Below are 72,089 nucleotides of genomic sequence, written 5' to 3'. Positions count from 1 at the left end.
TCTCTTCTGATAACCAGGGGCCAGTATCACAGCAGTTCTCTTCTCATAACCAGGGGCCAGTATCACAGCAGTTCTCTTCTCATAACCAGGGGCCAGTATCACAGCAGTTCTCTTCTGATAACCAGGGGCCAGTATCACAGCAGTTCTCTTCTGATAACCAGGGGCCAGTATCACAGCAGTTCTCTTCTCATAACCAGGGGCCAGTATCACAGCAGTTCTCTTCTGATAACCAGGGGCCAGTATCACAGCAGTTCTCTTCTGATAACCAGGGGCCAGTATCACAGCAGTTCTCTTCTGATAACCAGGGGCCAGTATCACAGCAGTTCTCTTCTGACAACCAGGGGCCAGTATCACAGCAGTTCTCTTCTGATAACCAGGGGCCAGTATCACAGCAGTTCTATTCTCATAACCAGGGGCCAGTATTACAGCAGTTCTCTTCTGATAACCAGGGGCCAGTATCACAGCAGTTCTATTCTCATAACCAGGGGCCAGTATCACAGCAGTTCTATTCTCATAACCAGGGGCCAGTATTACAGCAGTTCTCTTCTGATAACCAGGGGCCAGTATCACAGCAGTTCTCTTCTGATAACCAGGAGCCAGTATCACAGCAGTTCTATTCTCATAACCAGGGGCCAGTATCACAGCAGTTCTCTTCTGATAACCAGGGGCCAGTATCACAGCAGTTCTCTTCTGATAACCAGGGGCCAGTATCACAGCAGTTCTCTTCTGATAACCAGGGGCCAGTATCACAGCAGTTCTATTCTCATAACCAGGGGCCAGTATCACAGCAGTTCTATTCTCATAACCAGGGGCCAGTATCACAGCAGTTCTCTTCTGATAACCAGGGGCCAGTATCACAGCAGTTCTATTCTCATAACCAGGGACCAGTATCACAGCAGTTCTCTTCTGATAACCAGGGGCCAGTATCACAGCAGTTCTCTTCTCATAACCAGGGGCCAGTATCACAGCAGTTCTATTCTCATAACCAGGGGCCAGTATCACAGCAGTTCTCTTCTGATAACCAGGAGCCAGTATCACAGCAGTTCTCTTCTGATAACCAGGGACCAGTATCACAGCAGTTCTCTTCTGATAACCAGGGACCAGTATCACAGCAGTTCTCTTCTCATAACCAGGGGCCAGTATCACAGCAGTTCTCTTCTGATAACCAGGAGCCAGTATCACAGCAGTTCTCTTCTGATAACCAGGGGCCAGTATCACAGCAGTTCTCTTCTCATAACCAGGGGCCAGTATCACAGCAGTTCTCTTCTGATAACCAGGGGCCAGTATCACAGCAGTTCTCTTCTGATAACCAGGAGCCAGTATCACAGCAGTTCTCTTCTGATAACCAGGGGCCAGTATCACAGCAGTTCTCTTCTGATAACCAGGGGCCAGTATTACAGCAGTTCTCTTCTGACAACCAGGGGCCAGTATCACAGCAGTTCTCTTCTGATAACCAGGAGCCAGTATCACAGCAGTTCTCTTCTGATAACCAGGGGCCAGTATCACAGCAGTTCTCTTCTGATAACCAGGGGCCAGTATCACAGCAGTTCTCTTCTGATAACCAGGGGCCAGTATCACAGCAGTTCTCTTCTGATAACCAGGGGCCAGTATCACAGCAGTTCTCTTCTGATAACCAGGGGCCAGTATCACAGCAGTTCTCTTCTCATAACCAGGGGCCAGTATCACAGCAGTTCTCTTCTCATAACCAGGGGCCAGTATCACAGCAGTTCTCTTCTCATAACCAGGGGCCAGTATCACAGCAGTTCTCTTCTGATAACCAGGGGCCAGTATCACAGCAGTTCTCTTCTGATAACCAGGGGCCAGTATCACAGCAGTTCTATTCTGATAACCAGGGGCCAGTATCACAGCAGTTCTATTCTCATAACCAGGGGCCAGTATCACAGCAGTTCTCTTCTGATAACCAGGGGCCAGTATCACAGCAGTTCTCTTCTGATAACCAGGAGCCAGTATCACAGCAGTTCTCTTCTCATAACCAGGGGCCAGTATCACAGCAGTTCTCTTCTGATAACCAGGGGCCAGTATCACAGCAGTTCTCTTCTCATAACCAGGGGCCAGTATCACAGCAGTTCTCTTCTGATAACCAGGGGCCAGTATCACAGCAGTTCTATTCTCATAACCAGGGGCCAGTATCACAGCAGTTCTCTTCTGATAACCAGGGGCCAGTATCACAGCAGTTCTCTTCTGATAACCAGGAGCCAGTATCACAGCAGTTCTCTTCTGATAACCAGGGGCCAGTATCACAGCAGTTCTCTTCTGATAACCAGGGGCCAGTATCACAGCAGTTCTCTTCTGATAACCAGGGGCCAGTATCACAGCAGTTCTCTTCTGATAACCAGGGACCAGTATCACAGCAGTTCTCTTCTGATAACCAGGGGCCAGTATCACAGCAGTTCTCTTCTGATAACCAGGGGCCAGTATCACAGCAGTTCTATTCTCATAACCAGGGGCCAGTATCACAGCAGTTCTCTTCTGATAACCAGGGGCCAGTATCACAGCAGTTCTCTTCTGATAACCAGGGGCCAGTATCACAGCAGTTCTCTTCTGATAACCAGGGGCCAGTATCACAGCAGTTCTCTTCTGATAACCAGGGGCCAGTATCACAGCAGTTCTCTTCTGATAACCAGGGGCCAGTATCACAGCAGTTCTCTTCTGATAACCAGGAGCCAGTATCACAGCAGTTCTGTTCTCATAACCAGGAGCCAGTATCACAGCAGTTCTCTTCTGATAACCAGGGGCCAGTATCACAGCAGTTCTCTTCTGATAACCAGGAGCCAGTATCACAGCAGTTCTCTTCTGATAACCAGGGGCCAGTATCACAGCAGTTCTCTTCTGATAACCAGGGGCCAGTATCACAGCAGTTCTCTTCTCATAACCAGGGGCCAGTATCACAGCAGTTCTCTTCTGATAACCAGGGGCCAGTATCACAGCAGTTCTATTCTCATAACCAGGGGCCAGTATCACAGCAGTTCTCTTCTGATAACCAGGGGCCAGTATCACAGCAGTTCTCTTCTGATAACCAGGAGCCAGTATCACAGCAGTTCTCTTCTGATAACCAGGGGCCAGTATCACAGCAGTTCTATTCTCATAACCAGGGGCCAGTATCACAGCAGTTCTCTTCTGATAACCAGGGGCCAGTATCACAGCAGTTCTCTTCTGATAACCAGGGGCCAGTATCACAGCAGTTCTCTTCTGATAACCAGGGGCCAGTATCACAGCAGTTCTCTTCTGATAACCAGGGGCCAGTATCACAGCAGTTCTCTTCTGATAACCAGGAGCCAGTATCACAGCAGTTCTGTTCTCATAACCAGGAGCCAGTATCACAGCAGTTCTCTTCTGATAACCAGGGGCCAGTATCACAGCAGTTCTCTTCTGATAACCAGGAGCCAGTATCACAGCAGTTCTCTTCTGATAACCAGGGGCCAGTATCACAGCAGTTCTCTTCTGATAACCAGGGGCCAGTATCACAGCAGTTCTCTTCTCATAACCAGGGGCCAGTATCACAGCAGTTCTCTTCTCATAACCAGGGGCCAGTATCACAGCAGTTCTCTTCTGATAACCAGGGGCCAGTATCACAGCAGTTCTCTTCTGATAACCAGGGGCCAGTATCACAGCAGTTCTCTTCTGATAACCAGGGGCCAGTATCACAGCAGTTCTCTTCTCATAACCAGGGGCCAGTATCACAGCAGTTCTCTTCTCATAACCAGGAGCCAGTATCACAGCAGTTCTGTTCTCATAACCAGGAGCCAGTATCACAGCAGTTCTCTTCTGATAACCAGGAGCCAGTATCACAGCAGTTCTCTTCTGATAACCAGGGGCCAGTATCACAGCAGTTCTCTTCTGATAACCAGGGGCCAGTATCACAGCAGTTCTCTTCTCATAACCAGGGGCCAGTATCACAGCAGTTCTCTTCTCATAACCAGGGGCCAGTATCACAGCAGTTCCCTTCTGATAACCAGGGGCCAGTATCACAGCAGTTCTCTTCTGATAACCAGGGGCCAGTATCACAGCAGTTCTCTTCTGACAACCAGGGGCCAGTATCACAGCAGTTCTCTTCTCATAACTAGGGGCCAGTATCACAGCAGTTCTCTTCTCATAACCAGGGGCCAGTATCACAGCAGTTCTCTTCTGATAACCAGGAGCCAGTATCACAGCAGTTCTCTTCTGATAACCAGGAGCCAGTATCACAGCAGTTCTCTTCTGATAACCAGGGGCCAGTATCACAGCAGTTCTCTTCTGATAACCAGGAGCCAGTATCACAGCAGTTCTCTTCTGATAACCAGAGGCCAGTATCACAGCAGTTCCCTTCTGATAACCAGGGGCCAGTATCACAGCAGTTCTCTTCTGATAACCAGGGGCCAGTATCACAGCAGTTCTCTTCTCATAACCAGGAGCCAGTATCACAGCAGTTCTCTTCTGATAACCAGGGGCCAGTATCACAGCAGTTCTCTTCTCATAACCAGGGGCCAGTATCACAGCAGTTCTCTTCTCATAACCAGGGGCCAGTATCACAGCAGCTCTCTTCTGATAACCAGGGGCCAGTATCACAGCAGTTCTCTTCTGATAACCAGGGGCCAGTATCACAGCAGTTCTCTTCTGATAACCAGGGGCCAGTATCACAGCAGTTCTCTTCTGATAACCAGGGGCCAGTATCACAGCAGCTCTCTTCTGATAACCAGGGGCCAGTATCACAGCAGTTCTCTTCTGATAACCAGGGGCCAGTATCACTGCAGTTCTCTTCTCATAACCAGGGGCCAGTATCACAGCAGTTCTCTTCTCATAACCAGGAGCCAGTATCACAGCAGTTCTCTTCTGATAACCAGGGGCCAGTATCACAGCAGTTCTCTTCTGATAACCAGGGGCCAGTATCACAGCAGTTCTCTTCTCATAACCAGGGGCCAGTATCACAGCAGTTCTCTTCTGATAACCAGGGGCCAGTATCACAGCAGTTCTCTTCTGATAACCAGGGGCCAGTATCACAGCAGTTCTCTTCTCATAACCAGGAGCCAGTATCACAGCAGTTCTCTTCTGATAACCAGGGGCCAGTATCACAGCAGTTCTCTTCTCATAACCAGGGGCCAGTATCACAGCAGTTCTCTTCTGATAACCAGGGGCCAGTATCACAGCAGTTCTCTTCTCATAACCAGGAGCCAGTATCACAGCAGTTCTCTTCTCATAACCAGGAGCCAGTATCACAGCAGTTCTCTTCTGATAACCAGGAGCCAGTATCACAGCAGTTCTCTTCTGATAACCAGGGGCCAGTATCACAGCAGTTCTCTTCTGATAACCAGGGGCCAGTATCACAGCAGTTCTCTTCTCATAACCAGGAGCCAGTATCACAGCAGTTCTCTTCTGATAACCAGGGGCCAGTATCACAGCAGTTCTCTTCTCATAACCATGGGCCAGTATCACAGCAGTTCTCTTCTCATAACCAAGGGGCCAGTATCACAGCAGTTCTCTTCTGATAACCAGGGGCCAGTATCACAGCAGTTCTATTATCATAACCAGGGGCCAGTATCACAGCAGTTCTCTTCTCATAACCAAGGGGCCAGTATCACAGCAGTTCTCTTCTGATAACCAGGGGCCAGTATCACAGCAGTTCTATTCTCATAACCAGGGGCCAGTATCACAGCAGTTCTCTTCTGATAACCAGGGGCCAGTATCACAGCAGTTCTCTTCTGATAACCAGGGGCCAGTATCACAGCAGTTCTCTTCTGATAACCAGGGGCCAGTATCACAGCAGTTCTCTTCTCATAACCAGGGGCCAGTATCACAGCAGTTCTCTTCTGATAACCAGGGGCCAGTATCACAGCAGTTCTCTTCTGATAACCAGGGGCCAGTATCACAGCAGTTCTCTTCTCATAACCAAGGGGTGGTATTTCAGCAGTTCTATTCTGATTTGCATTGGGCAGTATTTTAGCAGTTTTATTTCGTACCTGTAATGGGGTGCTTGGCCTGTGTGTCCCACCCTAAAGACCTCGATCGATGTACAAGACAAAATTGTTCATGTGTATAATGTGTCTATGCATGACTTAGAAATGGGGCCATCTAGTGGTTTGTTTTAGGTACTGCTCCTTAGTAAGGTATTGGAGGTTGTATAGCGACAGTGAGCCAGTAAACAGTTAAGAAAGAGTACTGGGAAGAGTCAGTGACAGGAGACAGCCACGCAACGTTCAAGGTAGTTAGAAAAAGAAAAGAGAACTAGCAGTGTGCAAGCCGGCTGAATAACGGAGGCCCAGAGAGCGGGTTTCTGTGGCGAGGCCCAAAACAGGATTAGAGACTTTAATGTAGGAGGGGACAGCGGCCTGCTGTATGACACCGTATTGCGTACCAGACCCTAACCTGGGTAACTCGGGTCGCAACTATGTCCGGTGGTACTAGTCCTATAGCTGGCATAGACTAGGGCAAACAGGTCGGCACAGAGAGACCCAGTAGATTAATGTTGTCCAATCAAGGTCAGAAACCGTTAACAGGAACGGGACCCTAAGGGTTGTAGGAGAGCACAGCCGTGCGGAAATTTAAGTTTACTGAATGGGACCGTGGTGTCAGATACAGAAGGAGAGGACATTGTAGCAGCAGCAGTAGTGCCAGGAGCTAAGGAGCAGCTTTACATTCGAATATTCCATACCTACAATGTGCAAGTGTTGTGCCCACAGTGATTATGTGAAGGAGATACTGTGCGTAACTGTTAGTAAAAGACTTTTGAATAAGAAAACTGAATTCATGTCCACCAATCCCCAGCGGGAATCTCCTGCATGGTACGAGGGCCTGAGCAGAGGTATGGTTTGCCCACACAATGACCACAAACCCCACCAGAAATCCCTAATCATATCTTTCCAAATGCTCTATGGAGTGGACTGGGGCATGGGCCAAGGAGAGACCGGCCAAGCCGAAGCAGAGCGAGTCCCTTGCTAGTAACTAAGTCGGGGTCGGGGTCCGGCCCGCGGCCCCAGTCTCCCTATTGGGCAATATTGCAGCAATTCTATTCTGGTGCTCAGTTTTGGTATTACAGCCGTTCTATGCTGGTACCCATGAGACGGTATTACAGTAGTTCTATTCACATACCTAGTGGGTGATATTTCAGCTATTCTTGTATCCAGAGAGCGGTATTATAGCAGATATGGACTTGTCAGTGGTGGTATTGCAGCTGTTTTATTCTCGCTCCCAGGGACGGTAACGACATTACTACATCATCTGGAATAGTCAACGTTCCTGGAATCACGCACTCGCAGGATGAGTATCCATTGCTTTTATTATAATTGGGATCTTACGTTGATTAAGCTGGTGTCAGACAGCAGTGGACAAGCCCTTTACATTTGTAAATACTTTATAGAATTTTATACTGCAGAGCTGCACTCTGTAGTCAGCTGATAGCATCACTGTGTACAAAGATACATCCTGTACTTATCCGTACAGCAGTATTATAGTAGTTATATTCTTGTATATAGGGGCAGTATTATAGTAGTTATATTCCTGTATATAGGGGCAGTATTATAGTAGTTATATTGTTGTATATAGGAGCAGTATTATAGTAGTTATATTCTTGTACATAGGGGGCAGTATTATAGTAGTTATATTCTTGTATATAGGGGCAGTATTATAGCAGTTATATTCTTGTACATAGGGGCAGTATTATAGTAGTTATATTCTTGTACATAGGGGCAGTATTATAGTAGTTATATTGTTGTACATAGGGGGCAGTATTAAACTAGTTATATTCTTGTACATAGGGGCAGTATTATAGTAGTTATATTCTTGTATATAGGGGCAGTATTATAGTAGTTATATTCTTGTATATAGGGGCAGTATTATAGTAGTTATATTCTTGTATGTAGGGGGCAGTATTATAGTAGTTATATTCTTGTACATAGGGGCAGTATTATAGTAGTTATATTCTTGTATATAGGGGGCAGTATTATAGTAGTTATATTCTTGTACATAGGAGGCAGTATTATAGTAGTTATATTCTTGTACATAGGGGCAGTATTATAGTAGTTATATTCTTGTACATAGGGGGCAGTATTATAGTAGTTATATTCTTGTATATAGGGGCAGTATTATAGTAGTTATATTCTTGTACATAGGAGCAGTATTATAGTAGTTATATTCTTGTACATAGGGGCAGTATTATAGTAGTTATATTCTTGTACATAGGGGGCAGTATTATAGTAGTTATATTCTTGTACATAGGGGCAGTATTATAGTAGTTATATTCTTGTACATAGGGGCAGTATTATAGTAGATATATTTTTGTACATAGGGGCAGTATTATAGTAGTTATATTCTTGTACATAGAGGCAGTATTATAGTAGTTATATTCTTGTATATAGGGGCAGTATTATAGCAGTTATATTCTTGTACATAGGGGCAGTATTATAGTAGTTATATTATTGTATATAGGGGCAGTATTATAGTAGTTATATTGTTGTACATAGGGGGCAGTATTATAGTAGTTATATTCTTGCATATAGGGGACAGTATAAGGCTATGTGTCCACGCTGCGGAAAATGCGCGGATTTTGCTGCGGATTTCTCGCGGAAAAGCCGCGGATTTCCCGAAAATCTGCAGCACAGGTACTTCCCAGCCATTTCTATGGCATTTTGGAAATGCTGTGCCCATGCTGCGGATTTTTCCGCAGCGGATTTCGTGCGGATTTTGGTCCGGAAAAATCTGCAACATGTCAATTATTGTTGCGGATTTTCATCCGGATTTTGCCTTTAAAATTGAGAAAAAAAAAAAAAAAAAAACGGAAAATCCGCGGCAAATCCGCACCTGCGGATTGTGCGGGAAAGCTGCGGATTTTGATGCAGAAAAACGAGAGTCTTAGCTCAGCGTCTGAAGTGAGAGGCAGGCTAACTGACAGGCGTCAGGGTAGGGGCCCCGACGTCCCGGCTAGGTGGCAGATGGTAGCCGCAGTCCGGAAGAGAGACGGGAAGACGGCTCGGCAGATCTGAGGTGGACCGGTACAGGGTAGGAGCCCGCCGGTACCGACACTGGAGACCCGACCGGAAATCGTGTGCACTGGAGGGGGTACTCGGACCCTGAAGCCAGGACTGGCACCGACGGCCTAGCTAATTAACCTATTAAGGGCAGGATTATAGGTCCTGTCCCAACCTAAGTCCCGAAAAGTAGGCAACCACCCACAGAGAAGGCTAGGGCCACCGCCAGGGCCTGTAGATCCCACGAGTCAGTGTCAGACGGGCACGGCTCCCAACAGCAGTACCGGGAGCGGACTGCCGCGTTCCAGACCGGGACGTCCTACTTACCACACAACAAGTGCAGAGGAGAGAGACTGCGACCACCAACCCGGGTGCGGGATCAGGATATACCCGTCTGCGGCAGCCGGCCACCATCACCTTTTTGCATGTGGCGCAGCGGGATAGCAGCGATCAAAAAATGAACTGGGATATTCAAGAAAGAGCAGCGATCTCGCAGCAGGGGTCTGATCGTTGTTAGATGTCACACATAACGACGTTGCTGGCAAGGTCGCTGCTACGTCACAGAAATGGTTACGTAGCAGCGACCTCGTTAACGATGTCGTTGTGCGTGACAGGGCCTCAAGGGTACCTTCTCACTTTAGCGACGCAGCAGTGATCCCACCAGCGATCTGACCTGGTCAGGATCGCTGCTGCGTTGCTACATGGCTGCTGGTGAGCTGTCAATCAGGCAGATCTCACCAGCGACCAGTGACCAGCCCCCAGCGACGTGGAAGCGATGGTGCGCTTGCACGGAGCCGGCGTCTGGAAGCTGCGGACACTGGTAACCACAGTAAACATCGGGTAACCAAGCGCTTGTTACCCGATATTTACGTTGGTTACCAGCGCACACCGCTTAGCGCTGGCTCCCTGCACTCCTAGCCACAGTACACATCGGTTTAATGTTACCAGATGTGTAGTCTGGCTGTGTGCAGGGAGCAGGGAGCCGGCACTGGCAGCGTGAGAGCGGCGGAGGCTGGTAACTAAAGTAAATATCGGGTAACCAAGGAAGGGGATTCCCTGGTTACCCGATATTTACCTTGGTTACAGCTTACCGCAGCTTCCAGACGCCGGCTCCTGCTCCCTGCACATTCAGATTGTTGCTCTCTCGCTGTCACACACAGCGCTGTGTGCTTAACAGCGGGAGAGCAAAGACCAAAAAATGAACCAGGGCTGTGTGCAACGAGCAGCGACCTCACAGCAGGGGCCAGATCGCTGCTCAGTGTCACACACAGCGAGATTGCTAATGAGGTCACTGCTGCGTCATAAAAACCGTGACTCAGCAGCGATCTCGCTATGTGCGAAGTACCCCTTAAGCTGGGTTCTCACACAGCAACAGCAACGACGACGTCGCTGTTACGTCACCATTTTCTGTGACGTAGCAGCGACGTCCCGTCGCTATCGCTGTGTGAGAAATCCAGCAACGACCCCGGCCCCTGCTGTGAGGTCGCCGCTCGTTGCTGAATGTCCGGCTTCATTTTTTGCTTGTTGCTCTCCTGCTTTGACGCACACATTGCTGTGTGTGACAGCGAGAGAGCGACGAAATGAAGCGAGCAGGGAGCAGGAGCCGGCGTCTGGCAGCCTGCGGTAAGCTGTAACCAGGGTAAACATCGGGTAACCAAGGGAAGCCCTTGCCTTGGTTACCCGATATTTACCTTCGTTGCCAGCGTCCGCCGCTCTCAGGCTGCCAGCGCCGGCTCCCTGCTCTCTGCACACAGCCAGACTACACATCGGGAAATAAGCAAAGGTGTGCTTATTAACCCGATGTCTACTGTGCCTAGTGCAGGGAGCCAGCGCTAAGCGGTGTGTGCTGGTAACCAATGTAAATATCGGGTAACCAGCGAAGCACTTTGGTTGGTTACCCAATATTTACCTAAGTTATCAAGTGCAGCACCGCTTCCACAGCGACACGTGTCGTTATGATCGCTGCTGCATCTGCTGTGTTTGACAGCTAAGCAGCGATCATAACAGCGACTAACAAGGTCGCTGTTGCGTCACAGAAAATGGTGATGTAACAGCGACGTCGTTGTCGTTATATGTGAACCCAGCCCTTAGTCCTGAGGAGAGGTTAGTCTCCATTTGAGTCGGCTCCAAGATGTCCATCTCCAGGACAATGGTTTATTATCCGAACACCACAGGGGTTGTGTACCAACTGAATCTTCCAAGAGGCCCAATGTCCATTTCACAGTAGATGATGTCTTTACTCAATCAGCAGAACACATGGCAGTCAGTACACAAGGGCACAGCGGCCTTCCTGCCTCACAGGTTTTGGGACACCCTCAAGGCACATGGTCTATCTCTTTGGCCTCCTTCATACATCTGTGTCTTGGTACCTGTGACCTCCATTTTCACTAATGAAGGGTGGATGGAGAGTTCTTGAGAAACTATTACCCCCTACAGTTCAGAGATTGTGTTTCTTGCTGATAAAGGATAAGGTTTCCCAAGACTGGTGAAATGCTCTACTCTACCTCTGTTGGCTGAATGGTGGAGATGTTTGTGTCTCTTCTCTTCTGTCCTCCATTGTATCTACAGATAACCTGATCCTGCATTAAATACCAATGACAAAGCTATAACAATTAATCTGGCGAAAAAACCCTCCAGCAAACCAAAATATGATCAGAATCCTAGATGCAGAAAACAAATAAAAGTAAAATCCAGAAATCATGTAAAGCATGTGTGGCGCCCCTGAGGCTTCAGTCGCCACAGTGTACTGCACCTCAGCTGAAGTGCAGTATTCATCTCGGATACGGAGGAGGTCATTGCTGGTAACCACCACAATGCATACAACACATAGTCCGTAGCCCTCCCACTGGGACTGGGCTAGGGTAGCGGGCTAGTGGTAGCCATCACGAGGTATGGGACCTCTGCCCACTAGTTGAGCAACCCAGGGAGTGGAGCAACACCAAGGGAAAGTAAGGCGTCTTAGACACTCACTCAAGAGACTCTGAGGGGAAGGAACCATGAACGGTTACGGATAGGAAGAGCTCACAGAAAAGCCAGGGACCCATGGTCTGGAGCTGGAGCGCTCAGCCAGGGTTCTCAGACAGAAAGGTGAATCCTTGGGCTCAAGGGGAGTGCAACAGGCACCAGTGACCCGTTCCACTAATCAGACGCTGGGGTGAAGGGACTACCACAAGGAAGGACACACAGAATGAAATACCGGCCCTGACCTTCGTACTATCCGTGATCGGCTGAAGCCCATGACAGCGGAGCTCCGCACTCCAGAGGCGGTGATACTTCAGTTAGTAAAGAACTTTGACTGCAACCCCTGTGTCGTCCAATCTTTCCCGCACCCTATACTTACCTTAGCTGCACTGCAGCCAGGAACTACCACTCCCAACATCCCTGGGGCCTGAGCTGTGGAGAGCGCTACCATCTGCCCCAGAGGACATCAGCAGTGGTGGCTCCTATGTTAGCCGCACACCACTGGTGGCATCACGAATAACTCCCATCATCACTCCCCATCTTTTATTGACACCGCCGGGGTCATGGAACCGTGCCTGGCCGTTGTGACATCCCAAACCCCTACACCGGCCCGGTGATGAGCAACTCCCATGACCTCGCAGGTGCGTCACATGTACATAGTTTAGAGAGGTGAGAATGTTTCCCATTGAGTAGTAGAGATGAGCGAGTGTTATGAAATTCGTATTTGCCAGCCTTCTCAATTTTTTCCAAAAACATTTAATTCTCTGTTAATTGCTAGTATTGTAGAGTCCCCCCCATTTTTGATAACCAGCCAAGGTAAAGTAGACGGCTGGGGGCTGGTCTTATCAGGATAAGAAGGTTCATGTTTATTGGGCCCCTTCCCCGCCTAAAAATAGCAGCCCGCAGCCACCTCAGAAGTGGCACATCACATAAGATGCTCCAATTCTGGTGCTTTACCCGTCTCATCTCGTTGTCCTGATGTGGTGGCAATCGGGGTAATGGTGGTTGGGGTTGATGTTAGTTGTGTAGTGTCTGCTGGCATGAAGCCCAGGGGTTAGTAATGGAGGGGCGTCTATCAGACATCCCCATTACTAACCCGGTATGTAAAAAGAAAAAAACATACAAAAATACTTTATTTAAAAAACACTCCCTGATGTTTTCCCTGGTTCACCCATGTATTGAAAATAAAAAAAAAAAAACGCCATGCCGGTCTGCCGTAGTCCAAGAAATCATATGTAGTCTAAAAATGTAAACCTGAAAGCACCACTACAGCGTACTTTTTGGTTTTTTTATTGCACCACTGTAGGGGTACCTTAAATGTAAGCCCCCTGCCCCATATCTTATACTCACCTTCCACCCTTTTCATACTTTAATGACACCGCTCGGCGCCATCTTGTGCCCATAACGTCTGTCTGGAAGTCAGAAGCCACGTGACAGGCGTTCAGTGCATCTCTATGAGAGTCAGGACGAGGCCAGAAAACACTGGAGCTGCCGCTGGTCAATTTTCAGCCCAGACCGACTGGAGCGCAGCTGGAAAAGCAGGAATTTAGGGGAAGGTGGAGTGTAGGTCAGGGATCAGGGGACTTAGATTTAAAGCACCACTACACCGATGCAATTAAAACCGCGCCACTGTAATAGTGCTTTACACATATAAAAAGAGACAAATAACAAACTTAGTCCAGCGGTTCTCACGGAGTTCCACAATTACATAGATCAAAGGCTATGGAGCCTCAGAACGAGGCTTACGGCTAACACTGCGCTCCGCGAGACCACGATGAATGGTGACGTCAGGAATGTCACCACTCGTCAGAGTCTTGGAGCGCAGTGTCAGTCGGACCCTCGTTCTGAGGCCTCAATCTGAGGCTCCATAGCCTTTGATCTACGTAATCGACGAATTCCATAGGAACCACTAGATTATGTCGTATCTAGGAACCTTGCTTCCAATGCAACTGGTCAATGAGAGACAGTGTCTTGTGTTTGTCTTTTTATGTCTTTCAGGTTTCCATTCGTGGACCCTACATCAGATTCCCTGGACTGCGGCAAACTGCATAACTTTTTCTTTAAAACAAATAGGTATTTTAAAGTATTTTGAGTGTATTTTTTTTCTTTTTACATACTGGGTTAGTAATGGGAGTGTCTGATAGACACCTCTCCATTACTAACACCAGGGCTTGATGCCAGCTGTTATTGGATTGTACACAGCTGACATCAACCCCAAGTACCATTGCCCTGTTTGCCACCACCTCAGGGTAACAGGGATAAGCCACTTTTGGGCAGCTGCTGGCTTTTATTTTTAGGCTGGGAAGGTCCAATAACCATGAACCTTCCCAGCCTGATAATACCAGCCCCCAGCCGTCTGCTTTACCCCACATTGTTTTTTTTTTTCAATGAATTATTTAGTTAATATTTATACACTTCTAAATCTTTGCACATGTACTGGAAACATGGACGTGCGAAGGCCCGACACAGTCTTAGCAATGCTAGTGTGACCTCAATATATAAAGCAGTAGGTAAGTTTTGCCATCTACTTGTTGGAGTGCCCATGTGGACGTCCAGTATGTGGGTAGGATGACTATGATGTTAAGGGAAAGGGATCTGATTTAGTAACTCCTGCTTTGAGCAGGAGGTTGGACCAGAAGACCCTGGAGGTCCCTTCCATCTCTACTATTCTATGAAATGCAGTTCTTATTGTGCTAAATTCCATTTATATCCCTCTGCGATTTCTAATCCACGTGTGGGAGTCTCCATTGATGCGCATCATGAGCAAGGAAAAAGACTTTGGCACAACATCACCATTAAAACATCTGGGGTCAAGTTGGAGGAAAGACCCTGCTTACAGCAAGAAGACTTATCGTAGCAGAAATAACGGATAACAAGGGTTAGACTTGTTGCAGCTCCTTCCCGCGACGGTTCAGAATCTTGGAATTCCGAAATAATCTGCTCAGGAGCCGACAGCACAATAAGCAGATCGCACCTGGAAGAGCTTTTGGCTGGACTTTAGCTTAGCTCTTTATCACCTGCTCGTCTCCCTGATCTAATCCACAGGTCCGATGCACCACCCAGTCATCCCTAATGCTCCCGATTCCCACCTATAGCTTTGCACTGTCTCAGATTGCGGCTCCCACCATGTTTGAGAGCCACCAAAATCAGAAGCCATGTCCTCTGCATCCATCTCATCCACTGTTCATCTCACCTAACAGGAATTAGTGTAAAATATTATCCTTGGCACCAGGGGTGCTGTGTATTGGTGGGTTATATCTGGTTAGACAAAGTGGCAGAAAAAGACAGACGTCACTGACTGAACTAAAAATCTGCAGCTGAACAGAATAATGGTTAGCAGAGTTGGAATGTCAGGATCACAGACTCAGACTAATGGTGCCACTGTGAGCGATAACTCACTAATGGGGTCACTGTCACTAATAGTATCAAAGTCAGAGGTAACTCACTCACGGTGGCACCGGCAGAGGTAACTCACTCACGGTGGCACTGGCATAGGTAACTCACTAATGGGGTCACTGTCACTAATAGTATCAAAGTCATAGGTAACTCACTCACGGTGTCACCGGCAGAGGTAACTCACTCACGGTGGCACTGGCAGAGGTAACTCACTAATAGTATCAAAATCAGAGGTAACCCACTCGTGTCACCGGCAGAGGTAACCCACTCACGGTGTCACCGGCAGAGGTAACATCATCCTGCTTTGAGAAAACCAAGTGATGTACCATAGAGATGCAGTAACCTTGGCTGCCAATGTCAGCGCCCCTGCAGCCGTTCTATTCGCACTCCCATGGGCTGATACTGCAGCAGCTCTAGACTTGAACCCATGGGTTGGTATTGTAGTAGGTCTAGGCTTGTACTCTGGAAGCGTTTTCACAGCAGTTCAAGTAACCTTTTGTCTTGGACTGAGCATTGTTTTTCTTATACATAATATCTAGGTTATACAGCTGATTACCCAGATCTGTTTCCATACAAAGTAATGATATGTGTCAAAGTAACACACTTTTCTTTATTAGGAGTGGAGGGCAACACCCGAGCGTTGTCGAGGATCACCTGTGTAGAATCACCTTGTAATTTAATTTTAACAGCCTTCAGCTCAATCTCAAACCATGGCGACTTGAAGGTTGAACGCTCTATACGAAGATCGATCTTATGGGGCCTAGATAGGTCAACCAGGGTCTTCTCCGCATCGATAGGACCACCAGGATCATCTCGGCTGTAATGCTAATTCACACCAACTGTACAGAAGTGTCAACTACGAGCTGTTACCTTATAATAACCCAAAAGGCCAATTATCGGCCTCTTCTCTTTCAAGTCTGAACATCTCAATGTGTAAACTGCCCACCAGCAGCCCCATCCTCCACGACTCTCCCCCAAACCCCAGTACACCCCCCCCCCCCCCTCAAGCGTCCTTATTATGGGCTGGGGATGACTGCCGGCATTTTGTACTTAACAAATATCTGTATTTCCCATTAAAAAGTTTAAACATTTCACATTCTTGAAACAAAAAATAAAATAAAAACTGTGAATGCAAATTCATAATTAAATAGGAAGAACCATAAAATCTGGAGCAGGTTCTGCAGCGTGCGTGACCGTCGGATCCGCAGAGACAGTGGTGTGGATTACTAGGCGGGATGGAAAGGACAATGCCTGCTCTTCCTCCTCCTGCACACCAGGGGGCGATCTGCATCATCAAAACGCAACAGACGAGAGAATATAAATCATATCCGCTCCATATCCCGCCAGTAGCAGCCAGGGGCGATTGTGACCCCTTATATCTCTGGAACCAGGGTGGCCGGGTACAGCCGGGAGGTGTCTATAGTCTTGTCCCTTGTCAGTACCAGCCACGAGAGGTTCATACAAGGACGCTGGACACGGGGACCCTGGTGGATCCGCCATGTTTGGGAACCACGATTCTGTCTTCAATCCCTTCCGCCTCAGACACAAGTCCTAGAAATGAAGAAGGATCGCACATAAGCTTCTAAGTCAGATGTGACCCATATATCCTGAACATTGCATAATGTCTACAAACTAGGAGAGGCTGGCCAACATGGAGGCGCAGCGCTGGTCGTAACCACTGCCCCAAATATAAGGAACGCACCTTCAGAGACCATTTCAGCCTTTTTCCGATCCTTCTCGATGAATAGGGCAGTCGCCAAGAAGAAACCCCCTCCCAGGGCGCCCACGAACGCGCACATCATGAGGGCGTACTCCAGGCTGCGGAACGTAAGAAGAGGGGACTCCAGCTGCCCCCTGCTTATATGGTCTGATATCTGAGGGTGATATGTGAAGACATGCAGTGGCTTATACTCTACATGTACCCGGAGCTGGCTGCACCCCCGTCCCCGCCATTCTCACCTCCCTCCCAGTCCCCGCCATTCTCACCTCCCTTCCTCCCTCCCCGTCCCCGCCGTTCTCACCTCCCTTCCTCCCTCCCCGTCCCCGCCGTTCTCACCTCCCTTCCTCCCTCCCCGTCCCCGCCGTTCTCACCTCCCTTCCTCCCTCCCCGTCCCCGCCGTTCTCACCTCCCTTCCTCCCTCCCTCCCCGCCGTTCACACCTCCCTCCCAAGGAGTTGTGGCTAATAAAATAGAGGTCACCCCCTCCATAACTCTAGAACTCACCACCCCAATGAGGTAGGGGCTCCCAGCATCGCCTAGTAGGTGGGACACCATTATCTGCAAGGCCTCCGCTGTGGAACGTCTTGTGGGAATCACTACATACTACAAGAAGAAGGGGACACAACAGGATAATCATCGTTACGGCTACGATGGTGGTTTTTCTCTACGATGGATGATGGCTCACTCACCAGCACCATGTCAGCCACTATGGCCCAGTTTAAGGACAACAAGGTCTCCCCGATGAAGATGAAAACCTGCGGAGAAAGAGACAAAACCCACTGAGCAGCAGCTGGGGGCGGGCGGGGGGCAGCAGTGGAGATGATCTGTAATCCGCCAGCCGGCTACTTACATAAGTGGCCACGAGACTGGAGTCCGCGAAAACCAGCGCCAGGTACAGGAAAGGCGCGGAGCAGAGCATTCCACACGCGCACACGATCGGGTCAGCTCGGGGGTTCACTTTACGGTATCGTTTACTGATCTCCACACCGGCTCCAACTCCCAAGATGCCAGTGAACACCGTGACCAGACCGAAGATCAAGCTACACAGAAGGGCAACAGAAAGATAAGCGCGGAGACCCTCCGGAAAACGGGAAGGGGCCAGGGCTGACGTCTGCTCAGTCACTTAAGCCAACAAGGGCTATTCTCTTCAAGTGCCCCCAACCTCAAAGTCAACTGCTCGGGTCTGTTTTGAAGGATTAGTGTAGGGCTGAGGTCACAAACATGCGGCCCCTCAGGCAGCTTTTTGCAGCCCACAGGCACATACCCCCCTTGACCATCGCAGCCGATGCAGGGGTCGGAGCCGTCACTGCTTTATTTCAGGTGAAAGTCTTATTGACACTGTGCAGACTCAAGGTGTCTCTGCATCATCCCAATGGCAGCCGTTGGCCAATCAGAGGCAAGCAGCTGATAAGTAAGACGTCACCTGCTTGCCTCTGATTGGCCAGCAACTGCCATTGAAATGATGCAGAGAGCGCGAGTCTGCACGGCGGCAAAATATTCATCTGAATTTCAGACAGTCAAGGGGGGGGGGGGGGGTGTATGGTCATGCTGGCCACATGAAGGAGGGAAGAAGACACTATTTCCGGCCGTTGCGGTGATGTGAGGTGCATGGGAGGGTTTTACCCTGCCGATCGGGCAGCACACTACCCTGCCGATCGGGCAGCACACTACCCTGCCGATCGGGCAGCACACTACTCTGCCGATCGGGCAGGACATTACCTGTCGTCGTAGTTATTCTGATGTGGATCCGTCTTGTACAGGACTATTCGCGCCCGAAGCAGTAAGGTCGGAGCCCACAGGGCGAGAGCGCCGGTTACAAAGGCCACCGTCGTGAAGCCAAAAGTAGTCAGCATGAAGCTCGGGCTGCAGAGGAAGAGACACCCACGTGTAAGCGCCAAGGGAAGTGTCCCGGCCACAACCTGCACAGCGCGGGAAACACCTACTTCTTCAGCAGCGCCTTCACATCTGATATCCAGGGCGTGGTGCTCAGAGGTTTGTCGCTTTTCCTCTCCACGGCTCCTCTGGGCGGCTCCTTCACAAAGAACACACGAGCAGCAGGACAGCGATGAGGCCGAGCCCCGGGGTGACCTGTCAGAGAGGACGAGACGCTGCAGATGTCGGGAGATCAGACCATCCCTCCTACCCCTCATGACCGGCCTCTCACTCACCCGTAAAGCCCAGTGCCAGTCATTATTGGCAGCGCTCGCCACCTTGGATCCCGCGATGTATCCGAGGCCGCTGTAATAGGCAGAACATTATACAATGTACCTGTACCAAAACCTCAGCTGTACGAGTGCGGGAATCTAATACTGGACACTCACCAGCCAACCGGAATGGCGAAGTAGAAGACGGACAACATGCGAGTGCGCTGGTCTGCCACAAACAGGTCGGCGATGATGGGTGGGGGGCAATGGTGGAGTAACTCGCCTCTCCGACTCCAACCAGCCCTCGTGTGAACAGGAAAAGGGGAAAGTACTGAAAGAATGGCCGCAAGAGAAGAAATGATGCGGTAATTTACCTTCACAAGGTGACAACCAATATGGCCGGACACTAAAGGCCCCATATGTACTGCAGTATAACGGTATCACAAAAAGGAAACGCACAATGTAGCTGCAGCCATAAGATTCTGATCAAGTAAAATAAAGCCTTTAAGAAGGACAGCCAAAGCTGGAGCAGGGGGAGGCGAGCGGCGGCAGAGAGGCCGGAGCAGGGGAGGCGAGCGGCGGCAGAGAGGCCGGAGCAGGGGGAGGCGAGCGGCGGCAGAGAGGGCCGGAGCAGGGGGAGGCGAGCGGCGGCAGAGAGGCCGGAGCAGGGGGGAGGCGAGCGGCGGCAGAGAGGCCGGAGCAGGGGGAGGCGAGCGGCGGCAGAGAGGCCGGAGCAGGGGGAGGCCGAGCGGCGGCAGAGAGGCCGGAGCAGGGGGGAGGCGAGCGGCGGCAGAGAGGCCGGAGCAGGGGGAGGCGAGCGGCGGCAGAGAGGCCGGAGCAGGGGAGGCGAGCGGCGGCAGAGAGGCCGGGAGCAGGGGGAGGCGAGCGGCAAGCAGAGGCCGGAGCAGGGGGGGGCGAGCGGCAGCAGAGGCCGGAGCAAGGGGGGGGGGGGCGAGCGGCAGCAGAGGCCGGAGCAGGGGGGGGGGGGGGGCGAGCGGCAGCAGAGGCCGGAGCAGGGGGGGGGACGAGCAGCAGCAGAGGCCGGAGCAGGGGGGGGGGCGAGCAGCAGCAGAGGCCGGAGCAGGGGGAGGGCGAGCAGCAGCAGAGGCCGGAGCAGGGGGGGGGGGCGAGCAGCAGCAGAGGCCGGAGCAGGGGGGGGGGGCGAGCAGCAGCAGAGGCCGGAGCAGGGGGGGGCGAGCAGCAGCAGAGGCCGGAGCAGGGGGGGGGCGAGCAGCAGCAGAGGCCGGAGCAGGGGGGGGCGAGCAGCAGCAGAGGCCGGAGCAGGGGGGGGGCGAGCAGCAGCAGAGGCCGGAGCAGGGGGGGCGAGCAGCAGCAGAGGCCGGAGCAGGGGGGGGCGAGCAGCAGCAGAGGCCGGAGCAGGGGGGGCGAGCAGCAGCAGAGGCCGGAGCAGGGGGGGCGAGCAGCAGCAGAGGCCGGAGCAGGGGGGGGCGAGCAGCAGCAGAGGCCGGAGCAGGGGGGGCGAGCAGCAGCAGAGGCCGGAGCAGGGGGGGCGAGCAGCAGCAGAGGCCGGAGCAGGGGGGGGCGAGCAGCAGCAGAGGCCGGAGCAGGGGGGGCGAGCAGCAGCAGAGGCCGGAGCAGGGGGGGCGAGCAGCAGCAGAGGCCGGAGCAGGGGGGGCGAGCAGCAGCAGAGGCCGGAGCAGGGGGGGCGAGCAGCAGCAGAGGCCGGAGAAGGGGGGGGGCGAGCAGCAGCAGAGGCCGGAGAAGGGGGGGGGCGAACAGCAGCAGAGGCCGGAGAAGGGGGGGGGGGGCGAGCAGCAGCAGAGGCCGGAGAAGGGGGGGGGCGAGCAGCAGCAGAGGCCGGAGCAGGGGGGGGGGCGAGCAGCAGCAGAGGCCGGAGCAGGGGGGGGCGAGGCAGCAGCAGAGGCCGGAGCAGGGGGGGGGGGCGAGCAGCAGCAGAGGCCGGAGCAGGGTGAGGGCGCAAGCAGTGGCAGAGAGGCTGGGGGGGTGGGGGAGCGGCGGCAGAGAGGTGGGGGGGGGGGGGACGAGCGTTGGAGAGGCTGGGGGTGGGGGATGGGGGCGAGCAGCGACAGGGAGAGCGGCGCAAGGGTGTTACCTCTTTGGGTATGAAGGAGCTGCACAGCGTGATGATCGACCAGAAGGAGATTCCCACGCAAATAATATTCTTCCTATTCCAGCGATCGCCGAGGTATCCGAAGACCGGAGCCAGCACCATGTAACTGCAGATAAACACTGGAGGGGGAGCGGCGGGGGGTCAGGCTCCATGTGGATCATATCAGCATCCCCCTCCCGACCCCATCTTCCCATCATGCATCACTCCCTCTACTACAGCATCAGCTCCCGTCATAAGCGGCCACTCACCGGTCTGTATCAGCCCCGAGGACCCGTCCTTGATGGAGAAGTCATTCTCCAGGTCAGTGAGCACTCCTGCCAGAAATGGAGAAATCCCTCATCAGCTCAGCACAGGCCGGGTACCCTGTGCGCCCCCCCCCCCCCGACATCACCTCCAGGGGGCAGATACCGTCACAGACAGACCCTCTACCCAGATCTCTCTGTCACGGGGGGTAAAGAACCGCACTTCTGCAGGTCAGATCTTTTTTCCTTTAGGGGGGAGGGGGGGGGCTTCCCATAAGAGTCCAAACAGGTTTTAATATTTTTCACATATCCAACTTTTAGGAATGTGGAGATAAATATATATTTTTTAAAATGGGAGGTTTTTTTTATTTTCAGATTAATTTTTTATATTTTTACTGTTAATCTTTGTTGTTTCCTTACAGATTATTGATGCCACATGGAGAATGCTGGAAAAAATATATAAATAAGAAAAAAAAAAAAATAAAAATATATATATTATATATTACCGTATATATATATATATATTATATATTATATATATATATATATATATATATATATATATATATATATATAAAATAATAATCTATAAATAATAAAAAATCAATAATAATAATATATTATTATTAGTAATAAAGTTATATCACTGGGGCAACAAATTGTTGAGTTCTTAAGGGGTTAAATACCAGGAATTCTTAAGTATCACTAGAGAAGTCCCAGACTCCGGTGAGGAGGCTCCTGAGATTACGGCACCTTCCTGCAGTGTGGGGCAGGGTCAGGTGTCCCTCACATTACATGGTGCGGCCCTGTACATCGGACCCCCAGGGATGACCCCACCCTCCTCCCCCACCCACCAGCCACAGTGAAGCGATCCATGTAGTTCAGCAGGTTACGTAGAAGAGGATCCCCACAATGGTGACCGAGCGGCGGTAGGAGATTCCCGTCAGTGAGTGCACGTCCCGTGTGTCGGGGTCTCCGTCCTCGTCCAGAACACGCGGAGGGGGCACTGCGGCGATGTTCACCTCCTCCACATCATCCGCCTGAGTCAGGAACGGGGCCGTGTCCAGCGACATCATGAGGGGTCATCATCTTGTCGGCCCCCGGACCTGTAAACACTAAACACAAAGGGACAAATGATTGAGGGGAAAACCCCAAACCTGCACCCCCCCCCAATATATACATGCGCCACACACACACACACGGACTCCCTCCCCCCAATATATACGCGCGCACACACACGGACTCCCTCCCCCCCAATATATACGCGCGTGCACACACGGACTCCCTCCCCCCCAATATATACGCGCGCACACACGGACTCCCTCCCCCCAAATTATACGCGCGCACACACGACTCCCTTCCCCCCAATATATACGCGCGCACACACGGACCTCCCTCCCCCCCCAATATATACGCACGCACACACACGGACTACCTCTCCCCCCCAATATATACGCACGCACACACACGGACCTCCCTCCCCCCCACATATATACGCGCGCGCACACGCACGGACTCCCTCCCCCCCAATATATACGCGCGCGCACAACACACGGACTCCCTCCCACCCCAATATATACGCGCGCGCGCACACACACGGACTTCCCCTCCCCCCCAATATATAACGCCGCAAGCGCACACACACCGGACTCCCTCCCCCCCAATATATACGCGCGCACACACACGGGACTCCCTCCCCCCCAATATATACGCGCGCACACACACGACTACTCCCTCCCCCCAATATATACGCGCGCACACACACTCGGCGACTCCCTCCCCCCCAATATATACGCGCGCACACACACACGGACTCCCTCCCCCCCAATATATACGCGCACACACACACACGGGACTCCCTCCCCCCAATATATACGCGCGTACACACGGACTCCCTCCCCCCCAATATATACGCGCGTACACACGGACTCCCTCCCCCCCAATATATACACGCGCACACACACGGACTCCTCCCCCCCCAATATGTACGCACGCACACACACGGACTCCCTCCCCCCAATATATACGCGCGCACACACACGGACTCCCTCCCCCCCAATATATACACGCGCACACACACGGACTCCCTCCCCCCAATATATACACGCGCACACACACCGGACTCCCTCCCCCCCAATATGTACGCACGCACACACACACGGACTCCCTCCCCCCCAATATGTACGCACGCACACACACACACGGACTCCCTCCCCCCCAATATATACGCGCGCACACACACGGACTCCCTCCCCCCCAATATATACGCGCGCGCACACACACGGACCTCCCTCCCCCCAATATATACGCGCACACACACGGACTCCCTCCCCCCCAATATTATAACGCGCGCACACTCACACGGACTCCCCTCCCCCCCAATATATACGCGCGCACACACACGGACTCCCTCCCCCCCAATATGTACGCACGCACACACACGGACTCCCTCCCCCCCAATATATACACGCGCACACACACGGACTTCCCCTCCCCCCAATATATACGCGCGCACACACACACACGGACTCCCTCCCCCCCAATTATATACGCGCGCACACACACACACGGACCTCCCTCCCCCCCAATATATACGCGCGCACACACACGGACTCCCTCCCCCCCAATATATACGCGCGCACACACACGGACTCCCTCCCCCCCAATATATACTCGCGTACACACGGACTCCCTCCCCCCCCATATATACGCGCGCACACACACGGACTCCCTCCCCCCCATATATACTCGCGTACACACGGACTCCCTCCCCCCCCAATATATACGCGCGCACACACACGGACTCCCTCCCCCCCAATATATACGCGCGCACCACACACGGACTCCCTCCCCCCCCAATATATACGCGCGCACACACACGGACTCCCTCCCCCCCAATATATACGCGCCACACACACACGGACTCCCTCCCCCCCAATATATACGCGCGTACACACGGACTCCCTCCCCCCAATATATACGCGCGTACACACGGACTCCCTCCCCCCCAATATATACACGCGCACAACACGGACTCCCTCCCCCCCAATATGTACGCACGCACACACACGGACTCCCTCCCCCCCAATATATACGCGCGCACACACACGGACTCCCTCCCCCCCCAATATATACACGCGCACCACACAACGGACTCCCTCCCCCCAATATATACACGCGCACACACACGGGACTCCCTCCCCCCAATATGTACGCACGCACACACACGGACTCCCTCCCCCCCCAATATGTACGCACGCACACACCACACACGGACTCCCTCCCCCCCAATATATACGCGCGCACACACACGGACCTCCCTCCCCCCCAATATATACGCGCGCGCACACACACGGACTCCCTCCCCCCAATATATACGCGCGCACTACACACGGACTCCCTCCCCCCCAATATATACGCGCGCACACACACGGACTCCCTCCCCCCCAATATATACGCGCGCACACACACGGGACTCCCCTCCCCCCCAATATGTACGCACGCACACACACGGACCTCCCTCCCCCCCAATATATACACGCGCACACACACGGACTCCTCCCCCCAATATATACGCGCGCACACACACACGGACTCCCCTCCCCCCCAATATATACGCGCGCACACACACACGGACTCCCTCCCCCCCAATATATACGCGCGCACACACACGGACTCCCTCCCCCCAATATATTACGCGCGCACACACACGGACTCCCTCCCCCCCAATATATACGCGCACACACACGGACTCCCTCCCCCCCAATATATACGCGCGCACACACACGGACTCCCTCCCCCCCAATATATACTCGCGTCCAGACACACGGACTCCCTCCCCCCCAAATATATACGCGCGCACACACACGGACTCCCTCCCCCCCAATATATACGCGCGCACACACACGGACTCCCTCCCCCCCCAATATATACGCGCGCACACACACGGACTCCCTCCCCCCCCAATATATACGCGCGCACACACACGGACTCCCTCCCCCCCCAATATATACGCGCGCACACACACGGACTCCCTCCCCCCCCAATATATACGCGCGCACACACACGGACTCCCCTCCCCCCAATATATACGCGCGCACACACACGGACTCCCTCCCCCCCAATATATACGCGCGCACACACACGGACTCCCTCCCCCCCAATATATACGCGCGCACAACACACGGACTCCCTCCCCCCCAATATATACGCGCGCACACACACGGACTCCCTCCCCCCCAATATATACTCGCCGTCACACACGGGACTCCCTCCCCCCCAATATATACGCGCGCAACACACACGGGACTCCCTCCCCCCCAATATATATACGCGCGCACACACACCACGGACTCCCTCCCCCCCAATATATACGGCGCACCACGACACGGACTCCCCTCACCCCCCAATATATACGCGACTCGCGTACACACGGACTCCCTCCCCCCCATATATACGCGCGTACTCCCTCCCCCCCATATATACGCGCGTACTCCCTCCCCCCCATATATACGCGCGTACTCCCTCCCCCCCATATATACGCGCGTACTCCCTCCCCCCATATATACGCGCGTACTCCCTCCCCCCCATATATACGCGCGTACTCCCTCCCCCCATATATACGCGCGTACTCCCTCCCCCTATATACATGAATACTCCCTTATATACACGTACTCCTCTCTCTCATATATATATATATATATATATATATATATATACACACACACACGTACACCGCCTTCCCCTCCCGGTGTAATAGTAATGTGCGGGAGACCCGCAGCCCCGCACTCACCGGCTCCGTCCTGCTGCTCCGCCAGTTACTTATTCTTTGTGAATCGCCATAGTGCGGATATCAAGTCATATGACCGCAATTTCGATCACATGACGGAGACCGAGGCTGCGTCTGACGTCACCACGTCCTCCAGAAGCCGGGTCAGAAGAGCCACGTGACGCCGCGCAGTTCCGTAAACACTTCTTCTAATCCAATCAACGATTTTAGTGACTCCCACGTGACCACAGATAAGTCAACGCCTCTGTTCCCTGATTACCTGCCGCACAGGGGGCGGGGTCTAGGTTTGCTGACGTAGAGGGGCGGAGTTACCTCTCAGCTGGATGGCGGAAGCTGTGACTGGATTTCTGACAATGAATCCTCCTCCTGGCGCCTCACAGGAGAGAAGCCCCATGTGCAGGGGAATGGCGCCCACCGCGGCTCGTGCTGAGCCCCGCCCACACCACACGGCGCATGGGAGCAAAAAGTGAGCAAAAGTAGTAAATCATAACAACCATCATATGGTGGCGTCACCATAGCAACCTGCAGAATAACGCTTATATACCACTCAACGAACGCGTAACTATGGAAACTGGACAACAATGGAGGAACCTCCCGCCCTGCCCCCGCTGCTCCTCTCACTGCCCCCACCTTGTCCTCCGCCCTGCCCCCGCTGCTCCTCTCACTGCCCCCACCTTGTCCTCCGCCCTGCCCCCGCTGCTCCTCTCACTGCCCCCACCTTGTCCTCCGCCCTGCCCCCGCTGCTCCTCTCACTGCCCCCTCACCTTGTCCTCCGCCCTGCCCCCGCTGCTCCTCTCACTGCCCCCACCTTGTCCTCCGCCCTGCCCCCGCTGCTCCTCTCACTACCCCCCACCTTGTCCTCCGCCCTGCCCCCGCTGCTCCTCTCACTGCCCCCACCTTGTCCTCCGCCCTGCCCCCGCTGCTCCTCTCACTGCCCCCACCTTGTCCTCTGCCCTGCCCCCTCTGCTCCTCTCACTGCCCCCACCTTGTCCTCCGCCCTGCCCCCGCTGCTCCTCTCACTGCCCCCCACCTTGTCCTCTGCCCTGCCCCCGCTGCTCCTCTCACTGCCCCCACCTTGTCCTCTGCCCTGCCCCCGCTGCTCCTCTCACTGCCCCCCACCTTGTCCTCTGCCCTGCCCCCGCTGCTCCTCTCACTGCCCCCACCTTGTCCTCCGCCCTGCCCCCGCTGCTCCTCTCACTGCCCCCACCTTGTCCTCCGCTCTGCCCCCGCTGCTCCTCTCACTGCCCCCACCTTGTCCTCCGCCCTGCCCCCGCTGCTCCTCTCACTGCCCCCACCTTGTCCTCCGCCCTGCCCCCGCTGCTCCTCTCACTGCCCCCACCTTGTCCTCCGCCCTGCCCCCGCTGCTCCTCTCACTGCCCCCACCTTGTCCTCCGCCCTGCCCCCGCTGCTCCTCTCACTGCCCCCACCTTGTCCTCTGCCCTGCCCCCGCTGCTCCTTTCACTGCCCTCACCTTGTCCTCCGCCCTGCCCCCGCTGCTCCTCTCACTGCCCCCCACCTTGTCCTCTGCCCTGCCCCCGCTGCTCCTCTCACTGCCCCCACCTTGTCCTCTGCCCTGCCCCCGCTGCTCCTCTCACTGCCCCCACCTTGTCCTCCGCTCTGCCCCCGCTGCTCCTCTCACTGCCCCCACCTTGTCCTCTGCCCTGCCCCCGCTGCTCCTCTCACTGCCCCCACCTTGTCCTCTGCCCTGCCCCCGCTGCTCCTCTCACTGCCCCCACCTTGTCCTCTGCCCTGCCCCCGCTGCTCCTCTCACTGCCCCCACCTTGTCCTCTGCCCTGCCCCCGCTGCTCCTCTTACTGCCCCCACCTTGTCCTCCGCCCTGCCCCCGCTGCTCCTCTCACTGCCCCCACCTTGTCCTCTGCCCTGCCCCCGCTGCTCCTCTCACTGCCCCCACCTTGTCCTCTGCCCTGCCCCCGCTGCTCCTCTCACTGCCCCCACCTTGTCCTCCGCCCTGCCCCCGCTGCTCCTCTCACTGCCCCCACCTTCTCCTCTGCCCTGCCCCCGCTGCTCCTTTCACTGCCCCCCACCTTGTCCTCTGCCCTGCCCCCGCTGCTCCTTTCACTGCCCCCCACCTTGTCCTCTGCCCTGCCCCCGCTGCTCCTCTCACTGCCCCCACCTTATCCTCCGCCCTGCCCCCGCTGCTCCTCTCACTGCCCCCCACCTTGTCCTCCGCCCTGCCCCCGCTGCTCCTCTCACTGCCCCCCACCTTGTCCTCCGCCCTGCCCCCGCTGCTCCTCTCACTGCTCCACACCTTGTCCTCTGCCCTGCCCCCGCTGCTCCTCTCACTGCCCCCACCTTGTCCTCCGCCCTGCCCCCGCTGCTCCTCTCACTGCCCCCACCTTGTCCTCTGCCCTGCCCCCGCTGCTCCTCTCACTGCCCCACCTTTTCCTCCGCCCTGCCCCCGCTGCTCCTCTCACTGCCCCCACCTTGTCCTCTGCCCTGCCCCCGCTGCTCCTCTCACTGCCCCCACCTTGTCCTCCGCCCTGCCCCCGCTGCTCCTCTCACTGCCCCCACGTTGTCCTCCGCCCTGCCCCCGCTGCTCCTCTCACTGCCACCCACCTTGTCCTCCGCCCTGCCCCCGCTGCTCCTCTCACTGCCCCCACCTTGTCCTCCGCCCTGCCCCCGCTGCTCCTCTCACTGCCCCCACCTTGTCCTCCGCCCTGCCCCCGCTGCTCCTCTCACTGCTCCCCACCTTCTCCTCTGCCCTGCCCCCGCTGCTCCTGTCACTGCCCCCACCTTGTCCTCCGCCCTGCCCCCGCTGCTCCTGTCACTTCCCCCACCTTGTCCTCCGCCCTGCCCCCGCTGCTCCTCTCACTGCCCCCACCTTGTCCTCCGCCCTGCCCCCGCTGCTCCTCTCACTGCCCCCACCTTGTCCTCCGCCCTGCCCCCGCTGCTCCTCTCACTGCCCCCACCTTGTCCTCCGCTCTGCCCCCGCTGCTCCTCTCACTGCCCCCACCTTGTCCTCCGCCCTGCCCCCGCTGCTCCTCTCACTGCCCCCACCTTGTCCTCCGCCCTGCCCCCGCTGCTCCTCTCACTGCCCCCTTGTCCTCCGCCCTGCCCCCGCTGCTCCTCTCACTGCTCCCCACCTTCTCCTCTGCCCTGCCCCCGCTGCTCCTGTCACTGCCCCCACCTTGTCCTCCGCCCTGCCCCCGCTGCTCCTGTCACTGCCCCCACCTTGTTCTCCGCCCTGCCCCCGCTGCTCCTCTCACTGCCCCCACCTTGTCCTCTGCCCTGCCCCCGCTGCTCCTCTCACTGCCCTCCACCTTGTCCTCTGCCCTGCCCCCGCTGCTCCTCTCACTGCCCCCCACCTTGTCCTCTGCCCTGCCCCCGCTGCTCCTCTTACTGCCCCCACCTTGTCCTCCGCCCTGCCCCCGCTGCTCCTGTCACTGCCCTCACCTTGTTCTCTGCCCTGCCCCCGCTGCTCCTCTCACTGCCCTCCACCTTGTCCTCTGCCCTGCCCCCGCTGCTCCTCTCACTGCCCCCCACCTTGTCCTCTGCCCTGCCCCCGCTGCTCCTCTTACTGCCCCCACCTTGTCCTCCGCCCTGCCCCCGCTGCTCCTGTCACTGCCCTCACCTTGTTCTCTGCCCTGCCCCCGCTGCTCCTCTCACTGCCCCTTCACCTTGTCCTCCGCCCTGCCCCCGCTGCTCCTCTCACTGCCCCCTCACCTTGTCCTCCGCCCTGCCCCCACTACTCCTGTCACTGCCTCCGCTGCTCCTCTCACTGCCCCCTCTGCTCCTCTCACTGCCCCCCACCTTGTCCTCCGCCCTGCCCACGCTGCTCCTCTCACTGCCCCCCACCTTGTCCTCTGCACTGCCCCCGCTGCTCCTCTCACTGCCCCCTCTGCTCCTCTCACTGCCCCCCACCTTGTCCTCCGCCCTGCCCCCGCTGCTCCTCTCACTGCCCTCACCTTGTCCTCTGCCCTGCCCCCGCTGCTCCTCTCACTGCCCTCACCTTGTCCTCTGCCCTGCCCCCGCTGCTCCTTTCACTGCCCTCACCTTGTCCTCTGCCCTGCCCCCGCTGCTCCTCTCACTGCCCTCACCTTGTCCTCTGCCCTGCCCCGCTGCTCCTTTCACTGCCCTCACCTTGTCCTCCGCCCTGCCTCCGCTGCTCCTCTCACTGCCCTCACCTTGTCCTCCGCCCTGCCTCCGCTGCTCCTCGAACTGCCCTCACCTTGTCCTCTGCCCTGCCCCCGCTGCTCCTCTCACTGCCCCCACCTTGTCCTCCGCCCTGCCCCCGCTGCTCTTCTCTCTGCCCCTCACCTTGTCCTCTGCCCTGCCCCCGCTGCTCCTCTCACTGCCTCTCACCTTGTCCTCTGCCCTGCCCCCGCTGCTCCTCTCACTGCCCCTCACCTTGTCCTCCACCCTGCCCCCGCTGCTGCGCTCACTGCCCCCACCTTGTCCTCTGCCCTGCCCCCGCTGCTCCTCTCACTGCCCTCACCTTGTCCTCTGCCCTGCCCCCGCTGCTCCTGTCACTGCCCCCACCTTGTCCTCCGCCCTGCCCCCGCTGCTCCTCTCACTGCCCTCACCTTGTCCTCCGCCCTGCCCCCGCTGCTCCTCTCACTGCCCCCACCTTGTCCTCCGCCCTGCCCCCGCTGCTCCTCTCACTGCCCCCTCACCTTGTCCTCCGCCCTGCCCCCACTACTCCTGTCACTGCCCCCCGCTGCTCCTCTCACTGCCCCCTCTGCTCCTTTTACTGCCCCCCACCTTGTCCTCTGCCCTGCCCCCGCTGCTCCTCTCACTGCCCCCACCTTGTCCTCCGCTTTGCCCCCGCTGCTCCTCTCACTGCCCCCACCTTGTCCTCCGCCCTGCCTCCGCTGCTCCTCGAACTGCCCTCACCTTGTCCTCTGCCCTGCCCCCGCTGCTCCTTTCACTGCCCTCACCTTGTCCTCTGCCCTGCCCCCGCTGCTCCTCGAACTGCCCTCACCTTGTCCTCCGCCCTGCCCCCGCTGCTCTTCTCTCTGCCCCTCACCTTGTCCTCTGCCCTGCCCCCGCTGCTCCTCTCACTGCCTCTCACCTTGTCCTCTGCCCTGCCCCCGCTGCTCCTCTCACTGCCCCTCACCTTGTCCTCCACCCTGCCCCCACTGCTCCTCTCACTGCCCCCACCTTGTCCTCTGCCCTGCCCCCGCTGCTCCTCTCACTGCCCTCACCTTGTCCTCTGCCCTGCCCCCGCTGCTCCTGTCACTGCCCCCACCTTGTCCTCCGCCCTGCCCCCGCTGCTCCTCTCACTGCCCCCACCTTGTCCTCCGCCCTGCCCCCGCTGCTCCTCTCACTGCCCCCACCTTGTCCTCCGCTTTGCCCCCGCTGCTCCTCTCACTGCCCCCACCTTGTCCTCCGCCCTGCCTCCGCTGCTCCTCGAACTGCCCTCACCTTGTCCTCTGCCCTGCCCCCGCTGCTCCTTTCACTGCCCTCACCTTGTCCTCTGCCCTGCCCCCGCTGCTCCTCTCACTGCCCTCACCTTGTCCTCTGCCCTGCCCCCGCTGCTCCTCTCACTGCCTCTCACCTTGTCCTCTGCCCTGCCCCCGCTGCTCCTCTCACTGCCCCCACCTTGTCCTCCGCTTTGCCCCCGCTGCTCCTCTCACTGCCCCCACCTTGTCCTCCGCCCTGCCTCCGCTGCTCCTCGAACTGCCCTCACCTTGTCCTCCACCCTGCCCCCACTGCTCCTCTCACTGCCCCCACCTTGTCCTCTGCCCTGCCCCCGCTGCTCCTCTCACTGCCCTCACCTTGTCCTCTGCCCTGCCCCCGCTGCTCCTCTCACTGCCCTCACCTTGTCCTCCGCCCTGCCCCCGCTGCTCCTCTCACTGCCCCCACCTTGTCCTCCGCCCTGCCCCCGCTGCTCCTCTCACTGCCCCCTCACCTTGTCCTCCGCCCTGCCCCCACTACTCCTGTCACTGCCCCCGCTGCTCCTCTCACTGCCCCCTCTGCTCCTTTTACTGCCCCCCACCTTGTCCTCTGCCCTGCCCCCGCTGCTCCTCTCACTGCCCCCACCTTGTCCTCCGCTCTGCCCCCGCTGCTCCTCTCACTGCCCCCACCTTGTCCTCCGCCCTGCCCCCGCTACTCCTCTCACTGCCCCCACCTTGTCCTCTGCCCTGCCCCGCTGCTCCTTTCACTGCCCTCACCTTGTCCTCCGCCCTGCCTCCGCTGCTCCTCTCACTGCCCTCACCTTGTCCTCCGCCCTGCCTCCGCTGCTCCTCGAACTGCCCTCACCTTGTCCTCTGCCCTGCCCCCGCTGCTCCTTTCACTGCCCTCACCTTGTCCTCTGCCCTGCCCCCGCTGCTCCTCGAACTGCCCTCACCTTGTCCTCCGCCCTGCCCCCGCTGCTCTTCTCTCTGCCCCTCACCTTGTCCTCTGCCCTGCCCCCGCTGCTCCTCTCACTGCCTCTCACCTTGTCCTCTGCCCTGCCCCCGCTGCTCCTCTCACTGCCCCTCACCTTGTCCTCCACCCTGCCCCCACTGCTCCTCTCACTGCCCCCACCTTGTCCTCTGCCCTGCCCCCGCTGCTCCTCTCACTGCCCTCACCTTGTCCTCTGCCCTGCCCCCGCTGCTCCTGTCACTGCCCCCACCTTGTCCTCCGCCCTGCCCCCGCTGCTCCTCTCACTGCCCCCACCTTGTCCTCCGCCCTGCCCCCGCTGCTCCTCTCACTGCCCCCACCTTGTCCTCCGCTTTGCCCCCGCTGCTCCTCTCACTGCCCCCACCTTGTCCTCCGCCCTGCCTCCGCTGCTCCTCGAACTGCCCTCACCTTGTCCTCTGCCCTGCCCCCGCTGCTCCTTTCACTGCCCTCACCTTGTCCTCTGCCCTGCCCCCGCTGCTCCTCTCACTGCCCTCACCTTGTCCTCTGCCCTGCCCCCGCTGCTCCTCTCACTGCCTCTCACCTTGTCCTCTGCCCTGCCCCCGCTGCTCCTCTCACTGCCCCCACCTTGTCCTCCGCTTTGCCCCCGCTGCTCCTCTCACTGCCCCCACCTTGTCCTCCGCCCTGCCTCCGCTGCTCCTCGAACTGCCCTCACCTTGTCCTCCACCCTGCCCCCACTGCTCCTCTCACTGCCCCCACCTTGTCCTCTGCCCTGCCCCCGCTGCTCCTCTCACTGCCCTCACCTTGTCCTCTGCCCTGCCCCCGCTGCTCCTCTCACTGCCCTCACCTTGTCCTCCGCCCTGCCCCCGCTGCTCCTCTCACTGCCCCCACCTTGTCCTCCGCCCTGCCCCCGCTGCTCCTCTCACTGCCCCCTCACCTTGTCCTCCGCCCTGCCCCCACTACTCCTGTCATTGCCCCCGCTGCTCCTCTCACTGCCCCCTCTGCTCCTTTTACTGCCCCCCACCTTGTCCTCTGCCCTGCCCCCGCTGCTCCTCTCACTGCCCCCACCTTGTCCTCCGCTCTGCCCCCGCTGCTCCTCTCACTGCCCCCACCTTGTCCTCCGCCCTGCCCCCGCTACTCCTCTCACTGCCCCCACCTTGTCCTCTGCCCTGCCCCGCTGCTCCTTTCACTGCCCTCACCTTGTCCTCCGCCCTGCCTCCGCTGCTCCTCTCACTGCCCTCACCTTGTCCTCCGCCCTGCCTCCGCTGCTCCTCGAACTGCCCTCACCTTGTCCTCTGCCCTGCCCCCGCTGCTCCTTTCACTGCCCTCACCTTGTCCTCTGCCCTGCCCCCGCTGCTCCTCTCACTGCCCTCACCTTGTCCTCCGCCCTGCCCCCGCTGCTCCTCTCACTGCTCCTCACCTTGTCCTCCGCCCTGCCCCCGCTGCTCTTCTCTCTGCCCCTCACCTTGTCCTCTGCCCTGCCCCCGCTGCTCCTCTCACTGCCTCTCACCTTGTCCTCTGCCCTGCCCCCGCTGCTCCTCTCACTGCCCCTCACCTTGTCCTCCACCCTTCCCCCGCTGCTGCGCTCACTGCCCCCACCTTGTCCTCTGCCCTGCCCCCGCTGCTCCTCTCACTGCCCTCACCTTGTCCTCTGCCCTGCCCCCGCTGCTCCTGTCACTGCCCCCACCTTGTCCTCCGCCCTGCCCCCGCTGCTCCTCTCACTGCCCTCACCTTGTCCTCCGCCCTGCCCCCGCTGCTCCTCTCACTGCCCCCACCTTGTCCTCCGCCCTGCCCCCGCTGCTCCTCTCACTGCCCCCTCACCTTGTCCTCCGCCCTGCCCCCACTACTCCTGTCACTGCCCCCGCTGCTCCTCTCACTGCCCCCTCTGCTCCTTTTACTGCCCCCCACCTTGTCCTCTGCCCTGCCCCCGCTGCTCCTCTCACTGCCCCCACCTTGTCCTCCGCTCTGCCCCCGCTGCTCCTCTCACTGCCCCCACCTTGTCCTCCGCCCTGCCTCCGCTGCTCCTCGAACTGCCCTCACCTTGTCCTCTGCCCTGCCCCCGCTGCTCCTTTCACTGCCCTCACCTTGTCCTCTGCCCTGCCCCCGCTGCTCCTCTCACTGCCCTCACCTTGTCCTCCGCCCTGCCCCCGCTGCTCTTCTCTCTGCCCCTCACCTTGTCCTCTGCCCTGCCCCCGCTGCTCCTCTCACTGCCTCTCACCTTGTCCTCTGCCCTGCCCCCGCTGCTCCTCTCACTGCCCCTCACCTTGTCCTCCACCCTGCCCCCACTGCTCCTCTCACTGCCCCCACCTTGTCCTCTGCCCTGCCCCCGCTGCTCCTCTCACTGCCCTCACCTTGTCCTCTGCCCTGCCCCCGCTGCTCCTCTCACTGCCCTCACCTTGTCCTCCGCCCTGCCCCCGCTGCTCCTCTCACTGCTCCTCACCTTGTCCTCCGCCCTGCCCCCGCTGCTCTTCTCTCTGCCCCTCACCTTGTCCTCTGCCCTGCCCCCGCTGCTCCTCTCACTGCCTCTCACCTTGTCCTCTGCCCTGCCCCCGCTGCTCCTCTCACTGCCCCTCACCTTGTCCTCCACCCTTCCCCCGCTGCTGCGCTCACTGCCCCCACCTTGTCCTCTGCCCTGCCCCCGCTGCTCCTCTCACTGCCCTCACCTTGTCCTCTGCCCTGCTCCCGCTGCTCCTGTCACTGCCCCCACCTTGTCCTCCGCCCTGCCCCCGCTGCTCCTCTCACTGCCCTCACCTTGTCCTCCGCCCTGCCCCCGCTGCTCCTCTCACTGCCCCCACCTTGTCCACCGCTCTGCCCCCGCTGCTCCTCTCACTGCCCCCACCTTGTCCTCCGCCCTGCCCCCGCTACTCCTCTCACTGCCCCCACCTTGTCCTCCGCTCTGCCCCCGCTGCTCCTCTCACTGCCCCCACCTTGTCCTCCGCCCTGCCCCCGCTGCTCCTCTCACTGCCCCCACCTTGTCCTCCGCCCTGCCCCCGCTGCTCCTCTCACTGCCTCTCACCTTGTCCTCTGCCCTGCCCCCGCTGCTCCTCTCACTGCCCCTCACCTTGTCCTCCACCCTGCCCCCGCTGCTGCGCTCACTGCCCCCACCTTGTCCTCTGCCCTGCCCCCGCTGCTCCTCTCACTGCCCTCACCTTGTCCTCTGCCCTGCCCCCGCTGCTCCTGTCACTGCCCCCACCTTGTCCTCCGCCCTGCCCCCGCTGCTCCTCTCACTGCCCTCACCTTGTCCTCCGCCCTGCCCCCGCTGCTCCTCTCACTGCCCCCACCTTGTCCTCCGCCCTGCCCCCGCTGCTCCTCTCACTGCCCCCTCACCTTGTCCTCCGCCCTGCCCCCACTACTCCTGTCACTGCCCCCCGCTGCTCCTCTCACTGCCCCCTCTGCTCCTTTTACTGCCCCCCACCTTGTCCTCTGCCCTGCCCCCGCTGCTCCTCTCACTGCCCCCACCTTGTCCTCCGCTTTGCCCCCGCTGCTCCTCTCACTGCCCCCACCTTGTCCTCCGCCCTGCCTCCGCTGCTCCTCGAACTGCCCTCACCTTGTCCTCTGCCCTGCCCCCGCTGCTCCTTTCACTGCCCTCACCTTGTCCTCTGCCCTGCCCCCGCTGCTCCTCGAACTGCCCTCACCTTGTCCTCCGCCCTGCCCCCGCTGCTCTTCTCTCTGCCCCTCACCTTGTCCTCTGCCCTGCCCCCGCTGCTCCTCTCACTGCCTCTCACCTTGTCCTCTGCCCTGCCCCCGCTGCTCCTCTCACTGCCCCTCACCTTGTCCTCCACCCTGCCCCCACTGCTCCTCTCACTGCCCCCACCTTGTCCTCTGCCCTGCCCCCGCTGCTCCTCTCACTGCCCTCACCTTGTCCTCTGCCCTGCCCCCGCTGCTCCTGTCACTGCCCCCACCTTGTCCTCCGCCCTGCCCCCGCTGCTCCTCTCACTGCCCCCACCTTGTCGTCCGCCCTGCCCCCGCTGCTCCTCTCACTGCCCCCACCTTGTCCTCCGCTTTGCCCCCGCTGCTCCTCTCACTGCCCCCACCTTGTCCTCCGCCCTGCCTCCGCTGCTCCTCGAACTGCCCTCACCTTGTCCTCTGCCCTGCCCCCGCTGCTCCTTTCACTGCCCTCACCTTGTCCTCTGCCCTGCCCCCGCTGCTCCTCTCACTGCCCTCACCTTGTCCTCTGCCCTGCCCCCGCTGCTCCTCTCACTGCCTCTCACCTTGTCCTCTGCCCTGCCCCCGCTGCTCCTCTCACTGCCCCCACCTTGTCCTCCGCTTTGCCCCCGCTGCTCCTCTCACTGCCCCCACCTTGTCCTCCGCCCTGCCTCCGCTGCTCCTCGAACTGCCCTCACCTTGTCCTCCACCCTGCCCCCACTGCTCCTCTCACTGCCCCCACCTTGTCCTCTGCCCTGCCCCCGCTGCTCCTCTCACTGCCCTCACCTTGTCCTCTGCCCTGCCCCCGCTGCTCCTCTCACTGCCCTCACCTTGTCCTCCGCCCTGCCCCCGCTGCTCCTCTCACTGCCCCCACCTTGTCCTCCGCCCTGCCCCCGCTGCTCCTCTCACTGCCCCCTCACCTTGTCCTCCGCCCTGCCCCCACTACTCCTGTCACTGCCCCCGCTGCTCCTCTCACTGCCCCCTCTGCTCCTTTTACTGCCCCCCACCTTGTCCTCTGCCCTGCCCCCGCTGCTCCTCTCACTGCCCCCACCTTGTCCTCCGCTCTGCCCCCGCTGCTCCTCTCACTGCCCCCACCTTGTCCTCCGCCCTGCCCCCGCTACTCCTCTCACTGCCCCCACCTTGTCCTCTGCCCTGCCCCGCTGCTCCTTTCACTGCCCTCACCTTGTCCTCCGCCCTGCCTCCGCTGCTCCTCTCACTGCCCTCACCTTGTCCTCCGCCCTGCCTCCGCTGCTCCTCGAACTGCCCTCACCTTGTCCTCTGCCCTGCCCCCGCTGCTCCTTTCACTGCCCTCACCTTGTCCTCTGCCCTGCCCCCGCTGCTCCTCTCACTGCCCTCACCTTGTCCTCCGCCCTGCCCCCGCTGCTCCTCTCACTGCTCCTCACCTTGTCCTCCGCCCTGCCCCCGCTGCTCTTCTCTCTGCCCCTCACCTTGTCCTCTGCCCTGCCCCCGCTGCTCCTCTCACTGCCTCTCACCTTGTCCTCTGCCCTGCCCCCGCTGCTCCTCTCACTGCCCCTCACCTTGTCCTCCACCCTTCCCCCGCTGCTGCGCTCACTGCCCCCACCTTGTCCTCTGCCCTGCCCCCGCTGCTCCTCTCACTGCCCTCACCTTGTCCTCTGCCCTGCCCCCGCTGCTCCTGTCACTGCCCCCACCTTGTCCTCCGCCCTGCCCCCGCTGCTCCTCTCACTGCCCTCACCTTGTCCTCCGCCCTGCCCCCGCTGCTCCTCTCACTGCCCCCACCTTGTCCTCCGCCCTGCCCCCGCTGCTCCTCTCACTGCCCCCTCACCTTGTCCTCCGCCCTGCCCCCACTACTCCTGTCACTGCCCCCGCTGCTCCTCTCACTGCCCCCTCTGCTCCTTTTACTGCCCCCCACCTTGTCCTCTGCCCTGCCCCCGCTGCTCCTCTCACTGCCCCCACCTTGTCCTCCGCTCTGCCCCCGCTGCTCCTCTCACTGCCCCCACCTTGTCCTCCGCCCTGCCTCCGCTGCTCCTCGAACTGCCCTCACCTTGTCCTCTGCCCTGCCCCCGCTGCTCCTTTCACTGCCCTCACCTTGTCCTCTGCCCTGCCCCCGCTGCTCCTCTCACTGCCCTCACCTTGTCCTCCGCCCTGCCCCCGCTGCTCTTCTCTCTGCCCCTCACCTTGTCCTCTGCCCTGCCCCCGCTGCTCCTCTCACTGCCTCTCACCTTGTCCTCTGCCCTGCCCCCGCTGCTCCTCTCACTGCCCCTCACCTTGTCCTCCACCCTGCCCCCACTGCTCCTCTCACTGCCCCCACCTTGTCCTCTGCCCTGCCCCCGCTGCTCCTCTCACTGCCCTCACCTTGTCCTCTGCCCTGCCCCCGCTGCTCCTCTCACTGCCCTCACCTTGTCCTCCGCCCTGCCCCCGCTGCTCCTCTCACTGCTCCTCACCTTGTCCTCCGCCCTGCCCCCGCTGCTCTTCTCTCTGCCCCTCACCTTGTCCTCTGCCCTGCCCCCGCTGCTCCTCTCACTGCCTCTCACCTTGTCCTCTGCCCTGCCCCCGCTGCTCCTCTCACTGCCCCTCACCTTGTCCTCCACCCTTCCCCCGCTGCTGCGCTCACTGCCCCCACCTTGTCCTCTGCCCTGCCCCCGCTGCTCCTCTCACTGCCCTCACCTTGTCCTCTGCCCTGCTCCCGCTGCTCCTGTCACTGCCCCCACCTTGTCCTCCGCCCTGCCCCCGCTGCTCCTCTCACTGCCCTCACCTTGTCCTCCGCCCTGCCCCCGCTGCTCCTCTCACTGCCCCCACCTTGTCCACCGCTCTGCCCCCGCTGCTCCTCTCACTGCCCCCACCTTGTCCTCCGCCCTGCCCCCGCTACTCCTCTCACTGCCCCCACCTTGTCCTCCGCTCTGCCCCCGCTGCTCCTCTCACTGCCCCCACCTTGTCCTCCGCCCTGCCCCCGCTGCTCCTCTCACTGCCCCCACCTTGTCCTCCGCCCTGCCCCCGCTGCTCCTCTCACTGCCCCCACCTTGTCCTCCGCCCTGCCCCCGCTGCTCCTCTCACTGCCCCCACCTTGTCCTCCGCCCTGCCCCCGCTGCTCCTCTCACTGCCCCCACCTTGTCCTCCGCCCTGCCCCCGCTGCTCCTCTCACTGCCCCCACCTTGTCCTCCGCCCTGCCCCCGCTGCTCCTCTCACTGCCCCCACCTTGTCCTCCGCCCTGCCCCCGCTGCTCCTCTCACTGCCCCCACCTTGTCCTCCGCCCTGCCCCCGCTGCTCCTCTCACTGCCCCCACCTTGTCCTCCGCCCTGCCCCCGCTGCTCCTCTCACTGCCCCCACCTTGTCCTCCGCCCTGCCCCCGCTGCTCCTCTCACTGCCCCCCTCACCTTGTCCTCCACCCTGCCCCCGCTGCTCCTCTCACTGCCCCCCACCTTGTCCTCCGCCCTGCCCCCGCTGCTCCTCTCACTGCCCCCCTCACCTTGTTCTCCGCCCTGCCCCCGCTGCTCCTCTCACTGCCCCCTCACCTTGTCCTCCGCCCTGCCCCCACTACTCCTGTCACTGCCTCCGCTGCTCCTCTCACTGCCCCCTCTGCTCCTCTCACTGCCCCCCACCTTGTCCTCCGCCCTGCCCACGCTGCTCCTCTCACTGCCCCCCACCTTGTCCTCTGCCCTGCCCCCGCTGCTCCTCTCACTGCCCCCTCTGCTCCTCTCACTTGTCCCACCTTGTCCTCCGCCCTGCCCACGCTGCTCCTCTCACTGCCCCCCACCTTGTCCTCTGCCCTGCCCCCGCTGCTCCTCTCACTGCCCCTCACCTTGTCCTCCGCCCTGCCCCTGCTGCTCCTCTCACTGCCCCCCACCTTATCCTCCGCCGTCCCCCGCTGCTCCTTTCACTGCCCCCACCTTGTCCTCTGCCCTGCCCCCGCTGCTCCTCTCACTGCCCCCCACCTTGTCCTCCGTCCCCTGCCCCCGCTGCTCCTCTCACTGCCCCCACCTTGTCCTCCGCCCTGCCCCCGCTACTCCTCTCACTGCCCCCACCTTGTCCTCCGCTCTGCCCCCGCTGCTCCTCTCACTGCCCCCACCTTGTCCTCCGCCCTGCCCCCGCTGCTCCTCTCACTGCCCCCTCACCTTGTCCTCCGCCCTGCCCCCACTACTCCTGTCACTGCCTCCGCTGCTCCTCTCACTGCCCCCTCTGCTCCTCTCACTGCCCCCCACCTTGTCCTCCGCCCTGCCCACGCTGCTCCTCTCACTGCCCCCCACCTTGTCCTCTGCCCTGCCCCCGCTGCTCCTCTCACTGCCCCCTCTGCTCCTCTCACTTGTCCCACCTTGTCCTCCGCCCTGCCCACGCTGCTCCTCTCACTGCCCCCCACCTTGTCCTCTGCCCTGCCCCCGCTGCTCCTCTCACTGCCCCTCACCTTGTCCTCCGCCCTGCCCCTGCTGCTCCTCTCACTGCCCCCCACCTTATCCTCCGCCGTCCCCCGCTGCTCCTTTCACTGCCCCCACCTTGTCCTCTGCCCTGCCCCCGCTGCTCCTCTCACTGCCCCCCACCTTGTCCTCCGTCCCCTGCCCCCGCTGCTCCTCTCACTGCCCCCACCTTGTCCTCCGCCCTGCCCCCGCTACTCCTCTCACTGCCCCCACCTTGTCCTCCGCTCTGCCCCCGCTGCTCCTCTCACTGCCCCCACCTTGTCCTCCGCCCTGCCCCCGCTGCTCCTCTCACTGCCCCCACCTTGTCCTCCGCCCTGCCCCCGCTGCTCCTCTCACTGCCCCCACCTTGTCCTCCGCCCTGCCCCCGCTGCTCCTCTCACTGCCCCCACCTTGTCCTCCGCCCTGCCCCCGCTGCTCCTCTCACTGCCCCCACCTTGTCCTCCGCCCTGCCCCCGCTGCTCCTCTCACTGCCCCCACCTTGTCCTCCGCCCTGCCCCCGCTGCTCCTCTCACTGCCCCCACCTTGTCCTCCGCCCTGCCCCCGCTGCTCCTCTCACTGCCCCCCTCACCTTGTCCTCCACCCTGCCCCCGCTGCTCCTCTCACTGCCCCCCACCTTGTCCTCCGCCCTGCCCCCACTGCTCCTCTCACTGCCCCCCTCACCTTGTCCTCCGCCCTGCCCCCGCTGCTCCTCTCACTGCCCCCTCACCTTGTCCTCCGCCCTGCCCCCACTACTCCTGTCACTGCCTCCGCTGCTCCTCTCACTGCCCCCTCTGCTCCTCTCACTGCCCCCCACCTTGTCCTCCGCCCTGCCCACGCTGCTCCTCTCACTGCCCCCTACCTTGTCCTCTGCCCTGCCCCCGCTGCTCCTCTCACTGCCCCCTCTGCTCCTCTCACTGCCCCCCACCTTGTCCTCCGCCCTGCCCACGCTGCTCCTCTCACTGCCCCCCACCTTGTCCTCTGCCCTGCCCCCGCTGCTCCTCTCACTGCCCCTCACCTTGTCCTCCGCCCTGCCCCTGCTGCTCCTCTCACTGCCCCCCACCTTATCCTCCGCCGTCCCCCGCTGCTCCTTTCACTGCCCCCACCTTATCCTCTGCCCTGCCCCCGCTGCTCCTCTCACTGCCCCCCACCTTGTCCTCCGTCCCCTGCCCCCGCTGCTCCTCTCACTGCCCCTCACCTTGTCCTCCGCCCTGCCCCCGCTGCTCCTCTCACTGCCCCCCACCTTATCCTCCGCCCTGCCCCCGCTGCTCCTCTCACTACCCCCACCTTATCCTCCGCCCTGCCCCCGCTGCTCCTCTCACTGCCCTCACCTTGTCCTCTGTCCTGCCCCCGCTGCTCCTCTCACTGCCCTCACCTTGTCCTCTGCCCTGCCCCCGCTGCTTCTGTCACTGCCCCCCACCTTGTCCTCCGCCCTGCCCCCGCTTCTCCTCTCACAGCCCTCACCTTGTCCTCCGCCCTGTCCCCTGCTGCTCCTCTCACTGCCCCCACCTTGTCCTCTGCCCTGCCCCCGCTGCTCCTCTCACTGCCCTCACCTTGTCCTCCGCCCTGCCCCCGCTGCTCCTCTCACTGCCCCCCACCTTGTCCTCTGCCCTGCCCCCGCTGCTCTTCTCTCTGCCCCTCACCTTGTCCTCTGCCCTGCCCCTGCTGCTCCTCTCACTGCCCACCACCTTGTCCTCCACCCTGCCCCCGCTGCTCCTCTCCCTGCCCCCTCACCTTGTCCTCTGGCCTCCCCTGCTGCTCCTCTTACTGCCCCCCACCTTGTCCTCCGCCCTGCCCCCGCTGCTCCTCTCACTGCCTCCCACCTTGTCCTCCGCCCTACCCCCGCTGCTCCTCTCACTGCCCCTCACCTTGTCCTCCGCCCTGCCCCCACTGTTCCTCTCACTGCCCCCCACCTTGCCCTCCGTGCTGCCCCCGCTTCTCCTCACACTGCCCCCCACCTTGTCCTCCGCCCTGCCCCCGCTTCTCCTCTCACTGCCCCCCACCTTGTCCTCCGCCCTGCCCCTGCTGCTCCTCTCACTGCCCTCACCTTGTCCTCCGCCCTGCCCCCGCTGCTCCTCTCACTGCCCCCACCTTGTCCTCCGCCCTGCCCTCGCTGCTCCTCTCACTGCCCCCCATCTTGTCCTCCTCTCTGCCCCCACTGCTCCTCTCACTGCCCCTCACCTTGTCCTCCACCTTGCCCCCGCTTCTCCTCTCACTGCCCTCACCTTATCCTCCGCCCTGCCCCCGCTGCTCCTCTCACTGCCCCCACTTTGTCCTCGTCCCTGCCCCCGCTGCTCCTCTCACTGCCCCCACTTTGTCCTCCGCCCTGCCCCCGCTGCTCCTGTCACTGCCCCCCACCTTGTCCTCCGGCCTCCCCCGCAGGAGCCGCTGTGTCTCTGCTGCCCTCCCCCGACACCTCCTGTCCAGTATTACCAACCACCCAGAAATCCCTGGACAGTCTGTAAAAAACGAAAAATATTCAAAAATTGCGAGTCCTCAGAAGATGACACCTTTGAATGGCTGACAGAAAAGATGGTACGACATCGCAACTGTGGAGGCGACTCCGGTCTCTTCATCAGGCATCAGAATGACACAAAATCTGAGGAGTCACATATTCACCACAGGACACCGAATAGTGCAGTAATAAGACGAAAGACAACTGGTCTGGAGTTGTGATGCCTTCACTATGTTTTGTCCTGTGTTGTGAGGCCCACGAGAGGTCTGGTCTGGAGTTGTGATGCCCCCACTATGTTTTGTCCTGGGTTGTGAGGCCCAAGTGAGGTCTGGCCCGGGGTTGTGATGCTCCCAAGAGAGCTGGTCCGGGGTTGTGATACCACCATGAGGTCTGGTCCGGGGGTTGTGATGCCCCCACAAGGTCTGGCCCAGGATTGTGATGCCCACATAAGTTCTGGTTCGGGGTTGTGATGCCCCCACAAGGTCTTTCCCAGGATTGTGATGCCCCCAGGATGTCTGGTCCAGGATTGTGATGCCTCCACGAGGTCTGGTCTGGGGTTGTGATACCCCCACAAGGTCTGGCCCGGGGTTGTGATATCAACACAAAGTCTGGTCCGGGGTTGTGATACCCCCCACAAGGTCTGGACCAGGTTTTTGATGCCCCCATGTGGTATGGTCTGGAATTTTGTTGCTCAGACAAAGTCTGGGGTTTTGATGCTCCCACAAGGTCTACTCCGTGGTTCTGATACCCCCACAAGGTCCAGTCTGGTTTTGTGACGCCCTCACAAGGTTTGGTCTGATTTTTTGTTGCTCAGATGAAGGTCTGCTCCAGGGTTGTGATGCTCCCGCGAGCTCTTATACGGGGTTGTAATACCCCCACAAGGTCTGGTCAGGGGTTGTGATGCCCCAATGAGTTACAAGGTCTGGTAGGGGTTGTTTGAGGAGCACATTCCTTAATTGATGTAAAAAAGGGACAGGGAGCAGGTGGTGGTGCAAGCCCAGAAGGTACAGGGAGCAGTTGGTTGTCCAAGCTCAGGAGGGACAGGGAGCAGCTGGTGATGCATGCCCAGGAGGGACAGGGCACAGGTGGTAGTGCAAGCCCAACAGTGGACTGATAGGAGGTGGTGGTGCCGCACCACAATTCAATCTATTGGGAGGAAGATAATCTCTTGCATCCAGCTTTGAAGTTTTACAACGTTGCAGATAACACATAAGTCCTTCTGAAGGCTCGGCTGTCTGGACCAAAACAAGTTTTCTATGTGACAGTGATAAGACTGTGGATACAATTGCTGAACTTCTTCGATATTTCCAACCCAACCATTCCACCAAGCATCGCCAGCAGGGCGTTGTCCATGCTACCAACTGTTCCTTCATATTGGAAGCTCTATAATAAAGAAACTAAAGTGTGCAGCTGTATATGTTTCGTAGTTATGTGTTTTCAGCTAGCACCTGTTCACACCTATTGGATGTGCGGGTCAGTCTTTTTGTATTTTGTAGTGCATTCCTTTCAGTTTGAGCACTTCACTCCCCTTTATAGCAGAAGTCTAGCTGCCCAGACATGGAGGTTCTTTACCCAGACAGTGCATTTCAGCTTAGGTTCCCGATATACAGAGATTACCTTGCCGTGGTGATCGGGCTCACATGCATTGGCCAATACATAAGCTAAACATCTCTTTTTTTCAAATATTCCTATAGCAGTAATGCAATGCCAGAGTTCAGTTATCCATTGTTAGCATTTTAGAGTGCAGCTGTATATGTTTCGTAGTTATAATGTGTTTTCAGCCAGCCCCTGTTCACACCTGTTGGATGTGCGGGTCAGTCTTTTTGTATTTTACACTATTACAATGAAACGCTTAGCAGCACGACATGTTGACCTCTCTTTGGCTGACCTCGGACACGGGCCACCACTATTTGAGCCATCTGAGTTCTCACAATCCTCTGTGCACATTTCATTCTCTCACACAGAGGATTCATAACTCTCCCTTCGACCTTCGTCTGTCTGGGCATCGTAGGTTTACACACGCACTGCAAACGGTTAAGCCTCTCGTGTGCCGCCCCTGTGCCAGCAGCCGACCCTTTGCTCGTATCCGGATCCGCGGGTGCTCGAGGGGTGTCCGCACCCGGGGGTCGTGCGTCCACTCAAATGAAGGGGGTATTTACAGGGGATTGTGTTAGAGTTTGTGACGCCACCAGTGGTATGTGGTAATTTGGAGTACCACCTCTGCAGTTGGGAGTACCCGAGGGTGATGGAATGGGGCAGCCAGGTGTTAGGACCCTCCACGGGTAGGGGGCATGCCCCGGGGCTCGGTGATGGTGAGGTGGAGTGCCGTTGGGTGCGAAGGGGTTACTTGCGTACTCACTCAGTCCATTAAGCTGACACCGACAACTGGATAAACCAAAGTTCTGGACACCGCTGCCGCTGAGGGGAGCTTAGTTCGGGTCCTGTCCCCAATGGTGCTGCCTGGTGATCCTTAACCTGCCTCCTGGCACTCAGTTTACTTCTTTGGTGGTCCCGGTAGTATAAAACTTTCCGGGTCCCGCTCCCCACTATGGCTAAGTGTGGGAGCTTGCTCTCAGGGCTCACGCTTGGCATTTCCTGGACCGTTTGTGTGGAAAGTCCTATCCCCCTCGTTGCGCTAGTACCCCGATTTTGGAGTGGGTGCAGAGTGGATCTTGAAGGCTCCGTTCTCGTTGGGTAAATTGTCAGGTTGTCTGAAGCTACTCCCTGAGCTAGGGTCCACGTACCCCGTCGTGCCCTGGTCCCAACCCGGTGATGGTGCAAGGCCGCCGGCTGTCCTCCTCGACAGTTCCGTGCCCCTTGCCACGATCCCCTGCGACCGGGGGTGCAGCTCCTCTAGGCCCAGACCACCATCTGCCACCTAGGTAACTACTCAAGAGCCCAGCTCCTGACCTTCTCTCTCCTTTACTTCCAAACTCCTTCTCTCCGTTCCTGACACTCCTGACCTCCCCTAACCAACCCTCCAAGTCGGCGACCCTATTACACTCAGGCCGTCCACTGGTGTGTCTGGTGGGTGTGGTGCAGAGTGTTCCTAGGACTTTGATTAGCTGATGTAGGCAACACCATATAGTTGGAGACCCGTAACCAAGAATGAGGTGGATACTGCACGGGAGGGCAGATTGCGCAATACCCTGTGATGACCTGATAGTCCAGGGGCGTCACACCTCTAGATTTCCGGACATACCACTTCCTTTTTCAGCCACTGACTCTCACACGGCGGTCTCTTGGCAGCAATCTTGCACGCGGTCTCCTCTGCCCCAGACTCTGCCCTTCTATAGTGATGGTCTTTCACACCAGTGATATAGGGACAATACGCAGCACGTACATGTGCCACCTCCACCACACGGGCTCTACTCACTGCCCTTACCCTCTGCCTCTGACCCTGGGTATACAGTCTGGCACGCTGAGGCCTTTCTGGCGCTTCTCCACATACACAGTGTCAAGCATGGGATTTTCAAAATGGCAGCCTTTAACACTAGAAGTCCCAGGAATTTCGAGCTCCATAGGGTTCCAATGGTAGAAATGTCAATTGACCCCTCTCTGGGACTTCTAGTGTTAAATAATTAGCATTTTTGTATTGTGAGGATGATGATCTGTTACCAAAGCGAACACTCTTCCGGTCCAGTCCTATGATGGACGAATCCAGATCGTGACCAGCGCTGCCCCGATTCCTTCCAACGCCGCCTTTTCTATCTGGATGGAAGCGGTTGATATCTCTACTTTATCCACATAGTGCCCGAAGTCTCGCGTCAGCGCAGTGGACAAAAGAGACCGGAAGCGCAAAGTCATGTAATACGCAGGTGCCGGCTGTACAATATTGAAAAGTGAAATGCGTCTGCGCAGTGCTCGGATTAATTTTTGGCACATGATTGTTCTCCGTGGGCTATCCGTGATAACACACAGAGAACAAGAACTTTATGCTCACCTGTCCCTGGCGCTGCTGTCCGTGGTGCTGATGTCTTCTGCGCTGTGGTCTCCGGCCCTACTGACTCCCCGCTGCTGCTGCTTCCGGTCCTCAATGCAGGGAATATGCAATGAGCATAATGAGCCGGGGTCGGAAGCAAGTGACAGCAGCAGCAGAGACTGCAGCGCTGGAGAAGGTGAGTGCAGAAATTCATTATATTTCACAGAAATGTGTTTATCTCCGGTGCGTGTCAAACTGATGTCACATGGAGCACATCTGTGCGGTCCGTGTGACACCCGTGCTGCCGGATAAAAACGTGTCTATGTGTGGAGCACACGGACACAGCTATGCTCCACACAGACACAGGTATGCTCCACACGGACACACGTATGCTCCACACGGACACAGGTATACTCCACACGGACACAGATATGCTCCACACGGACACACGTATGCTCCACACGGACACAGGTATGCTCCACACGGACACAGGTATGCTCCACACGGACACAGGTATACTCCACACGGACACAGCTATGCTCCACACAGACACAGGTATGCTCCACACGGACACAGGTATACTCCACACGGACACAGATATGCTCCACACGGACACACGTATGCTCCACACGGACACAGGTATGCTCCACACGGACACAGGTATGCTCCACACGGACACAGGTATGCTCCACACGGACACACGTATACTCCACACGGACACAGGTATACTCCACACAGACACAGGTATGCTCCACACGGACACACGTATACTCCACACGGACACAGATATGCTCCACACGGACACACGTATGCTCCACACAGACACAGGTATGCTCCACACGGACACACGTATACTCCACACGGACACAGATATGCTCCACACGGACACACGTATGCTCCACACGGACACAGGTATGCTCCACACGGACACACGTATGCTCCACACGGACACACGTATGCTCCACACAGACACAGGTATTCTCCACACAGACACAGGTATACTCCACACGGACACAGGTATGCTCCACACGGACACAGGTATGCTCCACACGGACACAGGTATGCTCCACAGGGACACACATATACTCCACACGGACACAGGTATGCTCCACACAGACACAGGTATGCTCCACACGGACACACGTATACTCCACACGGACACAGGTATGCTCCACACGGATACACATATACTCCACACGGACACAGGTATGCTCCACACGGACACACGTATACTCCACACGGACACAGGTATGCTCCACACGGATACACATATACTTCACACGGACACAGGTATGCTCCACACGGATACACGTATACTCCACACGGACACAGGTATGCTCCACACGGATACACGTATACTCCACACGGACACAGGTATACTCCACACGGACACAGGTATGCTCCACACGGACACACGTATGCTCCACACAGACACACGTATGCTCCACACGGACACAGGTATGCTCCACACGGACACAGGTATGCTCCACACGGACACAGGTATGCTACACACGGATACACGTATACTCCACACGGACACAGGTATACTCCACACGGACAGAGGTATGCTCCACACGGACACAGGTATACTCCACACGGACACAGGTATACTCCACACGGACACAGGTATGCTCCACACGGACACAGGTATACTCCACACGGACACAGGTATGCTCCACACAGACACAGGTATGCTCCACACAGACACAGGTATGCTCCACACAGACACAGGTATGCTCCACACGGACACAGGTATGCTCCACACGGACACACGTATGCTCCACACAGACACAGGTATGCTCCACACGGACACAGGTATACTCCACACGGACACACTTATGCTCCACACAGACACAGGTATACTCCACACGGACACAGGTATGCTCCACACAGACACAGGTATACTCCACACAGACACAGGTATGCTCCACACGAACACAGGTATACTCCACACGGACACAGGTATGCTCCACACAGACACAGGTATTCTCCACACGGACACAGGTATGCTCCACACGGACACAGGTATGCTCCACACGGACACAGGTATGCTCCACACAGACACAGGTATTCTCCACACAGACACACGTATGCTCCACACAGACACAGGTATGCTCCACACAGACACAGGTATACTCCACACAGACACAGGTATTCTCCACACAGACACAGGTATACTCCACACGAACACACATATGCTCCACACAGACACAGGTATTCTCCACACGGACACAGGTATACTCCAGACAGACACAGGTATACTCCACACGAACACACGTATGCTCCACACAGACACAGGTATTCTCCACACGGACACAGGTATACTCCAGACAGACACAGGTATACTCCACACGGACACAGGTATGCTCCACACGGACACAGGTATACTCCACACGGACACAGGTATGCTCCACACGGACACAGGTATGCTCCACACAGACACAGGTATACTCCACACAGACACAGGTATTCTCCACACGGACACAGGTATACTCCACACGAACACACGTATGCTCCACACAGACACAGGTATTCTCCACACGGAAACAGGTATACTCCAGACAGACACAGGTATACTCCACGCGAACACACGTATGCTCCACACAGACACAGGTATTCTCCACACGGACACAGGTATACTCCAGACAGACACAGGTATACTCCACACGGACACAGGTATGCTCCACACGGACACAGGTATACTCCACACGGACACAGGTATGCTCCACACGGACACAGGTATACTCCACACGGACACAGGTATGCTCCACACAGACACAGGTATTCTCCACACGGACACAGGTATGCTCCACACAGACACAGGTATACTCCACACGGACACAGGTATGCTCCACACGGACACACGTATACTCCACACGGACACACGTATGCTCCACACGGACACACGTATACTCCACACGGACACACGTATGCTCCACACGGACACACGTATGCTCCACACGGACACACGTATACTCCACACGGACACACGTATGCTCCACACAGACACACGTATGCTCCACACAGACACAGGTATGCTGCACACGGACACAGGTATGCTGCACACGGACACAGGTATGCTCCACAGGGACACAGGTATGCTCCACACGGACACACGTATACTCCACACGGACACAGGTATGCTCCACACGGACACACGTATACTCCACACGGACACAGGTATGCTCCACACGGACACACGTATGCTCCACACAGACACAGGTATGCTCCACACGGACACAGGTATGCTCCACACGGACACAGGTATACTCCACACAGACACAGGTATGCTCCACACGGACACAGGTATACTCCACACGGACACAGGTATGCTCCACACAGACACAGGTATTCTCCACACGGACACAGGTATGCTCCACACAGACACAGGTATTCTCCACACAGACACAGGTATACTCCACACAGACACAGGTATGCTCCACACAGACACAGGTATACTCCACACAGACACAGGTATTCTCCACACGGACACAGGTATACTCCACACGAACACACGTATGCTCCACACAGACACAGGTATTCTCCACACGGACACAGGTATACTCCAGACAGACACAGGTATACTCCACACGAACACACGTATGCTCCACACAGACACAGGTATTCTCCACACGGACACAGGTATACTCCAGACAGACACAGGTATACTCCACACGGACACAGGTATGCTCCACACGGACACAGGTATACTCCACACGGACACAGGTATGCTCCACACGGACACAGGTATACTCCACACGGACACAGGTATACTCCACACGGACACAGGTATGCTCCACACGGACACAGGTATACTCCACACGGACACAGGTATGCTCCACACGGACACAGGTATACTCCACACGGACACAGGTATACTCCACACAGACACAGGTATGCTCCACACGGACACAGGTATGCTCCACACGGACACACGTATGCTCCACACAGACACAGGTATGCTCCACACGGACACAGGTATGCTCCACACGGACACACGTATGCTCCACACAGACACAGGTATGCTCCACACGGACACAGGTATGCTCCACACGGACACAGGTATGCTCCACACAGACACAGGTATACTCCACACGGACACAGGTATGCTCCACACAGACACAGGTATACTCCACACGGACACAGGTATGCTCCACACGGACACACGTATACTCCACACGGACACACGTATGCTCCACACGGACACATGTATACTCCACACGGACAAACGTATGCTCCACACGGACACACGTATGCTCCACACGGACACACGTATACTCCACACGGACACACGTATGCTCCACACAGACACACGTATGCTCCACACAGACACAGGTATGCTGCACACGGACACAGGTATGCTGCACACGGACACAGGTATGCTCCACAGGGACACAGGTATGCTCCACACGGACACACGTATACTCCACACGGACACAGGTATGCTCCACACGGACACACGTATACTCCACACGGACACAGGTATGCTCCACACGGACACACGTATGCTCCACACAGACACAGGTATGCTCCACACGGACACACGTATGCTCCACACGGACACAGGTGTGCTCCACACGGACACAGGTATGCTCCACACGGACACAGGTATACTCCACACGGACACAGGTATGCTCCACACGGACACAGGTATGCTCCACACGGACACACGTATGCTCCACACGGACACACGTATGCTCCACACAGACACAGGTATGCTCCACACGGACACAGGTATGCTCCACACGGACACAGGTATACTCCAGACAGACACAGGTATACTCCACACGGACACAGGTATGCTCCACACGGACACAGGTATACTCCACACGGACACAGGTATGCTCCACACGGACACAGGTATACTCCACACGGACACAGGTATACTCCACACGGACACAGGTATGCTCCACACGGACACAGGTATACTCCACACGGACACAGGTATGCTCCACACGGACACAGGTATACTCCACACGGACACAGGTATACTCCACACAGACACAGGTATGCTCCACACGGACACAGGTATGCTCCACACGGACACACGTATGCTCCACACAGACACAGGTATGCTCCACACGGACACAGGTATGCTCCACACGGACACACGTATGCTCCACACAGACACAGGTATGCTCCACACGGACACAGGTATGCTCCACACGGACACAGGTATGCTCCACACAGACACAGGTATACTCCACACGGACACAGGTATGCTCCACACAGACACAGGTATACTCCACACGGACACAGGTATGCTCCACACGGACACACGTATACTCCACACGGACACACGTATGCTCCACACGGACACATGTATACTCCACACGGACAAACGTATGCTCCACACGGACACACGTATGCTCCACACGGACACACGTATACTCCAGACGGACACACGTATGCTCCACACAGACACACGTATGCTCCACACAGACACAGGTATGCTGCACACGGACACAGGTATGCTGCACACGGACACAGGTATGCACCACAGGGACACAGGTATGCTCCACACGGACACACGTATACTCCACACGGACACAGGTATGCTCCACACGGACACACGTATACTCCACACGGACACAGGTATGCTCCACACGGACACACGTATGCTCCACACAGACACAGGTATGCTCCACACGGACACACGTATGCTCCACACGGACACAGGTGTGCTCCACACGGACACAGGTATGCTCCACACGGACACAGGTATACTCCACACGGACACAGGTATGCTCCACACGGACACAGGTATGCTCCACACGGACACACGTATGCTCCACACGGACACAGGTTTGCTCCACACGGACACAGGTATGCTCCACACGGACACAGGTATACTCCACACGGACACAGGTATGCTCCACACGGACACAGGTATGCTCCACACGGACACAGGTATGCTCCACACAGACACAGGTATACTCCACACGGACACAGGTATGCTCCACACGGACACAGGTATACTCCACGCGGACACAGGTATACTCCACACAGACACAGGTATGCTCCACACAGACACAGGTATGCTCCACACGGACACAGGTATACTCCACGCAGACACAGGTATACTCCACACAGACACAGGTATGCTCCACACAGACACAGGTATGCTCCACACGGACACAGGTATACTCCACACAGACACAGGTATGCTCCACACGGACACAGGTATACTCCACGCAGACACAGGTATACTCCACACAGACACAGGTATGCTCCACACAGACACAGGTATGCTCCACGCAGACACAGGTATACTCCACACAGACACAGGTATGCTCCACACAGACACAGGTATACTCCACACGGACACAGGTATACTCCACACAGACACAGGTATTCTCCACACGGACACAGGTATGCTCCACACAGACACAGGTATTCTCCACACAGACACAGGTATGCTCCACGCAGACACAGGTATGCTCCACACAGACACAGGTATTCTCCACACGGACACAGGTATACTCCACACGGACACAGGTATGCTCCACACAGACACAGGTATTCTCCACACGGACACAGGTATGCTCCACACAGACACAGGTATTCTCCACACAGGCACAGGTATGCTCCACACAGACACAGGTATGCTCCACACGGACACAGGTATACTCCACACGGACACAGGTATGCTCCACACAGACACAGGTATTCTCCACACGGACACACGTATGCTCCACACAGACACAGGTATGCTCCACACAGACACAGGTATGCTCCACACAGACACAGGTATACTCCACACAGACACAGGTATTCTCCACACGGACACAGGTATGCTCCACACGGACACAGGTATACTCCACACGGACACAGGTATGCTCCACACAGACACAGGTATGCTCCACACGGACACAGGTATACTCCACACGAACACACGTATGCTCCACACAGACACAGGTATTCTCCACACGGACACAGGTATACTCCAGACAGACACAGGTATACTCCACACAGACACAGATATGCTCAACACGGACACATAGTCCATGTGAAAACACGCACGTGTGTGCAGACCCATTGATTTTAATGGGTCTACGTGTGTCCGTGTCTCCGGTACATGTGAAAATGGACGCCACACGTACCGGAGATACGGATGTGTGAAGGGGGCCTTATATAAAGAAGAGGATTCTCTTCACCATTAACCTCTGCACCAAGTCTTGACCTGGTCCACCTCCGTCTGGATAATAAATGGGTTGGGAAAGTTTAGGCTTGGCAAAACTGACTTTTTTACACAAAATGTCTTGTGTTTGCTTAGAAGCCAGTTCCCGTTCTTCTGTCCGTACCACTTCCTCTATCATTTTCTTTTTCGTTAGATCAGTGGAATAAACCATCTGTAGCACCGAACAAGACCTCATGAAATCAGACTTCCTTTATTTTTGTGGTGGGAATATGTCGTGCCCAGGGATATGGGGTACTCGGTCCCGGGCAGTGTCTCTGTTGGGAATGTCACGGTGGTGGCCTTTGCCCGGTTCCGTGCCCTGGGCCCTTTTTGTAATGGGGGGTATTTACAGGAGATTTAGGTTAGTGTTTATACGTGACGCCACTTGGGGTGTTGTGGCTATAGATATGGAGCCACCGCTGCAGAATGTCACTACTGGGGCTGGTGGTAATTGCAGCCTGGATTGTAGGCCCTCTGCAAGCAGTGCCGGGCCCCAGAGGATGGGTGACGGGCGTCGGAAAAAGGTAGTCCACACAGAGGTATAGTGCAACTGGTTTTTACTCACTGGTGGTAGGTGGTAACTGGTTGCCCGAGGCCGGCTGGTTTCACCTCCAGGTCCCCTCCGTCCCAGTGTCAGTTCTGTACTCTGGTACCTTCTTCCCCTGCACCTGTCTCTGGTAAATTGGTCCCGTGGCGTAGAGCAACTGGGGGTCCCCGTCCGGTGGTTTGTCCACTTCTGTCCGCCTGAAGGTAGTGTGAACCCTGTGGGGTTGGAGTCTCTGTTCCTGTCCCCAGTTATTATTATTATTTATTATTATAGCGCCATTTATTCCATGGCGCTTTACAAGTGAAAGAGGGTATACATACAACAATCATTAACAATACAAAACAGACTGGTAGAAGAGGAGAGAGGACCCTGCCCGCGAGGGCTCACAGTCTACAGGGAATGGGTGATGGTACAATTCCCTTTGCTACCGAGTCTTCGGATTTTTAGGGTCAGCGAGGTCCTAGATGGTCCCCTCACTGTGCAGGTGTTAACAGGTTGGCTTGAAGCTCTTTTCTGTCCTAGGGTCCTGTACCCCGTCGGTGTGTTTTTTTCCGGGAGTACTCCACCGTACTCCACCGGCAACTACTCTCCTGGGTACCAGGTTACTGTTAACCTGAGTCAGGACGTTACTTCGCTTCAACCTTCACTCTCCTACTGCTGTCAACTCACTGACTACTCTCCACTGTCTGCCCCTTCCACTTGGTCAACTAGTGGACTGGCTCCACCTCTAGGCGGCCATCCATTAGTCTGACCCTAGCTAAGTACCATTGTATGGGGGATTGTTGGGGAAAACTGGGATTACCTGGGTTTTTGGTGTTACCGGCACTGGGTCTCCGGGTCCCTAGGGGGTAGGCCCTGCATCCTGGTGGGGATGGAGAACCTTGCAGCACCCTGATGGCTTTAGGGGCGCTACAAATACCAGCAGAAAGGATGGCTTCTACACTGGACATTTCACCATTGCCTACAATAAATCCATTGTGCTTTGTTTCTTTACATCCCAAAGCACATTTATGTGGATTAATAGTAAGATCTGCCTTCTCAATGTCGTCTATTACTTTTCTTAAGTGATACAAATGGTCTTTCCATCTTCTGGCCAAACATTAGAACACAATAGGCAGCTCCGTCTGACCTTGTCGGAGTAGATCCATGGCTCTCCGAAAAGTAGCTGGACCACCACGAAGACCAATGGTATATTTTTGAACTGGTAGAAACCACTGGAGTTTTGTTGTTTCTTCTGACTTGTCTTCAAGAGGAATTTACCAATGAACCTTACAAACATCTCTTCCCGGTCCATGTCTTTGATATCCTTTGTCTTCATGTACATTATCCTGAGCTACCTTAATCAATGTAATTACTTTCTCTCCTCTACAACCATATTTTTCTTCTATCCAGATTTACCTTCTTATATTTCTTTGATAATATTCAACAGGCCCTTGAGTCGTCTCGCATTGAACAATTCATATAGGCATAGAGTCTTGTGGAACTTCATGATAAGCAAATAACAAAAATGGCAACCATTTGTCCTACTGTTTCTGACCACTGTGCAAATGTTCTAGGTAATTTTGATTGTATGATTGTACTTTCCATTCAACCCTGTGAGCTCATCACATGGGGGCATGCGGGGCTACTTGTAAAGCTGATGTGCCGCCCCCGTGCCAGCAGCCGGCGCTGCTCGGATCCAGGGCCTACAGTACGGCTCGAAGGGTTCCCCGGACCCGGGGGTCGCGAGGACACTCCGAATAAAAGGGGGAACTTAGTTGTATGGGATTGATTGTAGAATGTCTGTGACTCCACCCACGGTGTGTGGTGAAGTGGGACACCACCCGCTGCTGTTGTGGGATACTGTCACGGCCGGGCGGTCGGGCCGACCCAGGAGGTGGATCCACTGGACCGAACTCTTAAGATGGTGGTAGGGAGTCCGGCAGCTGAAGCACTGATGGGCAGCAGAACAGTCCGTGCAAGTGAAGGCAGCGGGGGAGTCCCTGGGACCACGGTGTCACAGATGGTAGTCCTGGTGACGTAGCTCAGGTTCGGAAGCCGAGATGATATCAGGCGGGGTCCGGAACCTCAGGAGCGAGATGACGGGTCACCGCAGGGATCCGAGATGGTACGGACTGTCAGATGGCAGACGGACAGTGTGCGGGGTTCAGGATACGGCAGACGGGATGGCGAGGCAGGTACGGCTCTACAAAGAGAGATAGGTGAGTACAGGCACATAAACACCAGGAGACCTGACTCCTAGCTCAGGGAACACGAAGATCAGGCCCCGCCCCCTTGGACACTAACCCCCTTTATACCCAGTACCTGTTCCACCTCATTTCCTGTTAATGGACGCTGGCCCTTTAAGAAAGGGTCAGTGACCGCGCGCGCGCCCTAACGCGCATGCGCGCCGCCCGGGTGCCAGAAGCCAGGGAAGGAGGCTGAGGGGAGGACGCAGGGGAGCCGGCCAGGTCCTGGGAAGCCGTCGGGCGCCGGGATCGGGGGCCCGGGGGCCTGGGACGGACGGAATCCGGGGGCTGAGGAGCGGGCAGCGTGGCAGGTGAGCCGGGGAGCGGGGGTGAGGACCCGGGGAGCGTGACAGATACCCGGGGAGATGTAATGGCAACCTGATGGTAACCCCTCCATGGGTAGGGATGGTTGCCCCGGGGCCCAGTGTCTCTGCGCAGGGTATGGCGACAGCTGGGGCTTGCACGCCCAGATGGACCGGGGGATAGTTGGTTACTCACAATTGATGAATCACATGAGTCTTTTGGTAAACCAAGTTGCTGGTGGCCGGCCGCCGCGGCCAGTTGTACTCTGGTCCCCCACCCGGGCTGGTGGTCACTGTCCTTTCCTCTGCACTGTTTTGTGTGCTGTGGGCTGCCTGGTTTGGAACTCAAGAGTCTGCTCCCGGCTTTCTGTGTGCCTAAGGAGCCATGCCCGCTGACGCTGACCCGTGGGATCTATGGGCCCTGGCGGTTGCCCTATCCCTCTCTGTGGGTGGTTGTCTGTTTTTGGGACTTAGGTTGGGACAGGACCTATAATCCTGCCCTCAATCGGTTAATTAGCTAGGCCGCTGGTTTTGGTCCTGGCTTCAGGGTCCGAGTACCCCCTCTGTGCACGGTTTCCGGTCGGGTCTCCGGTGTCGGTACTGGTGGGCTCCAACCCTTCTCCAATCCTCCTCGGATCTGCCGAGCCATCTTCCTGTCTCCTGCTAACGGAGACCACCATCTGCCACCTAGCCATGGTACCAGGGCTCCGACCCTGGCACCGTTCAACTTGAACCTCCTCTGCTGGAGCTACACCTAGCCCCAGCCTCCACTCCTCTCAACTGAACTACAACTTGTACTACTTGTTTTCCCGCCCCGGGCTGTCTAGACCCCTAGGTGGGCGTTCCCTAACCGCCTGGTCCCGCCCACTGATGTGCCTGTCTTGCCCTAAGGGGGGGTGCCTAGGGTTTCAGGTCGGCTGTGTGTCACCTAGGTGAGGGATGGTGTTGTGCGGGGGCCTATGTGTGACTACCTGGCCTTGCCAGGGCGTCACACTGACATGGAGCACAAGAAAGTTTAGCAGACTAAAGAGAAGGGAGCAGAGCCCAAACCCAGGACAGGTCATTGACAAGTGGACTGGTATACTGTGCAACTACAACAGTATTTGGGAAATTCATAATAAAGTCCAGGCCAATAGAATCGATATAGAAGTCTTGCTAAAGTTTTTTGTATAACCTGTCTGCGGTCTCCAGGATCTCTGCTACCTTTCTGGTCTCCAGAACATCTCCTGTCCTCTTGCGGCTTACAGTACCTCTGCTACCTGTTTGTGGACTGCAGGACATCATTCTACCTGCGGCTTCCTGGACCCCTGCTACCTGTCTACAGACTCCAGGACATGTCCTGTCTACCTGCGGCTTCCAGGACCTCTGCTACCTGTCTGCGGACTGCAGGACATCTATCTACCTGCGGCTTCCTGGACCCCTGTGCTACCTGTCTACAGACTCCAGAACATGTCCTGTCTACCTGCGGCTTCCGGGACCTCTGCTACTTGTCTGCAGTCTCCATGACATCTCCTGTCCACCTACAACTTCCAGGGCCTCTACTACCAGTGTGCCGCCCTGGCAAAACCAGGGTGTCACAGAGGTCTGCATCCATCTTTTGGTGCAGATCTCACTCTCCCTTGGGGAGTTTCCCACACAGGTACACACCAGCCAATCAGGCCCCACTCACCCCCTCCCCAGGAAAAGGGAGGGGGGCGAGAGGAGCTTAGAAAGAGCAGAGCAGAGTTTGAGCTGTATTCAGTCTGCAGGAGGAGAGAGGTCTGGAAGCAGCCCGTGTGGAGCTAAGAAAAGTGGCAGTTAGGGCCTCAGGAATAGGCCAGCCGCTTGTGGGACCCGAAGTGGACCGGTAGAGGGTAGTGGCCCCCCGGTGCCAACTGTCGGGACCCATTCCGGACCTGTGTACGAAGCAGACACAGACCTCAGGCAGGAGAACAACACCTGAATTACACACACGGGTGTGGGACCCGTCCTCACAGCATCTGGGGGCACCAGTTACCAGCAATTTGGTTTACAAAAGACTCTGAGTATTTCTTCCATCTGCGTTCCTGACCCTCCACATCAATCCAGCTTCATCCAGCACCACGATAACCGAACTGTGAGTGTACTATTCCCTGCAGTCCCTGCCACCACGACAACTCCCAACTGGGCCCCGTGACTACACCTCCCCTACCCGTTTTTGCACGTTTTTCGGGTACGGTTTTGCTCAGAAAACTGCATGGAATTGCTTCCCCAGCAAAGTCTATGAGTTTTCATTTTTGCTGTCTGCACACAGCATTTTTTTTCGCTGCGTTTTTGTGGTGCCCACAAAAACACAGCATGTCAATTATTTTTGCGTTTTTCACTGCGTTTTCCACCCATTGAGTTCAATGAGATGTTCAAAAACGCAATGAAAACCGCAAATTGCAAATATAGCTGCGTTTTAGTGTGTTTCTATGACTAAAAACGCAGCTATAACCGCAAGGGGTGGGTAGTAAAGTGACGTGTACAGGAAGAGGATTCCTTCTGTTAGTAATCACAGAAGCATGAATCCTCCCGGTACCGTCACCGCTGCTTCCATTTCCCGCCCGGTGCCATGTCCGCTCCCGTGCGGGAGGTGGAAGCGGCTGCTAAATCAAAAGTGATCAATAGAAAAATGTCATACTCACCTCTCTGCAGACTCCCGGTGCCATGTCCGCTCCCAGCTCCTCTCCCAGTACCGCCACCCCCGCTCTGGCTGTGTGCCGGTGTTTCGCCCGGGGACCAGGGGTACTCAGATCCGGGCCACAGAGTCACTTCTGCGGGTATCACGGTGGCGTGACCCGGTCTGTGATCCCAGGCTCCACAGTAAAAGGGGGTTTTGTTAGGGGAGATTGTCCGTGACGCCACCCACGGTTGTGGTGAGGTTGGAACACCACCGCTGCTTTGGATGGGGATCCCGGGAGCGATGGTATGGAGCAGCTAGATGTTATTTCTCCCCTCCGTGGGTAGGGGGTTGGTTGTCCCGGGGCCCGGTGATGGGGTAAGCAGGGGGCAGGGCGCAGTGCTGCAGTGCGATGCCCGAGGGCACGGGTGTACTCACAAGAAAGTCACACGGAGTCACTGGTGAACTAAGAATTGCCGGTGTCCGAGGCCTCTGGTACGGGGGTGTTAGTGTCCCACACACGGTGCAGCAGCCCTGGTTGTTCCTTCCCTGCAGTAAAGTGCCTTTTTCTCCTCTCTCTCCTTTCTCCTCAGCCGGGAACGGGGAATCCTCTCCCCTGTAGTGATCCGGGTACCCAGGTACCGAGGGGCCACCGCCCAGCTCCGGCTACCTGTTCTGGCCCCTTCCTCACTACGTCCTGCCCCGGCCCTCTTGGAGAACGCTTCACTCCCAGCCGGGAGCTGAACTCCAGACCTCTGTCCTGTCTGCCTCCACACACTCTCTGCCCCAGCCCCTCCCCTCTCCTCTCCTTTTCCCTTACACTGGGGCTGTGCTTGTCTGGCTGCACCGGTGTGAGATCATATTACCAAGGAGGATTAACTCTTTATGTGACAACCTGGCTGTGCCAGGGCGTCACACCGGCTCCCAGGCACGTACGATAGCTGCAGGACCTGGCGGTGATCACCTGATGCGGTCACCTGATGCATCAGCTGATAGTAAGTCTTGCGGTGACGCCAGATTTTACCGCCCGGCTGGCTATCAGCTGATGCCGTCAGGAGGCTTCATCACTGATTACCAGCAGCTCCTGCAGCGGTCAGACGGGAGTCAGCACGGACGTGTGTGGTTGTTGTTTTTTTTTTTGCACTGATGCATCAGCCTAGACTGCACAGCGAGCGAGCGCCGAGTGACTGATTCCCCGGCGCTTGCAGTCAGTTCATGACAGCTGCAGACAGGCCGGGGTGATCTCCGGAGTTCAGGTGAGAGCACCGGAGATCACCCCGGCCTGTCTGCAGCTCTCCTGAACTGAACCGCAAGTTTCGGGGAATCAATCACTCGCCGCTCGCTGTAAAGTCCAGGCTGCACGCCGGAGCTCAGGTGAGAACTCCGGAGTGCAGTGCAGGTACCTGAATCCAGGCCTGGCATTACTGGAGATTCCTCCGGTAGCCAGTCCAACGCTGCACAGAAGTGTGTGGTTTTTTTTTGGTTTTTTTTTTGCACTGATGCATCAGCTGATTGTATAAAAGCCGTTTATACAATCAGCTGTGTCATGTGATTCAGGCCCTTGAACCTGACGCATCATCTGATCGCTTTGCCTTCCAGCAAACCGATCAGATGATATTGGATCCAGACTGGACGGCGCAGGACCCTTGACCCAGGATTACTGCGGAGGGGGGTGCTTTATTTCAATAAAGATGGAGTCACTAATTGTATTGTGTTTTATTTCTAATAAAAATATTTTTCTGTGTGTTGTGTTTTTTTTTTTATCTTTACTAAAAATTCATAGTGGCCATGTCTAATATTGGCGTGACACAATGAATTTCGGGCTTAGGGCCAGCTGATAATACACAGCTAGCCCTAATCCCATTATTACCCAGCGAGCCACCCGGCATCAGGGCAGCTGGAAGAGTTGGATACAGCACCAGAAGATGGCGCTTCTATGAAAGGGCCATTTTCTGGGGTGGCTGCGGACTGCAATTCGCAGCAGAGATGCCCAGAAAGCTTGGGCACTCTGCATTGCGGATTCCAATCCCCAGCTGCCTAGTTGTAGCTGGCTGGACACAAAAATTGGGCGAAGCCCACGGCATTTTTTTTTTTTAATTATTTCATGAAATTCATGAAATAATTAAAAAAAAGGGCTTCCCTATATTTTTGGTTCCCAGCCAGGTACAAATAGGCAGCTGGGGGTTGGGGGCAGCCCGTACCTGCCTGCTGTACCCGGCTAGCATACAAAAATATGGCAAAGCCCACGTCATTTTTTTTGTTTGGAGGGCAAAGAAATCCTGCATACAGTTCTGGAAGGAGGATGCTGAGCCTTGTAGTTCAGCAGCTGCTGTCTGCTCTCCTGCATACACTATTGGATGGAGGATGCTGAGCCTTGTAGTTCTGCAGCTGCTGTCTGCTCTCCTGCATACACTAGTGGATGGAGTATGCTGAGCCTTGTAGGTCTGCTCCCCCTGACTCTCCCTCCAGCATACAGTCTTGTATGGAGCATGCTGAGCCTTGTAGTTCTGCAGCTGTCTGCTCTCCTGCATACACTAGTGGAGAATGAAGAACATATTGAAGAAGGAAATGACATCAGACCTTTTTTCTTTTTTCTTCCAACAATCTTTAATAGCAATGTTCACTGATAAGAAACGCATAAAAACGCAGTGAGCAAAAGCGCAGCAAAAAAAGCACCAAAACGCGGTAAAAACGCATGCGTTTTTGCCGTGTTTTTTTGCCGCGGGTGCATTTTTGTGCGTTTTTTTTGAGGCAAAAACCGCCCAAAAACGCAGCGTTAAAGAGAAGCAGTGTGTGAACTTAGCCTAAGGAGGAGGAAGAGGAGGGGAGAAGGAGGAGGAGGAAGAGGAGGGGAGGAGGAGGAAGAGGAGGGGAGAAGGAGGAGGAAGAGGAGGGGAGAAGGAGGAGGAGGAGGAGGAAGAGGAGGGGAGGAGGAGGAAGAGGAGGGGAGAAGGAGGAGGAAGAGGACGGGAGGAGGAGAAGGAGGAAGAGGAGGGGAGAAGGAGGAAGAGGAGCAAGAGGAGGAGGAAGAGGAGGAGGAGGGCGCCATCATTTCTGTGCAGGCCGATTTCATGAGTTTTACGTTTTCAAAATTCTGTGGAAGCAGAAAAACAGCAAGGTCTGACTTTCCTTTGTTAATTTTTATAGATTTTTTTATTATTACTTTTGTCAGATTCAAGTTATTTCTGTGACCATTGTGGGTTTTTCTTTCATTAAATGAGGGGTACCAACAATTTTGGCCACGTATATATATATATATTAGTGGAACCTCGGTTAACAAGTAACCCAGTTAGCGAGTATTCCGCTTAACGAGCAAAGCTTGCTTTAAATTTGTAACTCAGTTTATGAGCAAGCTTTGCCGTACGAGCAAAATACTCACCGCACACACTTCCGGTTCCGTACATCCACCGCGCTCTAACCCACTCTTACAGTCTGCACAAACACACAGAAACACGCACAAACACACACAAACACGCAAGCACACACACATATGCTCACCTTACCTTCCATTCCATCGCCGGCCTCATGAATCTTGTAGTTCGCCGGTACAGGATGTGTATCGGGTAACCATCGTGATGAGGGAGGAACTTCGGCTGTCAGTCGCCAATCAGAGGCAAGCGGCTCCTGCCTTTGACGTTAGCGCTCTGGCAGCGGAAGTTCCGGCATCGGTCGCAATGGTTACCCGATACCCATCCTGAACCGGCGAACTGCAAGATCCAGCAAGCCGGCGATGGAACGGAAGGTAAGGTGAGCATAATATGTGTGTGTGTGTGATTGTGCGTGTGCGTTTGTGTGTGTGTTTGTGTGTGTGTGTGTGTGTTTGTGCTTGTGTGGAATGGCACAATAGGGGACCAGGATGGGACATTTAACAAGTTGTGGAACCAATTGTCTGCATTGCAATGATTTCCTATGGGAAATTTTGCTTTGCTAGACGAGTAACTTGGTTAACAAGCACACTCCCAGAACGGATTGTTCTCGTTAACCAAGGTTCCACCATATATATATAATTAAACATGTTTTTCAATCTCCACTGTATTTGTTAGCCCCCTTAGGGGACTTGAATCTGCGATCATCTGATCGCCTGCGGAATATACAGCAGGGCCATTGTTGACACAGTTGGAGGTGGAGGATCATGAGGTGGAACTGTTTGCTGATCCTGTTTTATCACCTGGATCTCTTCCCTCCAGCGTTCATCCTGACTCTGCAAGTCTTCATTACGTCTTGTGGCTTCTTCTACTTATCTCAGCTTTAGAATCCACCGAACAGCTCGATATTTCATAAGGCAAACAGCGCTCTCAGATAAAGCTTGTTCAGGAGCTCTTTGATGTTCTGCAGCTCCTGACACTGCTGCTTCATCACCTCTTTATGCTCTTTCTTTGACTTTAGGTCTGACACCTTAACTTTCGTAACTTTTGCGTTCCTTTATATCCTCCGCTGGCCTCACAGCAGCCTGCAGTGCTCATGTACAGGTGTGACAAAGTATTTGCCCCCTTCATGATTTCTTAGTCTTTTGCATATTTGTCACACTTAAATGTTTCAGATCACCGAACAAATTTAAATATTAGACAAAGATAACACACAGTGCAGTTTATAAATTAAGGTCTTTATTATTAAGGGAAAAAGAAATCGAAACCTAGAGGGTCCTGTGTGAAAACGTAATTGCCCCCTGTCACGGGGTCCTTCTCCCATATCACACGATCAACAGAGCGAGCGATGGCTGTTCAATCCAATAAGCCTTTATTCCAAGCAAATCAAATGGTCCATAACATAATCCACAAAACAGAGGGTAAAATTAGTCCAGTAACACAAATATAGTCCGGTAAACGATAGATAAATAAATGTCCAGCTCTCTGAGAAGCCGCAGCTTACCTTAGAGGTTCAATCTTCTTCCATCAAGTTCTCCAAACAGACTGCCCAATTCTTCAGGTAAGCAGAAAGTTTAGGTGAATCTCACGCCCCTCCCCGACTTAGGAACAAAAGGCTGGCAGGGGAGGAATTAAACCTGCAAATGGGACAATGTACACAGAAGCAGTACAAATAAGACAGTGAACCATGCCCAAACATTAACCTACACAAAATGGTATACAATCCACAATATTCCACCATCACACCCCCTAACCATAACTGATTGGGCCTCCCTTAGCAGCAAACAACTGCAATCAAGCGTTTGCTATAACTGGCAATGAGTCTTTTACAACGCTCTAGAGGAATTTTGGCCACTCATATTTGCAGACTTGTTGTATTTTAGCCACACTGGAGGGTTTCCGAGCATGAACCGCCTTTTCTAAGGTCAGGCCACTGCATCTCAATCGGATTAAGGTCAGGACTTTGACTAGGCAACTCCAAAGTCTTGATTTTGTTTTTCTTAACTCATTCAGAGGTTGACTTGCTGATGTGTTTTGTATCATTGTCCTGCTGGATAACCGAAGTGCGCTTCAGGTTGAGGTCACGAACAGATGATCGTACGTTGTCCTTCAGACCTTTTTGGAAGACAGCAGAATTCATGGTTCCATTTGCTACAGAAAAACAGCCCTAGACCATCACACTGCCACCACCATATTTTACTGTGGGTATGATATTTTTTTTCTGAAATGCTGTGTAACTTCTACGCCAGATGTAATGGAACACACACCTTCCAAAAAGTTCAATTTTCTTCTAATCAGACCACAGATTAATCTCCCAAACGTCTTGGGGATCATCAAGATGATTTCTGGAAAAACAGAGATGAGCCTTTATGTTCTTTTGCTCATCAGTGGTTTTCATCTTGGCACTCTGCCATGCCGGCCATTTTTGCCCAGTCTCCTTCTTATGGTGGAGTCATGAACACTGACCTTAACTGAGGCAAGTGAAGCCTGTAGATCTTTGGATGTTGTTGTGGGGTCTTTTGTGACCTCTTTGATGAGTCGTCGCTGTGTCCTGGGAAGATTCATCACTATTCCATGTTTTTGCCATTTGTGGATAATGGCTCTCACTGTGGTTCGCTGGAGTCCCAAAGCTTTGGAAATGGCTTTATAACTTTTTCCAGACTGATAGATCTGAATTACTTTGTTTCTCACTTGTTTCTGAATTTCTTTGGATCGCAGCATGATGCCTAGCTTTTGAGGATCTTTTGGTCTAATTCACTTTGTCAGGCAGGTCCTATTTAAGTGATTTTTTTAATTGAGAACAGGTGTGGCAGTAATCAGGCCAGGGTGTGGCTAGAGAAATTGAGCTCCGCTTCCCAAAGATGTCATAAGCCACAGTTAATGTGTGTGTTAAGGGGGGGCAATCACTTTTTTAAACAGGGCCTTGTGGGTTTGGATTTCTTTTTCCCTTAATAATAAAGACCTTCATTTATAAACTGCATTGTGTATTATCTTTGTCTAATATATACATTTATTTGGTGATCTGAAACATTTAAGAGTGACAAAAAAAAGCAAAAGAATAAGAAATCAAGACGGGGCAAACACTTTTTTACACCACTGTATATCCTCCGATATCCTCACAGTATCCTTCAAAGCTCATGTATATCCTCCGCTGTCCTCACAGTATCCTTCAGAGCTCATGTATATCCTCCACTATCCTCACAGTATCCTTCAGAGCTCATGTATATCCTCCGCTATCCTCACAATATCCTACAGATATCATACATATCCTCCGCTATCCTCACAATATCCTACAGATATCATACATATCCTCCACTATCCTCACAGTATCCTTCCTGCATATCTTGTGTATATCCTCCACTGTATCCTGCAGAGCTCATGTATATCCTCCGATATCCTCACAGTATCCTTCAGAGCTCATGTATATCCTCCGCTGTCCTCACAGTATCCTTCAGAGCTCATGTATATCCTCCGCTATCCTCACAATATCCTACAGATATCATACATATCCTCCGCTATCCTCACAGTATCCTGCAGATCTTGTGTATATCCTCCACTGTATCCTGCAGAGCTCATGTATATCCTCCGCTGTCCTCACAGTATCCTTCAGAGCTCATGTATATCCTCCGCTGTCCTCACAGTATCCTTCAGAGCTCATGTATATCCTCCGCTATCCTCACAATATCCTACAGATATCATACATATCCTCCGCTATCCTCACAGTATCCTACAGATATCATACATATCCTCCACTATCCTCACAGTATCCTTCCTGCATATCTTGTGTATATCCTCCACTGTATCCTGCAGAGCTCATGTATATCCTCCGCTGTCCTCACAGTATCCTTCAGATCTCATGTATATCCTCCGCTGTCCTCACAGTATCCTTCAGATCTCATGTATATCCTCCGCTGTCCTCACAGTATCCTTCAAAGCTCATGTATATCCTCTGCTGTCCTCACAGTATCCTTCAGAGCTCATGTATATCCTCCGCTGTCCTCACAGTATCCTTCAGAGCTCATGTATATCCTCCGCTATCCTCACAATATCCTACAGATATCATACATATCCTCCGCTATCCTCACAGTATCCTGCATATCTTGTGTATATCCTCCGCTGTATCCTGCAGAGCTCATGTATATCCTCCGCTGTCCTCACAGTATCTTGCAGAGCTTCTGTATATCCTCCCATCGGAGGAGGGAAGGACCTTATTTTACAGATGTCGGCAGCAGAGTCTCACATGTTACTTTCTCCTCGTAGCGACGGATATTACATCTAATGTAGACGGTGACTTGGCTCGAGTCCATCGATCATGCGGCAGCTCCACAACCGTCCAATAAACGACTAAGTCACTCTTCACTCCGGAGTGTGCAGATCTTGCTGGAACCTTTGAAGGTGGGTGATCTGGGACACATGGGACATGTATACACCTACGGCTCGGCCTCTATCCCCCGCAGACGTATATAGGATAAGGGCGTGACTCCGCTCCGGAGACAGGAACAGATCACACAGTATACAGGAATATAGTATACACAATACACAGTATACAGGAATATAGTATACACAGAATACACAGTATACAGGAATATAGTATACACAATACACAGTATACAGGAATATAGTATACACAGAATACACAGTATACAGGAATATAGTATACACAGAATACACAGTATACAGGAATATAGTATACACAGTATACAGGAATATAGTATACACACAATACACAGTATACAGGAATATAGTATACACAATACACAGTATACAGGAATATAGTATACACAGAATACACAGTATACAGGAATATAGTATACACAGAATACACAGTATACAGGAATATAGTATACACAGTATACAGGAATATAGTATACACACAATACACAGTATACAGGAATATAGTATACACAGAATACACAGTATACAGGAATATAGTATACACAATACACAGTATACAGGAATATAGTATACACAGAATACACAGTATACAGGAATATAGTATACACAGTATACAGGAATATAGTATACACAGAATACACAGTATACAGGAATATAGTATACACAATACACAGTATACAGGAATATAGTATACACAGAATACACAGTATACAGGAATATAGTATACACAGAATACACAGTATACAGGAATATAGTATACACAGTATACAGGAATATAGTATACACACAATACACAGTATACAGGAATATAGTATACACAGAATACACAGTATACAGGAATATAGTATACACAATACACAGTATACAGGAATATAGTATACACAGAATACACAGTATACAGGAATATAGTATACACAGTATACAGGAATATAGTATACACAGAATACACAGTATACAGGAATATAGTATACACAATACACAGTATACAGGAATATAGTATACACAGAATACACAGTATACAGGAATATAGTATACACAGAATACACAGTATACAGGAATATAGTATACACAGTATACAGGAATATAGTATACACACAATACACAGTATACAGGAATATAGTATACACAGAATACACAGTATACAGGAATATAGTATACACAATACACAGTATACAGGAATATAGTATACACAGAATACACAGTATACAGGAATATAGTATACACAATACACAGTATACAGGAATATAGTATACACAGAATACACAGTATACAGGAATATAGTATACACAGTATACAGGAATATAGTATACACACAATACACAGTATACAGGAATATAGTATACACAGAATACACAGTATACAGGAATATAGTATACACAATACACAGTATACAGGAATATAGTATACACAGAATACACAGTATACAGGAATATAGTATACACAATACACAGTATACAGGAATATAGTATACACAGAATACACAGTATACAGGAATATAGTATACACAGAATACACAGTATACAGGAATATAGTATACACAGTATACAGGAATATAGTATACACACAATACACAGTATACAGGAATATAGTATACACAGAATACACAGTATACAGGAATATAGTATACACAATACACAGTATACAGGAATATAGTATACACAGAATACACAGTATACAGGAATATAGTATACACAATACACAGTATACAGGAATATAGTATACACAATACACAGTATACAGGAATATAGTATACACAGAATACACAGTATACAGGAATATAGTATACACAGAATACACAGTATACAGGAATATAGTGTACACAGAATACACAGTATACAGGAATATAGTGTACACAGAATACACAGTATACAGGAATATAGTGTACACAGAATACACAGTATACAGGAATATAGTATACACAGAATACACAGTATACAGGAATATAGTATACACAATACACAGTATACAGGAATATAGTATACACAATACACAGTATACAGGAATATAGTATACACAATACACAGTATACAGGAATATAGTATACACAGAATACACAGTATACAGGAATATAGTATACACAGAATACACAGTATACAGGAATATAGTATACACAGAATACACAGTATACAGGAATATAGTATACACAGTATACAGGAATATAGTATACACACAATACACAGTATACAGGAATATAGTATACACAGAATACACAGTATACAGGAATATAGTATACACAATACACAGTATACAGGAATATAGTATACACAGAATACACAGTATACAGGAATATAGTATACACAATACACAGTATACAGGAATATAGTATACACAATACACAGTATACAGGAATATAGTATACACAGAATACACAGTATACAGGAATATAGTATACACAGAATACACAGTATACAGGAATATAGTGTACGCAGAATACACAGTATACAGGAATATAGTGTACACAGAATACACAGTATACAGGAATATAGTATACACAGAATACACAGTATACAGGAATATAGTATACACAGAATACACAGTATACAGGAATATAGTATACACAATACACAGTATACAGGAATATAGTATACACAATACACAGTATACAGGAATATAGTATACACAGAATACACAGTATACAGGAACATAGTGTACACAGAATATACACAGTATACAGGAATATAGTGTACACAGAATACACAGTATACAGGAATATAGTGTACACAGAATACACAGTATACAGGAATATAGTATACACAGAATACACAGTATACAGGAATATAGTATACACAGAATACACAGTATACAGGAATATAGTATACACAGAATACAAAGTATACATGAATATAGTATACACAGAATACACAGTATACAGGAATATAGTATACACAGTATACAGAATATAGTATACACAGAATACACAGTATACATGAATATAGTATACACAGAATACACAGTATACATGAATATAGTATACACAGAATACAAAGTATACAGGAATATAGTATACACAGAATACACAGTATACAGGAATATAGTATACACAGAATACACAGTATACAGGGATATAGTATACACAGAATACACAGTATACAGGAATATAGTATACACAGAATACACAGTATACAGGGATATAGTATACACAGAATACACAGTATACAGGAATATAGTATACACAGAATACACAGTATACAGGAATATAGTATACACAGAATACACAGTATACAGGAATATAGTATACACAGAATACACAGTATACAGGAATATAGTATACACAGAATACACAGTATACAGGGATATAGTATACACAGAATACACAGTATACAGGAATATAGTATACACAGAATACACAGTATACAGGAATATAGTATACACAGAATACACAGTATACAGGGATATAGTATACACAGAATACACAGTATACAGGAATATAGTATACACAGTATACAGGAATATAGTATACACAGAATACAGGTATCTGCACTGTATGGCTGGGGTCAGACGAGCGTACGGCATCCGATGTGAGATTATAGTGACTCTGCTGCGAGCGTCATCTACAGAGAGTCTCTCATATCAAAGCTGCGGAGAAGACGGAGAGATTAATGTCGCCATCTCCTCCACTGTCTGACTCTGCGTATATCAGACTGATGACATCCGATGTGTCACACGCCATAGACTTGTATAACCTGAGACACCCACTAATGTCAACAAAGTATTATAGCAGTTATATTCTTGTACATAGGGGCAGTATTATAGTAGTTATATTCTTGTATATAGGGTCAGTATTATAGTAGTTATATTCTTGTACATAGGGGCAGTATTATAGTAGTTATATTCTTGTATATAGGAGCAGTATTATAGTAGTTATATTCTTGTACATAGGGGGCAGTATTATAGTAGTTATATTCTTGTATATAGGGGGCAGTATTATAGTAGTTATATTCTTGTACATAGGGAGCAGTATTATAGTAGTTATATTCTTGTACATAGGGGCAGTATTATAGCAGTTATATTCTTGTATATAGGGGCAGTATTATAGTAGTTATATTCTTGTCCATAGGGGCAGTGTTATAGCAGTTATATTCTTGTATATAGGGGCAGTATTATAGTAGTTATATTCTTGTCCATAGGGGCAGTATTTTAGCAGTTATATTCTTGTATATAGGGGCAGTATTATAGTAGTTATATTCTTGTACATAGGAGCAGTATTATAGCAGTTATATTCTTGTATATAGGGGCAGTATTATAGTAGTTATATTCTTGTATATAGGGGGCAGTATTATAGCAGTTATATTCTTGTACATAGGGGCAGTATTATAGCAGTTATATTCTTGTATATAGGGGCAGTATTATAGTAGTTATATTCTTGTCCATAGGGGCAGTATTATAGCAGTTATATTCTTGTATATAGGGGCAGTATTATAGTAGTTATATTCTTGTCCATAGGGGCAGTATTATAGCAGTTA

The 72,089-nt window shown here is 54.5% G+C and overlaps 2 protein-coding genes across 2 annotated transcripts in view; one reads left to right on the top strand and one right to left on the bottom strand.

The window, feature by feature from the left end:
* Positions 1-16,325: 16,325 nt before the first annotated feature.
* On the bottom strand, positions 16,326-22,611 carry LOC142246496 (protein spinster homolog 1-like). The gene is given in 15 exon segments (XM_075319558.1): positions 16,326-16,865; positions 17,017-17,188; positions 17,538-17,636; positions 17,723-17,788; positions 17,884-18,073; positions 18,753-18,896; positions 18,977-19,080; positions 19,083-19,121; positions 19,202-19,271; positions 19,355-19,437; positions 19,440-19,508; positions 21,252-21,388; positions 21,518-21,583; positions 22,366-22,404; positions 22,407-22,611. Coding segments are annotated over 15 exon segments (1,554 nt in total). The 5' UTR covers positions 22,588-22,611; the 3' UTR covers positions 16,326-16,770.
* A 44,849-nt stretch (positions 22,612-67,460) lies between these two features.
* Positions 67,461-72,089, top strand: part of LOC142246494 (uncharacterized) — an 11,020-nt gene continuing 6,391 nt past the window's right edge. Inside the window, exon 1 of the mRNA XM_075319557.1 lies at positions 67,461-67,626. The gene's annotated coding sequence lies outside the window, so the exon portion shown is untranslated. The remainder of the gene's footprint in view (positions 67,627-72,089) is intronic.

Source organism: Anomaloglossus baeobatrachus, chromosome 7 (genome assembly GCF_048569485.1).
Source record: "Anomaloglossus baeobatrachus isolate aAnoBae1 chromosome 7, aAnoBae1.hap1, whole genome shotgun sequence".
NCBI lineage: Eukaryota > Metazoa > Chordata > Amphibia > Anura > Aromobatidae > Anomaloglossus > Anomaloglossus baeobatrachus.
The sequence above is the reverse complement of the archived record's forward strand: the minus strand, read 5'-3'. Positions and strand labels throughout refer to the sequence as shown.